This window comes from Tachypleus tridentatus, chromosome 8, assembly GCF_004210375.1.
Source record: "Tachypleus tridentatus isolate NWPU-2018 chromosome 8, ASM421037v1, whole genome shotgun sequence".
Taxonomy (NCBI): domain Eukaryota; kingdom Metazoa; phylum Arthropoda; class Merostomata; order Xiphosura; family Limulidae; genus Tachypleus; species Tachypleus tridentatus.
The window spans coordinates 67,264,292-67,336,380 of NC_134832.1; positions in this window are offsets into that span (position 1 = coordinate 67,264,292).

Sequence of the window (72,089 nt, forward strand, 5' to 3'; positions counted from 1 at the left end):
ATTGTATAAAAAGTATTTAGATTGCTAGGAACATAGCAATTCTCAGTTTAATGTTAAATAGCTGAGAAGAAATAATATTTATTTTGTGAAATGATTTGATGATACATGAATATCAACAAAAGTGAAAAGCAAGGTTGAAAGAATGTTACTTGAACCTAGGATACTGTGACAAAGCCTATTCAAAGAACAATGGTAAATATATCAAGGTGAAACATCAAAATTTTATTAATCTTCATATTTAATACAACAAAAACTCAGCAAAGTGTTTGAGTTCATTAAACTGTTAACATTTTGTGTCCTTTGGGATTTTACTCCAAATATTTCTAAAATACATTCCCATAAAATTTCTTTGGAAGCAGTTTTTGATTTATTAAATCCCAGATCTATTCAATTGGGCTGTGTGGAAGTCGTTGCATCATTTGAGGGACTCTAGCAGCTTCTTTGTGAGCTAAGTAATCTCTCTATAGGTTGGATGAATGTTTGACATCATTATCTTGTTGGTAGTAGAATCCATTACCAATAATATCCAAATAACTGGTATTTGTGGTATTGTTTCAGCAGAAAATCATCCCAAGCCATCACACTGCCTCTTCCATGCTTTTTGGTAGGTGCTATGCATTAAGGCATCTTTCACCTATTTTCCCTCAGACATACAACCTATGCTTTGAACCAGATATTTCAAATTTGGACTCATTTGTCCATAACACCCTTTTCCAATCATCAACAGTCCAGTGTTTGTGCTTTCTAATAAATGTAAGTCTCTTGACAATATTTGGAGAATGAAATAAAGATTTTGTAACTGCTATCCAAACAAATATTCCACTGTTGATGAATTTTCTTGATACAATAGACCTGGACACTTACAGTTATGACAGAAAGTGTTCGTATCCTTGCATCCCAAATGGTTTTCTGCTCATAACTTAAAAAGTATCACGAGAAGGCTAATAGAAGTATGATTTATTATAAATATTATACTAACACACATCTACATAAATTTCTATGTAAATTAAACGACAAATAAACTGTTTATAAACAAATAACCAAAAATATGAGGAGTAGAAAGTGTTCGTACAGTTCAGAGTGTGAAAAAACTGATATTCCCATAAAATTTTGTTTAGTTTGGTGAATAAACTGCATTATACCATTCCAGAACTAGACACTTGGTTCATAATTATTGGAATTTAACCAGCAAAAAATGTACTTCCAGCAATTTCCGTCATTATCTGCTTGGTCATCATGGCGAACAGGAAACAACTGTCCAACGATTTAAAAACACGAATTATTGTAAAATACAAGTCTCATGTGTCTCTTCCCAGTATTGCTACACAACGTAATGTGCCGAAATCTACTGTTCAAAGCATAATTGCTAACTTTAAGCTTACAGGATCAACTGCTAACCTCCTTCGTTCTGGACACTCCACCAAAATTCCAGAGAGAACCAAGAGGAAGGTTCTCAGAGAAGTTAGTAGAAACCCTCGTTTGACACATAATGACATACAGAAACTAGTAAGGGAAACTGGGGTTGAAGTAAGCACCTCTACAGTTATGAACATGTTACGCTCTTCTGGGTTCAAAGCATGCTGTCCTCGTAGAACTCCATATTTAAAGCCTGTTCATTTAGAAACACAATTGAGGTATGCAAGAGAGCATGTAGATAAACCCTTTACCTATTGGTCAGACGAGACTAAAATTGAGCTTTTTGGCCACAATGATGTTTGCTATATTTTCCGTAAGAAGGGGGGACGAAATCTTTCAAAGAACACCATCCCTACAGTTAAACACGGAGGTGGCTCGATCACGCTATGGGGTTCCTTCAGCTCTTTTGGTGTAGGCAGCCTTCACCGCATCAACAGAATCATGAAAAAAGAAGAGTACGTTGATATATTAGGCACTTATATCAAGAATGATGCTTGGAACTTGCAGCTTGGGCGTCGTTGGATCTTCCAACATGACAATGACTATAAGCACACATCGAAATATGTGCAATCCTGGTTGAAGAGGAACCATATAAGCATTCTGGAGTGGCCATCGCAGTCACCCGATCTCAACCCAATTGAAAACGTTTGGCATGAGTTGAAGACCAGGGTTCATCAGCGTCATCCGAAAAACTTGCAAGAGTTGGAGACCTTCTGTATAGAAGAATGGAAGTAAATACCAGTTGAGTACTGTCAAGCGATCATGGAAGGCTACGAGGAGAGATTGCACCAAGTAATTCACCTGAAAGGCTACACAACTGACCATTAAAGTAGATGCACGAACACTTTTTGCCCCTCCTATGTTTGGTTATTTGTTTATAAACAGTTTATTTGTCGTTCAATTTACATAAAAATTTATGTAGGTGTGTGTTAGTTTATGTTCATTATTCTAATCATGATATTTTTTAAGTTATGAGGAAAAAACTACTCATGACGCAGGAGTACGAACACTTTCTGCTGTAACTGTGTCTGTCATTTGGTACATGGTCAATCATCTCATACTTAAGATCAATATCATTGAGATTAGATGCTATGCCTCTCTTTCTTTTCTATTTTCAAATATATCTGATTTGGTCTCACAGTTTCAGGGGGTACTTGTTAGTGTTGAGAGAATTTCAAGTCTGCAGCAATTTGTCAGAGAGTCCAACCAGCATAATGTAAAGCTTTTATGTGGACTCTCTGTTCTTCTGACAATGCTCCATGCTTTTTGGGCTGTGGTATGACAGCAAAATTTAATATATTGTGTTAAACACTGCTTCAAGGTTTATTTGTGGAGTACTGTGAAGATGATTTCTTATAGCATATACTAGTGCTATATGCTAGCTTCTCTCTGTATTGTTAAGACATTGCGTGAGGTAACATAACATAACAGTTATTTCATTCAAGCAGAACATTTATGATATGCCTGTGGTACAAACATATGGGAATTCTAAAAAAATAAGTATTATCACCCTGGTTCATTCAGTTGTCAACAGAGATCATTGAAGTATCACTATAGTGTTGAAATTTACATTCTGTAATGGTATGGAAGAATTAGCCTTATGAAAGGGAAGAATAACAAAATATTATCTTGCCCTAATACTGTTGCACAGTACTTTGTTTATAGAAATAATGAGGTACTTAGGAATCTGTATAGATTTCTTGCATATAATACTCATTTTTAAACAGTCAGCATATTGATACTTTCTCTTTACATAAGGTATATGCTCTCTCTCTTAAAATAATATAAAGCCTAATGTATAAAATAAATTACTTATACTTTAACAAAAAGGTAGCTTTGACTTGTGATTCATTAAATTACTAACTAAGCTGATTTTAGATCATGAGAAAGTAGTTGCAATAACTGTATTATTTCTGTGAATTTATAGGTAAAGAAAAACTTTCTGGTTCCTTTGTGGTAACCAACAAGTACAAGAGTCTCCAAGATGATTATGGATATTCAGTTATCTTCAGCGCTAAGAAAAACTGCTTTTGCAATCATCTTGCACCTGGTATGATGTTAACATTTGAGTTATTAAAAGTGACTTATTAGCAAATTGTTAGTGGATTAATTTTTTAGCTTAGTTGTTTGAGTACTCACTTAGTGTATGTAAGGCCATGGATTCAAATCTGAAGTGAAGAGATATGTAATGTAGAAGTAATTTGATGTAGTACTTAGTTTTATGCGACTCATTCAATCTGTTCCTTGTGATACTTAGTTCTGATTAATTAATGTCTTGTATTTTGTACAACAAAGCTGCAGTTTGTAACTTTATGACAGTTTGAGTTGTTGAGAAACTCTTGCACTAGTAAATATTAGGGTATAACTCATAAGCTTATTTATTAAATCACTTATCTTGTGTGCAAGAAGCCTATGATTTAGATCTAAGCTAAGAAAATAATGAAATTGCTGTGGAAATTAACACAAGATAAATTAAAAATTAGAAAAAAATGATCATAGAATCAATTAAACTTCCCAAGTTTGTCACTGGATATGGTGTGGATAAACTTATGTATTCAAACATAAATTATTTAGATCCATTACAGTAAGAATTTCCTAGCAAATGTGTATTTTTGACAGTTGCTTGTAGAAAATATTCCCATTTTTAGATGTTATCATGTTAGATGTTTGTGTTTGGAAAACAGATTTTCCAGTTTATGTAGTTTTTTCATATTTCAGATATTGTTTACCATTCAGTGCTATGTTTTCGCTATATGAGCTCTTCCTGAATGATAGTTTGTTACATAGTAACTATTAAAATGCCTTTAAAAGTTGGTCTTTAATCTTAAATGCATTGATCACTTTATGAGTGTGTGTGGAACTTATCCATCTCCTGATCACTTATCATGCTAAAAATCTGTGTTAAACAGCTAGCTGGAATTGTAGGCTTTTAATAGTACTATGTGAATAATATTATATACATATTACTGAGTCAGTCTTTCATAATTACTCATTTTTAAACTGAAAAATACTGATAAAAATATTCTTCTGTAAGTATGTTTTATTCAGTTTTTAAAAATATAACTATTCACAAAACTTGTCAATAGTCTAACTCTCTGGCTGCATTCTGTCATATTTTCTAACTGTGATGAAGAAGAATACAATTTTTCATGTGCTCTCCTTTACCAGATTATTACCTGGAATAAAAATGCTAAAAAGCAAACAAATTGTAAGAAGGTTTTTACTTTCTTCTGCCTTTTTTTTGTAATAATATTTCAGCTACTGACTGTTTTCTGTCCATTCTAAAAAAGAGAAATATAAAATCCAACATCAAAATGCATACCTTCTCTGTATATTAGCAAAGACAACTGCAGAAATTAATGTGATCTACTTTACATTTCTGCAGTAAATCCAGCTATAGCAAGCTAATAAGAATAGTCTTATGTTAGACTACTTCCACGGATCATAAACATAAGCTTTTATTATAATATGGTATTATACTAAGTAGTGCAAAGCCTATAAAAGAAACTGAATTAAAATGATGATCTCTTTTACCAATTCTGTGAACTATTTTACATGCATCTCACCATGTCCCTAGTTATCTGTTTTTATAGATAAACCCATAATTATATTGCTCAAAAATTTAGCTTTGTAATTTATCAGTCAGTTAAACCTAAAACTACCACCACTTACACTGTTTGAATCTTAGTAAAACGTTAGCTCTCTCAAAAAAAGGCTCAGTCAGTTTGACTGACCATGTGACCTCTTTACACTTATTTAAAGTCTTTGTACATTTAATACTTTTAACTCTTAATATAGTGGGCATATTTCACAAAATTTGGCAGTCTTAACAGTTAATGTTATAAGTCTTTTGCATAAAAAAACATACTTTTAGCAAAGTATTTTTAATAGAACTAATAAACTAAAATAAAGATTTGTCAGTGAATATATTGGAGTATTTGTTTCAAATAATCTGTGGGAAAAGTAAGTTTCATGTTAAGATTAAAAATACTTCTCTTCATCTCAAAAATATCAAATTTCCTTTGTGTAATCCCTAAAATCCCTATTTGGTAGCTCTGTAATAAAAATTATGGTTGTCTGAGCAATGATGATTTTATAGTGATTAATGTATGTTTAATATCTTACTTTTTTTAAGGAATGGTGGATAGAGAAGATAAGATACCTAGGGAAAAATTGTTCAAGTGTGTCACAGCAGTAGTAATTCATGATTATTTTGATATTGGCTCATAGAAATTAGCTAAGACGTTATGCTATACTAACTGTTATAACATAAATAAAAATTATTTTAATAAAACTTTGAATGTAAGACATAAAACTTTGTGTCATGCTTAGTGAAGGATATGCAGTGTGAGAGGGTCAAAGAGATACACATTTGTTATGTAATCCCAATTTCAAGGACTTTTCATGCAGGAAAATGAGTTGATTTGTGATTCATACATTTCAAATCCACCCCATCTAAATTATCTTCACATGTTGGAAACTAAATATGGTGGGAAAAGTATAATGCATTTTGTATATTCTCCTCTGAAGCAAAACTGAAACAAAACATAACATGTAAAGGAATTCATGCAATTTCATGTTCACTGATTTGTTTTTTGAAGAACGGAAATTGCTGTTGTCCTTTCAGCTACTAAGAACAATAAATGAATTTGACTGTTGTGTATAACGTTATAACAAAATGACATAATTTGTTTATATTCACTAGATATATGCATAAAGGAGATCATGAGCTTAAAGAAACTAATTTCATTAGAAGCTCCAAATGGACATACCCAAAATATTTCTTGATACCCTGCATTTGGGGTATGAATAAAACAAGTTATATACTTCATGGATTGATTTTAGACTCTGATCTTTTTATTTACTCAAAATATTTTAATTACTGTCTTAAAAATAAACATTCATGAATCTAAACATATGATTATGGTAATATGTTATTTTGGTTATTTATATATGTGAAAAAGTAATGGAAAAATCAGTTAATAAGAAATTTTCAAAACATAAATGTTTTTTATGTAATCACAATAAAGGCTTAAGTCATATTTACAGTTTTTTGTGTTTCTGATTGAAATTAAATTTTTCTGCTTGTGACATGCCACTTTTTAACACCCCACTGTTGTTTATTTTCTTGGTTTTCTGGAAAAAACTTAACAGAAACTCAACAAATTATATATGTTTGGAAAGCTTTGTCCATTGCCTATAATTTAAAATTATTATATATTTGTGTGAGGAATGTACTAAGAGGAATTTTCCCCATCACACTGGCAACATCAAATTGAACTTTTAAGACATAAAATCTAATACTTTGTAAGGTGTTTTATACTAAAGAATGTTGTATGCTTGTCAGAATTATTCTTATCACTTTGTAGTCAGCTGAATTTCTACATTAGAAGTGTCACATATTGAGTCGTCAGGTCTCAAATTATATTTTGCATCTTAAATATTGGTAGTAATATTTGAAAGCTTAAAATTTAGTTTCATGAATATTTTAGCAAATTTCATGGTATTTTTAGTGTACCATTTTTTTTACATTTTGTAAATATACCATTATTACAAAGTATAGCCATGATTTGTAGTTGTTGTTAGTTGTAACTTTCAAATTTTTTAAATGTTTCTAGGTACTTTTATTCTGTTTGCTGGAGATGATGCTTGGACAGAAATGAATTACAAAATGCAAATGACAGATCAGGTGTACATTGTAGCTTACAGCAGCACAATTGAACATGAAATTCAAGAAAAGCTTGGGTCAGTCAGTGATAATCACAATCTAAGCATAGCACCAAATTTATTAATGGATTGTTCTTCAAAGCCTTTTATGTGTCCAAAATGTCAGTCTAGCATAGACTATCATTTGGAGAAGATAATTTGTTCCTTTGATATCAGTAAGTCCATTATTCTGTGGTATTTGTGGTATTATATTGATTTAAATCTTCACTCTCGATACAGTTATTATTTTGGATATTTTTTTCAAGACATTGAATTGATGCTTTAGATATTTGGAATTAGTTTATGTTAGTCATTGTTTAATTTTCCAATATGTATTATATTTATTATAACATGGGTAAATTGTTTCAGTTGTTAATAATTGCTTTAAAAACAAACTAAGCATTTTTGTACTACTGTATTTAATTTATAATTTTTTTAAAGTATTATATTTTCTTTAACTTTTGTTATCCATCCACAAAATACACTAGACACTGCCTTGCAAAATCTTTACATCTCAAAATTAATAAACACATTTTTTTTTAGATAAACAAAATATTATTGGTCAAATTTGAATTGGTTTTATAGAAATACGTTCCTAGCTTGTTTGTTTTTTACAGTAAGGAGTAAACTATTAATATAGCAGTGAACAGGAGTTTAAAGGTTTTTTTTTGCCAATGTTATTAAAGATTAACTCTATTTTTGAAATTTAATTATTTATTTAAAAGAATTGAAGTTGAAGAACTTACTACCATTGTATTTTGGAAATCAATTAGTGAACATGGAGCTCCTACCAAATTACCTAATGCCTAGGCTATTTGTGAACTGCTTATGATTGTACCCTGTGATAAATAGTTATTATTTATTTTACTTAATCTAAACTAGAAAGTTTCTAATTGGTACATTTAAATTACTTTTATAATAACAAATATGTAAAGAATATACAGGGAAAACAAAAAATAAAGTACATACCCAATTCTTCTTTCTTTTTTACTTTTTCCTTCAAGTGTCAATACACTTAAACCCACTTTTTTATACTAATGCTATGACTGTACTAAATAAGTTATTATTTAATTAAATAATTCAACAAAAAAGCATAATAATAACATACAAAAAAGCAGTCAATGTATCATTACTATCAAAATGTTTCTGTTTTTTTTTACTATGTGACAAGAGCTGTTATAAATTCATCAAGCTTATTAATGTGTTTCCAGAGGATTTAAGTTTGAACTGGAAGTAAAATAGACAATTTTCTGCACAGAAAACAATATAAGATAACGTGTCATTTGATATATTAAAAGCTTAAGCTTGGCTTTATGTTAGTTATAAATAATCTCATATTAAATATCAGGGAGAATTATTGGCAGTTTCTAAAGAAAGAGGATGTGTGAAAGGTAAGCATGGCAAGAGGGGTCTTTTCTATTTGATAGCTCTGTAACCAAACAAGATTGAAGGCTAAAATTTATACTTTTCTAAAGTTATTTCAATTTTATAATTAGTGATTTGCATTAAAGTCCATGCTTCTTGGAGAGATGGTAAATGGATTAGACAGGATATGATATCAAAAGGGCAAATTTGACGATTTACATACAAGGGAAAATTGCAACTTTTTAAAAATAGTACCTTGTAAAATAAAGAACTTAAAATGTATATAATGTTTGTATTTGACATATTAGTTAAGTTTTTATTCCAAATTTATTTATACTTCATGATAAGAAAGTAATTTAAATATATTTTGAATGTAACTCACTAAAACCTTCTGACTTGCAAAAAATTGTGCCAGTTCTGAAAGGGATAATCAGAGGTAGTATTAATTCAGAATACTGATGTTGAGTAGTTAATTATTTTTGTGCAATTTTGTATAATTACAATTTCTTTTAATTAAAGGAATACTTAAAATAGCAATAATTAGAAACACTGATTTTGATTATTTTAAAGTTTGTTGATTTAATCATAATTTTGGTTACTTTATTAGTCTCATGACAGTAATCAATGTAATCACTGCTCATATGTAATTGATTAATTTAGCCACCTTTAGTACAAACAGCTCTAAACTTAACTTTATATAAAATAAAGTTACACTCTATTATAATTATTGGATGAAAGCTATGATGATTGATTTGAGTGATTGATTGTTCTCAAAGCAAGCCTTTCAAAAAATGTTGAAAAATAATTTTTGTATAGCCCATAATAAATAATTCATATATGGTACAAGAAATTAATAAAACTGAAACTACAAAAATAGAAAATTAAATCTTTTTCTAGTGACTTTGTAATATTAAGTTTAATCTTTAACAGCAATAAATATTGCTGAATAAATAAACATATTTTGTTTTTAGTGAGGAATATGCTAAGAAAGACATGAAAGAGTAAAGACTCTATTTACTCTTTGCTTGACTTTGTTTCTTGAAATTATGAAAATCATTGTATAGCACATCACATAAATAAAACTTATCACTTAACATATCACAAAAAGGTATTAGTTAGAGGAATGATAAGTTAAACAAGATGTCACTATAACTTTACAGTGTTTAACTGAAAAAAAAAACTTAATCATTTCATTTGTAAATGTAATGTTTCATATGAACTAACTCACCAGAGAGTTTCTAAGTTCATATTTGTCTGGAAAGTGTTATTACTCATACAATTACTTGTAATGTATGGTTTCTGTAATACAGCAGTAAAAGTTAGATTTATAAAACAAATTACCTATTTTATTTCCATACCCTAACTTATGGACTGAAATGATAATTTTGTATCAACTTCTAGTGCAATACTTTTTATGCATATGAGTTATTTTCCTATCATTAAATCACAGTAATCTTTGTTAAGTTTAGAATAGAGTGGATAATATAGAGGAGGTAGAAAATGATATATTCTCTCTTTAATGTCACACATTTGAGGTAAAGAGAAATTTATACTGATTTGCAAAATCAAACCAAAATGTAAATGGTATATTTGTTTTTCTCAGAAAACATTTGACAAGGTATCATATAAAATAGGTACAAAAAATTCTTTTCCTTGGTGTGGAAGACAAGTTAGTAAATTGGATAGAAGAGTGGTTGAATGGAAGAAAGCAGGTTGTTACAAATGCAGTTCAGTCAAACTGGATTAATGTTGCAAGTGGGGTACTCAGGACATGGTTTTAGACCTTTACTCATTTTTTATTTACATCAGTGACACAGATGAAGGAATAGTCAATAAATTACTTAAATTTGCAAATGATATCAAGGTCTTGGGTGTTACTAACAGTAAAGAGGCTGCTGCTGCTTTACAAATGGCTTAGATCATTTAATGAATTAAACATATAAATGGCAGACGGGTTTTAATTATAATAATTACAAGAAAATGCATGTGGGTTATCATAATTTAAATTATAACTGTAATTAAATGGGAATAACCTTAATAGTATCATGAAGAAAGGGGATTGATACAATGGTTGATCAGTTTCTAAAGCCATCCAAACAGTGTACTGTTGTGAATGGTAGGACAAATAGTATTTTAGGTTGTATCTCCAGAAATTTGAATGCAAGTATAAAGAGATTATAATTTCATTGTACAGCTTGCTAACTAGGCTACATTTGAAATACTGTGTTCATTTTTGGGCTCCTTACCTTAGAAAAGACATTGAATTGTTGGAGATGGTTCAGATAAGTATTACTAGAATGGTGCCTGGGATGGAAGGGTTATCATATGAGGAGAGGCTGAAATCTCTCAAATTGTTTCCATTGAGAAAAGAAGAGCTAGGTAAGATCTGATTGAAAATTGTAAATGGTATTGATAGTGTTAATGCATCATCTTTTTTCATATTTGGAAGTGAGAACAGTGAGACTAGGGGGTACACAAGTATAAATTTTGGCAGGGTAAGAGTAATCTTTAGCTAAGACAGTTTTATTTTTCGAACAGGGTGGTCAGCTTTTGCAGTGAGTTAACTTCAGTTACTGTAGAGGAAGTACATTTAAGTGAGTTTAAGAAAAAGCATGATAAATATGTTGGCCTTAAGTTCCTTTTTAAGTAAATTTAGTTTAGAATGTGGAACAACCAAGATGGATCAATAGGTCCCCTAAATGTTGTATATAAATAAGTCTTAACCTTTTTTTCTTCTTAATCTTCTTATTTGTTCTTAATCTTCAGTTGTTAATTACATTTTAGAAAGCTTCAGAAAATAAAAAACTGTGTAATTGCACATGATGTTTGGATGATGAGATTAGGATTTGTGTTTATTCTGAACCTTTAGTTTATATGCAGTAATACTGTTATGTTTGAGTCTGTGTGAAACTAGTTCTTCCTTTTTGTCATATTAAGCTAGTTAAATGTTTCTCAGTTCAGTATTTAATTTATTAAAAATTGATATTATATTACATTTGAAATTGTTGTTTTTTCTTTTCAGTTCTCAAGATTGACATCAAGACACTTGCTGATGCAGGTAATTCATCTTGTAAAATATTATTACTTATCATGAACCATGACAGGGGTTGCAAGGAATTGCATAAAATAGAGCATTTGGGCAAAAAACCTTAAATAGTAGAGATTTAGTTTAAACAACAAATTAAAACGTGCCATTGAGTATTTACTATTGATTGCAAAGGCTGTACACATAAAAATGCACAAACATCATACATGTTAAAATCACATGGAAAATATTACTCAAAATGGTCCATTTATAATTATTATTCCTTCTATTTACCTGCCACTCTAAAACAATAATAGCTTGGTATATTTTGCCTAAACCATTTGTAGAATACTAAATAAGGTACTGCAAAGGTTTAAGGGGTATTGAAAAGTCGATTTGTTTCTTCTGTATTTTACTTAACCTAAAAAGACTTCATAATTTTAGTGTAAACAGTGTTATCATTACCCCCTTGAAGTGAGCTATTTTACAAATAACTGGTGTTCCTTTAAAATTCTTAACCACAGGGTGAAACAGGAATTACAAACCAATAATAGATGAACATTAGATGACTGTTACATCTAAATATCCAATGAAGTGAAAGAGTGGAAAAAATCAGCACACACACAATATTAAATTTTATTGCACACATTCATGGAGTAATTACTTTAAAAGACATGAAGGTTTATTTAAAGTGATGTTTGAGACGTGTTTTATTTGAAAAAGCTGCAATTCTACTAGTAAAATTTTACGTATACTTAGTGAAGGTTGTGTTTTAGTCTAGTCAAATATTTGCTCATTGCTATGAATTATATAATAGAGAGTGTGGTTACACAGAAACGTTATATGCTCACTACATCAAAAACAAATGTCCATGACAATCTCCAGCTGCAGCTTAACATTTTTAACTCGAGTTAATGAGATCAAATAGTCATTAGCTATCTTAAATAATCATGAAACTTATCATCTAGCTATTAGCTGTGTTTATTTTATTATCATTAAAATATATAAAGTTAAATACAATATCAAGTAATCCATTACCCATGGTTGAGCATTAAAAGAGCCAACAAACAAGATAAATAAAAAGATTGGAATTTGAAAACCTGCAGAAAGGGGTCACAAAAAGTAAAAGAACAAGGCTGGTGATTTGTAGAAATTATTTACTCAAACTATAAATCCATATTTTGACTCCATCAGTTGTTCTAGGTGACACTATTGAGCCAAAATAGGGGTTTATAGTTTGAGTCAATAATGCATATAGTATCTCTAGTCTTGCTTGCTTACTTTTATTATCCCAATTTGCAGATTTGTAACTTCCCAATTTTTATTCATTTCATATAAATGTTTATTTAATTTCTGATAAGGAACCATACATCTCTTCAAGCACATAGCTATTCTCATTCAATGCTGCACTCTATTTACAAGAATTTATTTGCATGCTACAAGTCTTTCACTTGCATGCACCCTTTGATTTTCAGCAAAAGACAGACTTATCATTTGGCAGTGCTCATGTTCAGATCTTTGATTTGCACTCTCTTCAAGTGTTTTTTTTTGTTTTTTTACATATCTTTGTGTCATTTTCTTTCATCATGTTCACTATTTATTATATGATACTGATATTTATAACTTATTTTGAAGTGGAATTATTTTATATTTATATTCAGTTATGGAACTTAATATTTCATTATAAATGTTTTATCTACTTGTTATTTCTTTCTGCTACCATGAAAGTGTGATTTCTCCATTTGTTGTGAGTGGTCGAAAGCCATTGGTGTTGTGGAAAGATTGTTTTCACTGCAATAACTTCTTGGTTCTTCCACATGCTGATGTATAGTCTCTGATTTCAGTTGGGTGGGTAATTTCTGTGGAACTGAGAATGACCATGGTATACTTTCTTATTTTTCACTTCTTGAGATGCTGTCTTAGATTTCATCACATGTGGTTCTGTAGTAGTTTTGTGCCTTGCCCTTTGAACTTGTTTTAGTTCCACATGTCTTTTGTCAAGTGGCCTTCATTTTATCAAACATTTGCATTTTGGGGGATTTTACTGAAACCATTACTTTAACATCTGATTTCAATTTGCTTTTTTTGAATGGCGAATAATCGTGACATACTCATCTACTTTTTACACAAGCAGCTTGGTATTTATATTTTCTATGTAGATAAGTCTTTCTGTTACATACTTAACAATTGTCTGTTTGAGAAATGTCTTTCTGAACACCCACCTTTGTCAGAACCATCAATTCTTCTCATCAGATATGTTCAGTGGAGCTTTACATTATCCAATTCATTACAGTTAACTATCTTACTGCAAGCAAGGCTCTAACACATAGAGGGGATGTAGCTTCTATGGAAGAACTTCTTCCTTTGGATCTGACATTTGCAATCTTTTCAGGAGACCCTACATCTCTTGGATTTTTCTTTTAAATTTCCTCCTCCTCTTTTTGACTGTGTATGTGTAAGTGGCTGAATATATCCCCCACAATGTTAAATTTCCTGCATCCTCTCACATGTCCAGATTTGTTCTTTTTCCTTATGTTAATTTCCAACAGGGTGGCATAGGTTAATCAGTAGGAGGCTTCAGAACAGTGGTTTGTGTATGACAAGTTTTCCTTGTTGCACTTTCTACTAAGGAGTAACCTCTCGATCCTAACATTTGCAGTGGCTCTGCCTTCTGTAGGGTACTTCTTCATTGGAAACATTTGACTACTTTTTTAATCCCAAGTTACCTCTTTTGTCTTTTGGTTTTTTATCCATTCTCCTTGCCTGCTTTTTTATTTGCAATTAAGCACAAAACTACAAAATGGGCTACCTGTGCTCTGCCCATAGGGGGTATTGAAACCAGGTTTTTAACGTTATAAGTTCTCAGACATACTGCTGTGCCACTGGGGGGCATTCCCTAGCTTTTGAAGCATTTAGACAGGATTAGGTCCAATTTATAACTTTGGTTTTTCTCATTCCATCAGTCTTCTTCCCAAGGTGATTTTAATCATTCATGTTACTTCAAGTCAGGACTTTGTGATTGATTTCTTCCTCTGATTGGCTGAAGTGGAAGAAGGTAAAGATGATATGATCCTCTTTCCTTCCTTTGCAAGAATGTTAGTTCCTGGCAGTTGAGTTTTGGATGGTAATTGAGTTACTGATAATATGATTTTCATTCTATCCCCCCACATGGATGTTGGCTTTCAGCAGTTGAGTTTTTGATTCAGTTGACTTGCCTTGTATGGTCTTTCATACTCTAGCCACACTACACCTTAGGCCACATTTTTTATTTTTACCCACGTTCTGTTGATCAGGGAAATTGAAATTGTACTATATTGTGGTTAGAATCACTGTCAAATCATCTTTTCTCCCATTGGGATATGTTTACCACAATTTGTGCCTGAAAATGTTACACATTTTTCACATCAGGTGAAGAGTATACCTGGTATAGAAGTGGTATTTTCTCTCACACGTATTCTTATTTAGAGGGTCCTCTCATTAGGTTGTCTTTCAGATGCTGTTGAAGGATGCTTCTGCTTTCTCCATTCACTTAATAACTATCGGATTTTAGCCATGTATGTGAGGAAAGGTAAGGTACATTGTTGGAAGTTATAATTCTCCTCTACTGAAAATGTATTTCTGACAGGTACTTACTACCACTCACACTTTTCATCCTTCTTCCCCACTGTCAACTTGTTCTTACATTTCTGTCTAAACTCAAAATAATAGTTAGGTAGAATAGCACAGAGGGAGTCATGTGGGTGTGTCACATTACTATTGGTGAAGGTTTACCACATAATAATTTCCATGCAAAAATCAGTTAAACCATATGAGTCAAAAGCTGCAACTAGAGGGAAGCACTGAAAGAGAATAGCTGTGTATGAGAGCAGAAATAAGTATCTGTTGGAAATATATTTTCAGTGTGGGAGAGTTATAAATTTTCTTGGTTGAATTAGGCCCATTTATTATTGTATCAAACTATAGATCAAAGATCCAAGGTTCTTGATGCAATGACAATGAACATTCTTTGCTCATTCATGTGTTTTTGGGTTATAAAATTGACAGTAAATCTTGTTCTAAGCCAGAAAAATCTGCTAATTGGCAAGTTATTCAAGATTAGGTAAAACAATATTTGAACCCTAGGAGTTTCTAAGTTGGTCATTTAATCCATTTGTGTATAAGGTACCATTCAGAAGAAAAGTAACAATAACAAACTTGTTTTTGAAATGCAACAATTATATGAAGAAGCAAATATATTTGCAATAAAATACCTTACTTTAATTTATGTAATAGCTTTTCTTGACTTGCAGGCACATTCTTCACTCACCACTAGCCTTGATGCTCCCATCTACTCTCACATAATTTTTTGTGGAATAACTATGCTTTATTATGCAAATGAGCATGGAACAACCCTCCAGTAGTTGGAGTACAACACACAATCTTAGCACATTTGACCTCTTCTATATTGTAAACTGCTATCATCACTCTCAATTTGGCAATACAGTGTACAGTCATATTCACTATTTGCTATGTACTTATAATTCTTGTGTACACTTTTAATTAATTCTAATGTGTTATGACAAATTTTGGTTTGTTGTCACTTATTTAATGTTTACTTAGTTTTTGTGGATTTTTTTTTACATAATGTACTCTCACTCTAATATTAATACAATGGCTTCTATTATGGATTTGGAAAGTACTGATGCACCAGGGCTTACTGTTTTTGTGTCTTTGGACTCCACACTTTTTGTAGAGGACAAAAGTGTTGTACGTGGTACATTGTGATTTCTTAACTATCTTGTAGTCTGCTATGTTAAGTTGGTGAAGTCCTATCTCACTTTTTGCACAGTACCTTATCCATTTGGGGGTATTTTTTGACAACAACTTAGCAAAGCCCAGCCTTCTGCTCTATGTCTCAGATCATTGGAGCTTTTGGTTTCCAAAGCCAAGTCTTATCCTTCTCTATATATGCAAGATATTCTATATTTTTTGGGAACCTGGGTTTCCATGGAAGCTCTCATACCCTGAAGTCACAAATTCATGCATTGTCTTCAATGTGTTTTGCATAATCATTAGAATTTTGTATGGGAAACCTCTTGGTCTCAACCACCCTCCTTCCTCTTTTCATACAAGTCAATGCTGTCTGATGGCTCAACAGAGACAACTTCTCAATTAGCATTCATTTGCCTCCTTCCCATTCCTTTTTCACCTTTTTAAAAATGCTTTTCTTACAAGGTAAGGAGTATATCTGGATTCTCATAATTTCCAGTAATTGAATGGTGGTTGAATCTTTTCTCCAGAAATAAATAAAATAAACTTTGTGACAGAAAGTTAGGTTTAAAAAGCTTTCAAGCTTCAAAGAAAGTTTTGGGGCCTGAAAGACAACCTGAGATGGTAAAAAACTTTTGATTCTCTTCAACCTGCATGATGAAAAAGTTGAAGACACAGAAATTTTGTTTGACCCACTGGGCTCACAATTAGTGAAATGGATGGGAGGGGTATGAAGCAAGCAGAGACATAGAAGATGTTGACCTAAGTATGAGGAGAAAAACCATTGTTTGGTAGTCAGAGTTGAAGCAAATCTGTTGATACAAGTGGCAATGATGTCAGACAGCCTGAGTAGTTACTGAGTAAAGAATGGAGAAACTGACTACTTATACAAATTTCAATTTGAATAGTTGCCAATATGAAGACTGAAAGAAAAAAAAACTTTATAAAATTAAAATGATAGTAAGTTGAAACTAAGTTAGGTGAATGTATGAGAGTAACAGCTATTTTTATGGGGTGGGGAGAAAATTATCAATTGCCCTTGTTAATTTCGATGCAGGAAGAAACATGAATAGCCTAAAGAACTCCTGCTTTCAAGAGCCAATTACCAGTTAATCTACTTGACCCATGCCTGAGATGTTGAACTAAGAAGAAACTGATTGATTAGTATATGTATATGATTAAGCATTATTTATATAGTAAATGATATATTGTATAAATATATCATTGTATAATTGTATAAATTATATACAGGTATGCTATGTAAGTTTAATTTATCCAAATTATTGTTTTGTCTATCTATTTTTGTATTAAATGTTATTGCCTGTGTCTTATTTGGATTGAGAAATACCCTGCACTTATTGGACCAGTTGTGGCAGTGAATGGCTTGTGTGATGTGCTCCAGATGGTGGTGTAATTGGCATGTTGGGAGATGAGGGTATGTATTAGCTTTGGATGTAGTATGTCATTTGTGAATAAGATGTTAACTAGTGGGCTAAGGGTGGAACCTTGGGAGACTCTTGCTTTTATTGAGAATGTGTTGGACACAGTATACATTGTATTAGTGCTAATACTGTTTGTGATGTTGTTACAGACCTTTTTTAAGTTTAAACCAAACGAATTGGTTTGGGATTCATCCATACCACATTTTTGTAGCTTTTCACAGTTCATCTAACCTTGGAAAATTTCCACCTTTAGTATGGGACCATTTTATTATGATACATTCCAACTGTTTGACCATTATCTTTTACATCAGTCAACAAAGGGACATGAATTCCCATTGATTTTGATTTCAAATATTGGATATCCATTTCTGGGCCCAGCGTAAGTAAATTTGTCTTTTTGACCTGAATATTGTGATGGTTTGGTTAACTTGACACAACAAGATTCTACCCACAAATCAGTCTCTTGCTTCTTGTGTATTTCAGTGCTCTCTTTTTGGTACTCCTCTTCCAAATGAATTTACCACCAGTCTCAATACCACAATGCCCCTCATTTTGTCTTTAGTTCCACATCCTTTAGTTTGGTAGTGGATGTATACTTTCTATACCCATGATATTTCTACTAGCATTCTTACTAGATGTATTCATCTTGCTTGTGCACTGTTATCTGAGGATTCTATCACGTTTTCCCAGCCTCGATCCACCAAAGACGTCATCACACCTTTTCTCTTACTGCTAACATCTGTCATCAGTCAGAATAAATTGCACTGGTCAGCATCTAGTACACATCTCACATACTTATTGTTCACCATGTGTATCATTTGGCCATTTCCTCATTTTGCTGTTGCTTGCTGCCCATTGCCCTTCTCCATACATTATATTGATTCTAAAAGGCTAAGTCTCTCTTTTTATTTCCTTCTCTTACACTGGCCTCTTCTCCTTTCCTGGATCTCACTCTGTGATGAGTGGTGCTTTACAGATATACTTAAATGTAAATCTGGACTGTGCAATGGTACCAGTCTGCAGTGCTCACTGAAGAGACAAAATGTTCCACAAGACTGCTGGGATCTTGCTTCTTACATAAAGTCCACACCAGACTTTGCCAACTTGTGGACTATCATGAGCAAAACAAGGTCAGGACTGCTGCCCATCCTTCTGTTCTTAATAGAATATACAGTGACTGGCCTGCATTTTAAAATATGGTTTTCATGGTTACCCATTGCTCTAACTTATGATGTTGTGTTCCTCCAGACTCTCCATCTCTTTCAGAGGAGTAAAAGAGTCCTTGCCACCTACCAATTCTTAGATGTTGAAGTAGTAGACCATGAAGGCTTCCTTCTGAGCATGAGTGATTCTACTCAGTAAACAAGAGGGTGGTCGTGTTCTGCTACTGTAGATGTTGAATATTTTCTCTTATTGTGGAACAGAAAAGAATCTTGATACCACTTGGTTTTAAACTGGACAAATCCATCACATACAGTTCACTCCTCTAGCTAAGCTGAATATTAGTTCCCAGGTGGTGGTGTGTTTTTTTGATGCAGGACTAGTCAACATATATCCAGATATATATTGTTGGTAGGGGCCCTCCTCCTGCTGTAGAATGGACAAAATATTCCATCAATCATCTAGTTTTGGACTGAAGTTGACCCATTATGTTACATTCCTTATTCCTATCATTACTTGGATGTTGGGTACATGGGTGGCTTGGTGCTGATTGTTTCCTTGGCCTGCCACATGTGCCCTTGCTGGGTTGTCAGAACAGAAGTTGTTTTTCCTTCTGCTTCCTGCTCTTGCAATAAGGAAGCTTCAGTACCTCCTCCTATTGCTGACCAGAAGAATTTGGGGCTTGAAAGATAACCAGGTGGTCAGAGACTGTAGTCTCTTTCTCCATACACAAAGTGTATTTGTAGTAACATTAGTATGATTATGAATTTTTTTGAAAGAAGGAACAAAAGTGAAGGGTAAACGTGTGCAACGTTTCTAAAGGAGAGTACTTTCTTATGTTGAGCACTGGTTGAATCAGCCAAAAAGAGAAGAAGGGGGGGGGGTAAATTGAAGTACCCGCAATAATGTGTTGAATGAAACTGCAGAATGGATGGTAACTACCTGTTGTGAAGACACAAGTGTAGTGGACGACATTTTGAAAATATTCTGCCTTTCATCATGTATACTCTGCCTAAACAATCTATCAAAGAAAGGTGTTGAATATTGAACTTGATATTCTGCCTTATTCAGCAACATGTATCTTAAAATATGCTAAAAATATATCTGGTACAGATGGTGTGTGGTCTTCCATGAAAGTGATCCCATAAGCTATGGTATCACACTCTATGGGTTCTTTTTGGTACCTTCTGAAGGTAAGCAACAAGTGAAAACTGTACATATAGAGGACAGCACAAGTCAAGAAAAGCTTTTATGTGAGAAGAGGTAGGTAGCATTTATCAAAAATGCATTTTTAATGTATGAAAATATTGACTTGTTTGTTTATTCAGAGTCCAAAGTAAGACACTTTCTGATTAAATCTACGTAAAATAGAAAAACTCTTCCCACTTTTTAACATAAAGCTTTATATATGTGTATAACTATGTACCATTAATATTTTAAATTCATCAGAAAAATAATTTTCCTAACATATCTCTTATTTTGTCTCAAGAATATTAAAAGAAAGATATTTGAAGAAAGGTACTTTTAAAGTAGGATGTTTTTACATAATCTATTGTGACTGAGAAGATAATTGAAGGAATCACATACAAAAGTTTTAAGGGTTTTCAACAAGACCCAAAACAATAGTTCATTATTTTTTTGGAAGAATAAAGAGAAGAGGAAAAGAAGGATAGTGAGCTATTTGAAAGCATGCAGGTTTTGGATCTTTGAAAAACATTTCCATAATACAGTAATTAACATCTTTGTTAATAGGTAATGGGCAATTATTGCATATTGGACATGGGATGTGTTTAAATTTATTTTTTCTAAATATTCACATAATAATTTCTTTATACATGCATATGTATAAACATGTTTCAAAGTTTTCATAGCATATTTGAAAAGTTTAAATTTTTAAGTAATGTAAGTATTTTGAGTTAGGACTTTCACTTATTCAGCCGTAAGGTTTATATACAGATACATTTGAAATAAGAATACTTTTTGAGTATGAAAACTACAAGCCTGTTCATAAATGCAAATCTTTATTATTATAATGTAATATTTTTGCATACATATACGTATTTTCTGTCAATTGAATTTTGCCTACAGCTTATTACGTGTTTCATGATATTTGTACATATGTGTTTTATACATTCTGTATTCATCTTTGTATCTTAAAATGTGTATGTTATTAACTTTTGTACTGTGTTGAAAAATTGACAGTTAAAGAAGTTATTATTTCCAGGCTATGAAGATTCCTGTGGTCAATTTGTGGTTACAAAATTACTGAAAAGCACAGAGTATGACACAGTATATAACATGAGATATAATGTGAAGAAGGACTGTTATTGTGACCAACTTAAAGTTGGTAAGAGTCTATTAGAGATATTTGGAAGTTTTATACTCATAAAGGATAAGTTTAAAGTTTTTATCAATAACAGTATTACTTTCACCGAAAATTGATTTTCAATGAAATCTACCTGTAGCAAATACTTTTCAAAAGTAAAACCTGAGATCAAATGTAAATTAAATACATTTCACTTTTTTTTTAATGTGTTGTAATCATTTAAATGTTTTTGCAACTCCTAACTAAAACCTGACTAAAAAGCAACCTGTTAAGAAGTGCTGGTATCAGAAGGTAAACAAAGCATCCAAACATGGTTTACGTGTAATAGTGATATTAGTAAAGTTAATGACGGTTTTGATGCTGAACACAAAGATGACAGTGGAAGAGAATCATCAGAAAATTCAAAAAGTAAAGATAATGGAAATAAAACATAATTTCAGCTGTATATGCTCAAGCTGGTTGTGGTGAATAAGGGAGATGTAAGTGTGAAAGCTGAAGATATTATCATCACCACAAATTAAATACCTTATTTATGTAAAAATGGCTGGTATGGGTAGAGAAAGCACTATGTAGAGAAGCGAACAACATTTCAACCTTTTTTGGTCATTGTCAGGTTCACAAAGAAAGAAAGAGGTAACTGACTGAGAGCTGACCATATGTTTGAAGGAGGTTGTGTAATTGAGTGCAGGAATGTAGAGGGCATGCTTAGATGTTGGATATATTTATTAATATAGGTATAAAGGTGCTCCTTTGTATTGGTTTATTTTGAGCTTGATTTGCATAAGTAAGACTTTTTTAATTTTACGTTTGTTTCTTTATTTGGTATTTGGGTGTTTTCCATGGTTATATTGTGTTTATTTGATTTGTGGTGTTTGAAAACATGTGAAGGTGACTTTTTGTGCTCTTTGAATCTGGCTTCTATTTTTCTACTTCTTTCTCCACTATAGAAGTCGTGGCAGTTATCACATTGTATTTTATAAATAATATTGGTGTGGTGTTTGCCAGTATAGGTTTTACATAGTATAGGTCTTAGTTTTGTGCCTGGTTTTTGAATAAATTTGGTATCAACTGGAATGTCATATTTTGTTACTAGTTTTAATGTTTGTTATTTTTCTGCTGATGTTGGGAATATATGGTATGCAGCAGTATATAGTTTCATGATTTTTTTAATTCGTGGGTATATTTAATTTTGTTAGTTGATTTTGCTCTTTGTCTAGGTGTGTGAGTTTAATGTTTTCTATGGTTTGTGTAGGAAACTTGTTGATGTTGATGAAGTATTGTTTTATTTTGTCTAATTCGTTGTTAATTTTATCTGGTGAACATAGTTTTATGGCTCTGTTTATTTGGTTTCTTAGTATTTTAATTGTTTTTTTGTTTCATGTGCTGAGTCACAAGGAATGTATAGTCCAGTATGAGTGATTGTTTGATGGATTCCTGTTTTAAAGTGTGTATCAGTTCTTGTAATTTTAAGGTTAAGATGTGATTTTTGATTGCTTTCTTCCTGTTCGTGTGTGAAGTTAATGTTGGGATGTTAATGTGATTGAAAAAATTAAGTGTGTATTCTGTAGAAGTGAATCCTGCAATTGTGTCATCTACATGTGTACCAGTATAGTGATGGATGTAATGCTGCATTAATTGCTTGTGTTTCATCTTGCATCAGAAAAATATTGGCTGGAACTGGAGATATTGGATTGCCTATGCTTAGGCCATTTGTTTGTATATAGTTATGGTTGCTGAACATGAAGTTTGTCATCATCATGGTGAATTTTATGAGGGTTGCTGGGAATGTCTATAGATGGGTTAGGGTCTCGGATATAGAGTTCTAAGGCTATCTTGCAGGCTTCAGTGGTTGGAGGGATATAACATCAAAACTGGCCATTAAGGCTTTAATATTAAGTTGATTCAGGTTAGATTTGAAATTAAAAGAGTCTTTGATGAATGAGCTGGCTGATGCTACATATTTCAAGAATGCCCATGCTATGTATTTACCAAGATTGTAATTAAGTGATTCATATGTGGACATTATTGGTCATAGTGGACAACCTGGTTTATGAGGTTTTGGGATGCTGTATATTTGTGGTGTGAGTGAGTCGGTCTTACTAACTTACAAAGTAAAGTGAAAAATAATAGTTACACTAAATAATATTGTATATCCAATATGCTGATTCTAACCTATTGTCTCTTTGTCTGTCTTCTCTATTTAACTTCAAACTTTAAGGCTTTTATTTGCTTGCTATACCACAAGATCACTTGTCTCATGATTAACTACTTATTTTACATACTCCAACATAGCATATGTATCTTACCACTGGGAGACCTTGTGTTGTGTCTTAATATGAACATTTCATAAATAATATTTAAAGAGAAGGTAAGCTGGGTATTTGAACTAAATAAAAATGTAACTCAATTAAGTGATAAAAGTTAAAATACATAAACAAGAAACACAGTCATAACTAAAAATAAACAAAAAATACTAGTTAACAAACTGTTTATAAACATATTTTTAGTTGCTGTTTTTCAACAAAAAGCCTTGACAAATTATGAAATGAGACTGTGTGAACTGCATTTAGTTGATTAATGTACTATAAGGATAAAAGTACTTTTCACCATACTTGGTCTTTAAGCTGTATAGTTTTCCTCTTCCCAGTTTTTCTTTTTGTCATTTATTATGAAATAAAATAGATAGAATTTTTAAATTATGCTAATCATCCATTACAGTTTGAATTAATTTATTTTAATATAAAATAATGTGTTCGTTGGCATTAAGTTCTTAAATAAACAGCAGTCTCGAGATAATTTTGATAATATTACTTATCTCTTCCTCAGCTATGGCTGTTACTCTGCCCTCTTGTGCAAATTTTTTTTCATGCCGCTAACACTGAAAAGATGCAGAGGGTTTGTCAAACTTCTATTGGTTGAATACTGTCATATGATAATTTGCATGGTTAAATACAGCTGAACCACATGGTAATGTTTTTTCTATCACCCTTTCTTATTGAGCTCATCAGGTTATCTGTATTGTGTATTTCTTCCTTTTATCTGAATTGTACCAAATGTTCTGTGTATTGTTCAGACAGATTTACTGCCTCATAATGCCCTTTGTTGCTTATTTCCATCATCCTTTTAAGATTATCCACACTGCATGTGGACCACTTTCCACACCTTTCTGTCACACTACTTGTGGCACATGGTGATTTCTTGTTCAGCTGTATCCATTCTCCATACATCAATACAACTCTGACTGGATAACTTATTTTTATTTCATTGCTCTTTATTTTGTTTAAGAGGTCTACTTTACAAGTTATGAATTTTGCTATGTAGTAAATGGTGGCTGCCCAGGTATACAGATATCTGAAATCTGTTCTATGAGATTTTATTAGATCTATTACATTCACTGTTGAGATGGAGTGTTCTACAAGACTACTTGCTGTTTCTTCCTCATAGTATTGTACATCATGAATATGTTTGTACTGGACAGTACACACATGGACTAAAATCAGTAAAGCAGAAAGAGATTTCTGCCCATCTCTAATGTTCCTTGGATAGTCAAATTGGGAACTGAATACTTTTCAAAATAAAGTTTCATGATCACCCATTTCACTTTCAGTGGTGATTATTCCTTTTGATTCTCCAATGCATTTCTTCCCAGATCCTCTAACAGAGTATGAGAATCCTTACCACTTACCAGCTCTTAGCCACTTGGTGATATGTCATGGGAGAATCCTTCTGAGTTTGCACAACTCCACTCAGTTGAGAGTAAGGCAAGTTCATTCTGCCTGTATAGAGGTCATGATTATCTTTTTACCATAAGTCTGATGTTTTATTCCATATGCTACCAGTCTGGAATGTATTTTTAAGCTCTCATGGGTGAGTGAGCTGGGAACTTCCTTCTACTGCAAACCAGTTGTTACATCACCAATGCTGGTTGGTCTTGGACTAGAAATGACTCTCCATGTTACATTTCTGCCTTCCTGATGTCATCTGGATTTACATTCCTCGGTTTATTGCTGCAGGTTATGCTGGATTTGCACATATTATGGCTTAGATACTTGGAATGGAAGTTCTTTTTTTATCTCTGATTCCTTGATTTGTAGTAAATTGTTGAAGACCCTCACCCTAACTTGAGCTGGTTGACTTCCTTCTGGTACTACTGGTCTGGAGTGGAGTTGATCATCCACTTATGGTTTGATGTACCCTTACCAATGTATACACATTACTTTACAGATCTGGAATTGTTTCATTGTTCTAGCTTTCAGTTGCAACACCACTTCTTTTGGCTCCCCTTTTGGGAAGACTGTACCTAATTAGATGTGATGCAATCTTCCATGGATGAGTTTTCTCTTTAAAGAGATGATATACTCCATGAGTACTTTCCAGGTGCTTTTTAAAGGTGCTTATCTAGGTAAATTTACACCAGTCCTTCCATCTGTTCAATGTAGGATTCTAGCTGTAACTATGAGTAGAGGTAAGTAATTATATTGGAAATTTAATATTTTTCTGTACTGAAAATATATTTCCAGTAGATGTTTACTTTTTCTTTCATTTGCCACCTGTCCTCCCTACTTTCATTGTATTTCTTGCCTAATCACAAAATGAAGATTGGACCCAGTTGCATAAAAGGAATCAGCTTTGACAAAGGGTTTATTTCACTGCTGTTGCATGATAATTTGCATGCTTAAATGCAACTGAACCATGTGGTATACATGTGGAATTAGGTGAGAGTTTCCAGGCTACTGGCAAGAGAAAAATATGTGTACTAGAGAGCAGTGAAATTGAGTATAGCTGTAATTGTGAGTGAGAAAAGGTAAGTATCTAATGGGAATATTTTTTCTGTGTTAGAATATATTAATATTTGCCTTTCTGAACATTTATTAGTATGGTGTGAAGTTTTAAGCAGTTTATCATTGTATGTTTTTTTTATTTGACAATAGGAATTATTTTGTAGAATTTAATAAAACAAGAATTGTTTGAAACTTCTATGAAATTCCACCTGGCTCTGATTTTTAATATTTAAATAATGGTATTTGTATTGAAAAATAAATAACTCAATACTTTGAAAATTTGCTTAAATGGTCAGATAATTCTAACTACTTTCAGGTCCTTACATCTTACTGAGCATGAAAGTTCCCAGGATCAAAACAACAAACCAAGTCTATCTTGTAAATTATAACTTGGGAAATGAATATAAAATTGAAAAGAAACTACAATTCTGTGACACCTACCTACCACCAGGATCATATCTACAAAGGTTGGACTCATACAGACCATTGACAGTCTGTCCTCCAGTACCTTATATTTGTCCACTCTGCCAACTTCACATAGACTCTAAAGTGGAAGGAGAGATTTGTAACTTTGATTTCAGTAAGTTCATTATTCTTGATTCACTGTGTTATTTGTAAGAGAGTTATGAACTAACACACTTTATGAAGCGAGAACAATCATGTGATTTCAAATTATTTTTGATACATTAAATATGTAATTTATTACAGAATACTGAACATATTTGAATATAGTAGATGAAAGATACCAGTTTTTTATTCAATAAAAGTGCAATGTAAAAAGAATTACATTGTGTTCAGAAAGTCACCGTGCACTTATATATTTATTAACAGACAAAACTGCACAGTGACTTTCTAAACACCCTGTATCTCAGGTTAACCTGAAGATGACCTAGCAAGGTTGAACATTGTTCTCTGCTTGTCAATAAAAGTGTTAATACCCATACCAACCGTTCTGAGATACATTTTTATTTCAAGTTGATTTTTCAGCATCAAGAATTATTATCTTGTGTTTTAAAAACATTTTAAGCTTATTAAAGATTAGTATATTATAAGGTGAGACTTAAGTGTGCAACTGAACTCGAATGTAGTTATTGTTATAATTCTGTGTTATGTTTTAAATAAATAAAAAAATTTCAGTACAAGTAAAGATGTTCTTTTGACACAAGTGTTTTATCAATGTTACTGGAACATTCTCAAGTTTGAGTATAATTAAACGTATAAAAGACAACTAGGTAGTGGTATGGGAATGTGTGGGTAAAATATAGCTGTACTTTATCAAGCCAGATCACTGTACTGCCACTATTTTGAACAAATCCCACCTTGCACAGTGTTTCAGTAGATTTCACATGCTTGCACTTCTTTATTTAGCACTACACCACTAGTAAATGGAGTAATTTTCTAGGGGGCAAAGGGACAGTTGTTTCTCCCCACTTAAACTTAGCAGGGTATGGTATAAACACATTTAAGACAAAGTTTTCTTTAGAAATGCTTAAAAGAAATACATAGAGAACTTATCTATTGACATAACCATGCAATCTCCCACCCCCTCTTCCAACATTTTTTAAAAAATGATCCCAGTACATTTATGGATATGTTATACTTATTTATAGATATATTGCTTTTTTTAGCCATAAAGTTACACTTTTTGTAGAAATACAGTAAAACAAAATTCTATCTTTTAAACTTCCCATGAGTTTGTTTCACCTATAATATTCAAGGAAAATTTGTTCAGTAACAGTTGTTGAAGGAACAGACATTTTGGTAGTTCACTAAATCTTTGTGTAGTAATTTTATTAAGAAGTGAAACAAAATATATAGTAAATATGAAAGAATATAATAACATAATTGTTCTTTAATCCTTTAAAATCTAGAGTTGGTATAGTATCATATCTGCATTTTCATTGATAAAAATTAGTAACCTATAAATTCTGCTTTATAAATTATAAAGTGTGCTAACTATTGAATAATATTTACCACATAGACTGTTTTGTAAATTGAATACTTATAATAAAACAAGGACCACTATGTGTTGTAGTTGTATAATATATTATTATACATTATTCTCATAGCTGGACTAAGAACATTGAAGGCAGAGCAAAATTTATATGGAGGCTATCAGAACTGAACTTTCAAATAAGTCGAGTACCTTTGAATAGTATTTAATAACTGAAGTTTGAGCAATATGCAAACACAAGTTTGCAATAAATAGGTAATATACAAAATACTATTTAATATATTAATATAGCCCTTAGTGGCATGGCAGCTTGCCTTTGGATTTGCAATGGTAGAAACTTTATACCTATATCTGTGGTCGGCAGAGCACAGACAGACCAATATGTAGCTTTGTGGTAAACCACAAAAAATAAACAATTATTTATGATGAATATAAAGTAATGACAAATAATTTTTATAATAAATATAAATTAATGACAATGAAATATGTTTCATAGAAGGAGAAAAAGATGTTGAAGGAACAAACTGTAAAAACATTGAAAAATTACAAAGAAATAGATTTATATAAGATGGCTAAAATCACTGTTGTTATATTGGCATAGTTCCACACGTTTTCTATTAATGATAAATCCAGATTTATTATTATTTTTGCTTAGTTTTTATTAATTCTTTAATTCAAGGTTTGTGAACCAATTACACTTATTAAAGCTTTTAGTTTGACACTAATTAATGACCTACAAATCGTGTTTCAAATACCTTTGTTTGTTCTACATACTTCAGGTTCTACATTCAAAATTAAATGAAAGTGTACATTTGATTTTATTTGATTTTGCATTATGTTATAAGTTTTAAAAGATAAGCACTTATTTCATAAAGAGAAATTTATATTCAATGTATAGGCCAATCTTTATATTTTTGCATGAACATATTATTTGTTTTTGTGATCTATTTTATTTCAACAAATATCCACATGTATTAAATACAAGTACATAAATTACAGGTTTAATTATGTCATTCAGCTTAGATCAAAAAAAATTCTTGCAATATAATATCTCATGTATTGTTAAAATTAAATTAAATAGATACTATGTATTTTACTGTATTTTTTATAAAGGTTTTCTATTTACACCTTTTAGAAATTTTGTACACCAGTTTAGAAAAGTGCCTTCACTATTCTTTACACTTATTCTTGGGTCAAAATACATCATAAGACTATTTAAGTACCAATGGGAATTTTTGTAAAGCAAAAAACAAGTGCCAAAATCATTACTTATCAAAACAAACAAGAAAAGAAGTCAATTTTAAGTATTTCCTTTATGTTGTTATATAATAAAAGTTAATCTTTATAAAGCTGGGTTATTTGAAAGCAACTGACCATAGAGAAGTTCATTCTTGTGTAATAATTAAATGTTTATATATTTACAGTCAATATAAGAGATAAAGGAGGCTTTACAAAAATAGATTGTGATTTAGTTTTAAAGGAAACAGTACGGTTAGTGGAATTTTACAAGCTTCATCCCACCTACTTTAAATATCATTGTTTTCCTAGAACACTGCTCAATTTTTGATATTTTTAAACTTTTCTAAAACTGAAATATAATGTGTTTTAAAACTTTTACTACTCAATATTTAATAGTGTAGTATTTGATAATCACTAAATTTCATTCTTATATAGATTAAAAAGAGGATCAGGCATCACCTAGTATTTAGCTTTGGCTGTGAGTGTGAGGATTTGTGATTTACAGCCAATTATCACTAAATATGTCTTCACTGATACAAATGAACTAGAATTGTGGGTAACTGGGCTAGACCTACATTGACTTGTAATATAAACAGAAAATATTCTGTGTTCTGTTGTTGCAGAAATCTGATTTTGCTCTTCTCCAGCAGCAGCAACATAATTTTTGACAACATATTAGTTAGCCAGTATTAATAAGCCAAACAAGTCTTATTCATGTATCAGGTCATCTCATAAGTAATATTCAAAAATTTCATAGAGAAAGTGCATCATCATTTATGTAGTATGACATGTATAAAAATGTTCAAACAAATAAAAGAAACTAACCCAATTCCACTTTTTCAGATCATTAATCAAATAAATCCTCTTGGAGAAGGATGTGTCTGAGGAGCAAATTAAGCATATAATGCTTTATGAGTTTGAAAAAGGCAATAGTGCAGCAGAAACTACACAAAACATTCAAGGTGTTTATGATGCGGTGTCTCTCAATGAAAGATAACGTTGAAGGTGGTTTCAGAAGTTCATATCAGGTGACTACAGCTTAAGTGAGTGCCACTTTCAGGTTATTCTGTTGAGTTTAATGATGACTTGCTGCTGGCTGCACTTGATGAAGATTGTGCTGTAACAGTTGAAGAACTAGCACAAAAGCTTAATTCAATCCATTCAACAGTTTATCATCATCTTCAGCAACTTGGAAAGGTATCAAAACTTGGAAAATGGGTCCTCCATGAGTTGACAGAAGCCAACCTTAGAATAAGAGTGGATATTTGTATTTTTCTTCATTCTCATGAATGTAACTCACCTTTATTCAGTTGTTTAGTGACTGGAGTTTTATAATGGATATTTTATAAAAATGTTAAATGCCACAGACAATGGCTCAGTGCAGGTAAACTGATTAAAGCACAGCCCAGACTGGACCTTTACCCTAGGAAAATCTTGTTAAGCATTTGGTGGGATATTGTTGGTGTGATCCATTTTGAGTTGTTGCAGCTTAATGTTATGATTACATCAGACTTCTATTGAATGTTGCACTGAAAGAAAAGAGTCCTGCTTTGATCAGTCATAAAGGTGTTGTGTTACACCAGGATAATGCACATCCCCATACAGCAAGGATCACATCTGCAAAGATTGAAGAGCTAGACTTGGAAAAACTTCCACATCCTCCTTATTCTCCAGACCTTGTCCCATCTGATTACCATCTATTCTGAAGTTTGCAGAACTATCTTGATGTAAAAGAGCTTGGAACACATGAAGATGCCAAACTACGCTCTCTACATTTTTTTCCTCCAAACCCTAAGAATTTTATAGAAGTGAAATTCAGAAGCTTGTGAATCATTGTCAGAAAGTAATCAATAATAATGGAACATACATTATTGATTAAATAGCATTAAAGGCATTTAAAATGCTTTCTCTTTTTCTGAACCTGAAATTGGACATTACTTGAGGGATGACCTGATAGAATAAAGATTTTTTCTTGTGGTACATAATTGTTTGGGTCATTTTTTGTTATTGACTTCCTGAGCTTGTGTTATTATTTCCAATACTTCTCTTCCATATCTGTTTTGTGGATTTTAATACCCACACATTGGCTTCAATTTTACATGTGTAAGTATCACAGAGGAACCATTACTAAGTGAAAAAAAGAGAATCAATTGTGAAATGGAATTAAAGGAATTACCCTTTGGAGTGACGGGTTGCCTATTCCCATTTCAGGATGCAACACAGGAATACTGGGCTACTAAACTGCTCAAGTTGAAAGTAGTTGGCAATGGCTGTGTAAACCCTCCTGGTGATAACATCTTGGTTGAAAGAATCTTCTGAATGTTTAATGATAATACAGGTTTATTGTGGCAAACAAGTGTTCTGTGTCAACTGGAAGTTCTGCTAGTTTCACTGGCACTTGGATGGCTTTGGCAGTTTTAGCATATGGCTTGTGCTGTTTGTTGCTTGAAGTCATGGTTCATTACTGGCTAAGTTGTTGACTGGCTCTGTAACTAGTGGGTCTGAGTCATAGAATTTTCTTTACGGTGTTGGTGGCTGTCATAGTGACTGTTGTAGGTCATTGTGAAACAGTTATAGTCTTAAATTTGGGACAGCCTTAGTAAGAAGTGCCATGAGGTTCATTGCAGTGAGCACATGTCTGGTCTCATTGGTTGGTGCAGCCTGCAAAAGGATGGAGCTTCCATAGCATACACAGTGTACATCAGTCATATAGGCTGTTGTTGTATGCCTGAAATTTTGGCACTAAAAGCACTGGATTATCTTGAATCTGTAATCTATAGCTGCTTAAATTTAGCAGTGAGTAAAGAAAAGAGTAATACCTACAATGATGGTTTCCTTTTCCTTCTTTATGGCAGTGATCATGAACTTGACTAGGGAAGTAGAAAGTCCAGCTTGGGTGTACTTGATACAGTTTATCTTGGGGGAGTTGATATCTTTGGCAGCAATTTCTGTTTTTTTACCTTCTTGAGGGTGACTTTGAACAGCACACTATAGATTGTTATGTTCTTTTCAGGCAATCACCAGCTACATGAATTAACAGTTTGGCTCCCTTGAAAGCAAATATGGGCCAAGGCTTGAGGATGGTGGCATATTCCCTTGGCATAAGCACTTGATGACAACACTTCCTCTTGGAAAGCACTGCAAGTGAGTGAATATTATTGTTGGGAAGAGCTGATGAAGTTTTTTGGCTATCTTGAGCTGACAGAAAATGTGTGGAATGACTTTGATGATTACAGCTGATGGCATCTTTGGTGTGTTGAATGGCAGTGTCAGAAGTGTTATGCATTTGGGCATGGACCAGCAGATGCAGGATTGGCTGGCTTGATCATGGTCAGGCCTTGACTGACTGCTGGTTCTGTTGGCTTGTTAAACTTAATGGGTAAATTATTTGGTATTTGGTCCATGTCATCACTGTAAGAAGAAGAAAGCTTTATAGATTTCTGCTTGCTAAGCAAACAACAATCCTAGGCCTCCAAGAGCAACTGATACTGGTTGGAAGTTGATAGTGGATCTTCAGAGGAATGGGTGGTTTTCTGGGTCTTCATGTAGTTTGTTGCTTGGATAAGTTCCACATTGCTGTAGATATAATACAACATAAAATTTAAGGATTTCAGTAATAAAATGTTTTATTAGATCTAACTGTTATTTCAGATGCTTTTGAAGGATGCTTCATTATTTCCTTCATGGTGATCCCTCCTGTTCAGTGTGGGATTCTAGCTTTATATGTGAGATGAGGTGTAGTACTGTATTAAAAGTTATTATTTTCCTATTGTGAAAATATGTTTCTGATTAGTACTTATATTTCCTACCCTTTCATCCCACTCCACATCAGTGCTTTTTTCCTGCCTAATTTTGAAGCTGTAGTTTAATAGAATTGACTACAGGGAGTCACATTCATCAGGAGGTTCTACTGCACTTCTACAGGTGGAGAGTTTTTTGCCTGATGGTTTACATTTGAAGCACAATGAATCATATTAATTGTGGGGGCATGTGTGAGTTCAAGGCTTGAAGCATGCAAAAACGTTTTTGCATAAAGAGGGCAACACTGAACTATTATATATGTAGGAAAATGTAAATACCTATAAGACATATACTTTTAGTATAGGAAAACAGTAACATTGCAAGGAAGAACTGTAAAACCCACAGTTAGAACAACTAGCATTTCAGTGCAAACTTATAGACATGTAAGATGTTTGAGAGTCTTGCAGGCTAGAGTGGCACATCTACAATGCCCTGAGATTGCATCTGTTGGTTAAGTTCATTGATGAATGCAGTAATAATGCATATCCCTATATATCATGACACTTTTTAGTAATATTATCTGTAGACATAGATTTATTGAGGATGCACGTTTTTCATGCTTTTAAAAAGAAGAGAAAATTCTCCATTAAATACTGACAGAATTTCAGCCACATAGTAATAATTGAAACCTCTTTGTACAACTTTTACACAGTAGTGATATCTTTATTTGGCCCATTGGCTTTTAAAGGATTGACATTAGATGATGTGGACCAATTCCTCAAACATTTTAAACAAGTTGTTTCTTTGAATGGATAAATTCAGGTTCAGCATTTAACTCTAAAGAATATTTGTATTAGAAACAGCTGGATGTCTGGAACACAATAGTCATTAATCCTATTCAAAAGATGTTAGAGATAGTTCTGGTTCAGGTGGTAACATAATCTGAAATTGCAACTTTGGTAAGCTTATGTTCATATTCTTAATGCTGAAGACTGCTTTTACTCTGCCATTTAATACTGAATTTAAAGCTTACAATCGGTAATATTATAAGAATTAGCCATCTATACAATCAAAGGAGATTGCACTAGAATGTATTCCTATTGATGAGATACTCATTGAAATGTTTATAAAGGGCTGCTGAGCAAACCCTGGTACCACTCAAACCTCAGGGACATTTATTCTTAGATGTAAGTTGTTTCAAGAGCAAACATTTCAGTTACTTCAAATTAATTGCAGAAACAGAAGATGAAATTAACAACATTAGTGACTGCAGAGACTTACTTGACACTGAAACAATCCTGAGGATATTGACAACTCCAAAGACTCAACTAAAATGTCCACTGACAACTGTGTTGCAGATGTCATATTTCAGCATTTCTTATGTCCAGTTACTATAGGAAATGATGTCTCATACTTCAAAAATGATAGGGTACACCATACAGTTTCGTGTTGCCATACTCTTGCTTCTTTTGACAGTATTCCCATTGTATTATCCTCAAGTTGTTGAGTCTGTCCTTAAAATCACCTTGCTGGTTTTGATTCTGTCTGGTTGTCTGCCAAGTAGACCAGATTTGTGACTTTGCCCACCCCTTCAGTTTTAGATGATAGGGACTTCAACCCCAGCAGTGTGTTGATATTCTACTTAATTACAAATTATCTTGACTGAGAATCTTCCATTAATCTGTTTTGCCAAAACCACAGGCTGCACCTGTGAATGTGCATGACAGCATGGGTTTTACATACCAGTATACCTGACTTCCTGTTATATTTTATTGAAAAAGTGTCTATGATAGATATACTCACCCAACATGAATACTTTCCTGTCAGGTGTTTGAGATTCTGATCTTTTCACATTTCCAAAACAAATTCATTCTAATGCCTATCATTCTGCTTACACTTTTATATTTTCTCTAATAAATGTTGTTATTATGGTCTAATGATATTAGTTCTCCATTAGAAAATTCAATATCCTCTTATCTAGTTCCATTTTATTGTGATTCTTTTTTATTTTTTCCTTCTTATTAATATGAGTATTTTGGTTTATAGTACTTTAAAAGTATCTGATTAAAATTTACATTTACATAATTAAATGTATTTCAGATATGTACATACCTCTGAAATACATTTCCACCTATATCCCCCAAAACTACAACTGTGTAAAACGTGTTGTGACATTACAAGTGCAAAGAAAAAAATCTAACATGTATCAGGCAAACAGAGCTCTGTAATTTCCCTGGCACTTACATACTAAGTGATGTGTAACATAGGAGAGAGAACTTTTAGTAAAATAATACATGTAATGCATTACAAGAAAGACGTTTAGAACCAAAAGTCGCATGGTTTGTAATAGGAGTGTGATAGAATCAACAAGAAAAGACTCACATGATTTTAAATATCAGTACTTGTTTGAAGCTCTCTGGTGGCTCATCAGTAAATCATAGGGCTTTCATTGCATTAAAAATCAGGTTTAGATTTCAACAGTAGGCAAATCAGATATTATTCATGGGTGAAATTTGTGAAAAACAACAAACAAACTAAACCAGCTTTAAATTAATTTTAATTCTAAAATATAAAAATGTAATAGGTGAAAGATGCCTTGAGGTATTTAAACATTAACATTTATTTGTTTTTATTTTATTTGAATCATAAAATTTTTGTAGATGATGTTAAGATATTCTTGTGTTTTATGTTTGATTGTTCATTGTTTTTATAATAAAATATTTTTTAAAAGTACAGAAAAATATATTTTCAGTTGAACTTAACATAAATATGAATTACAAAACTTCTTAAATTTTTTGATACATTGATCTTTTTAGTTCTCATGATTGAAATCAAAACACTTCCTGGTTCAGGTGAGTTTTTGCATGCACTTTTGATATCACTGTAAATGTATATCCATTTTCTGAGTCATTTGAAATAATGAGATTAAATTTTGTATAATCATACCATCATATATTTTACAATAGCATATATAGCAAAATATAACTTTTAATGTTATAGAAATTCTATGTATGAATAAAATAGAAAATATGGCTTGCTTTAATAACATTGGTGTAGAATTTGAATCAGTAAAATCTAAAGGTTAAGTAGGGTCAGTTATTACTGCTTTTAAATTTTTTTCTTTTACAATTGAGACATTTTATTGATTTAACCTGTATTGTTTCTTAATGAATTTTTTTAATTATTTGTTTTATAATTTTTAGCTTGAAATTGTCCTGATCATAAAACTTTTTTTATAGAACATGAATACTCATGTGGAAAGTTTGTAATTAAAAAATTCAACAAAGGTAACAAGAATCACTTTGCATCTGAGATTAAGTACAGTATGAAAAAGAACTGCTACTGTGATCAGTTGAAAGTCGGTAAGTTTTGATGTATGAATGTTTAAACATATGAGATTTATGACTTATTCTTTATTACTAAAAATGATGTTATTTTAGCAGTATTTAATTACACTTTTATATAACACAAAGACAGGATAGTATAAGTACAATCTTATTTATAATGCTTCATGGATTGCATTTTAACATGATGGCCAAAATCATAAGTGGCAGTCTTTCTGTTTAAACAAACATTTTTGATATGCATGACTTTCTGTCTACATTTGATGGAAGAGTTATGATTTAGATAGTTTATATAGCATGAGTGTTAAATTTAGTTATTTTTAGTTGATAGTTTATTGCAGGTTTGTTTATACATGGTGTTCAGAAAGTCACTGTACAGTTTTGTAATCGTATTTTATTCAGTCTATTTCAAGCCAGCAACTGATTGCGGTGTTTAGAAACAAAATAAGAAAAATCCAGGCCTGTATTGATGCCAACGGGGGTCATTTTCAACATTGTTTATAATTGTCATTCATGTTTACCTATATTCTATATTGAAACATGTCTGTTAATAAATATATAAGTGCATAGTGACTTTCCGAACACACTGTATAATTCTTTGTAAATTATGTTTTTGTGGTTCCGCACTTATGAATTGATGATTGTTATATTATTGTATCACTTTACTAGAACTTACTGAATTTTTCTTGTTTTTTTAATTGAGTATTATTTCATCGTAATATCTAGTAGTGTGTAGAAGATTTTAGATCTCTGCCAGGCTATAAATATGTATTGGAAATTTAATTCAATAGGTAGATCTAGACAGTGTGATTGTTAATCTAGCCATAAAGAGAGGATAGTTGTGATTTTAAAAGAGAAATTATCAAGACTTTATTATAATAATAGAGTTTGAAGAATAATTTCTCTTGTCAAACTGTGTTCTAAAGTGACTGAATCAGTCTGTGTTGGCAAAAAGAGACAATTATTAAAAGCTCTGGATATAGTTTTGATAACTAACCACATAATAAACATTTACATATACAATTCACTTGTTTTAAAGTAATTTTAAAATAAGTTGACTGTATACTATTTGTTTATTGTTGAAATGTATCACCAACAAGTCACAGACACCCACTGTAAAGAATCTAATGAAACAAAACCTGACATAATGCAAAATCAAGGAAAATGCAAACTACTTGCTTTATCACAGGTAATAATCAGCATCTCACTGAGTTATCTTGTCTTTGTCCATTAAGACTTCATCTCTCATGCAGTATGACTGAAGAATTCTATCTTCTTTCACTTGAGCAAACACTTTCCTAATTTACGTTACAAACTTACCTTTAATTTGCATTGGAATACCATATTCAAATTCTCATGTGTGGCCTCAAAACTGCAATCAAACATCTAAACATTTCATTACAAAACAGATCTCTTTTCCATTGCAATTGTTTGAGTATAAGTTCCATCAGCTACTCTAAACTAGCTAGTACATTACACAAACCAAATAGTATGAAGCATAATTTTTACACAGCATCTCGTGTTTTAAAAGCAAGCTTAGTACTGAATTATTTACCCAGCTCAACATACTGGTATCTGGAAAAAAGATCCATGATGCTGAACCAACAAGAACATCTTCACATATCCAGATGTACATCTTTCTGCAGCAAAGATAAGGTATTGGCATAAGTTATTGCAAGATATTTCCTCTTCAAAGCATGTTTCAATGAGCATGGTATACATGAGAGTGAGTATGTTCCTTACAGATGCTGTTACATGAGCTCATTGTAAAGTTTCTCAATTAACTTTCCAACTAAGATGTTTTCCTGATTTGTTGAGAGTATTGCCAGACATGTTTTCTAATGTAATTAGCATAGTTCATCTATATAGGCTGCCATTCCATTTCTGAATCTTTAACTCAGTCCAGTAGATCACCTGATTTTTTGTTGGTTCAAATTGCCAATGCAGATCATGCATAGCAGTTTTCTAGTTGTCTTGCTGTACCTCTTCCAAATGTTTAATAGTATCATGTTTCACACCATCTAAGCTCAGAACCAGACATTGCACAGCTTGTTCCTGAGACCATTACAGAAAGTGATTCAGATTGTTTCTTGCTCTCTTCATTAACATTGGTTGTATTATCTTCATGGTTACTTTTACAGAGCCCTGTGAGCCAGGCAAAAGTCTGACTCTTTTTCTCTCATAATTCTGACAGATGCTATGAGAGAATGCTACTGATGTCCTCAGTTTTACATAGAAGCCATTGACTAGAATCTGACATCTGACTGGGAGGTATATTCAGGCTCATGTCTACATGTTAAGGAGCTAGTTGAGATGGTCTGTTGTACAACACTGCAAGATTTGGCTCATATGAAATATTGCTGATTTCACAAGGAATCTTTCCATTCTGGAAAGTGCCTCACCTCAGAGATTATAACTTTCATCCATGGGTACCTGTTACCTTTCTTGACAGGATATCAACTCTGATTGGTAGAAATCATCCACCAGTAGCATATTCATTTGTATGTGGCCTTGACCAGGACCTCACTATTGTGTTCTGCCTAAAGACAGCCTGTTAGTTCAGTAGAGACCTCTCCCATGTCGTAATGAATTTACAAGATATTAGTACATGCCAACAAACTTTAGTCATCTGTGCTTTTCTTTTGCTGAGATGGATTTTTAAGAATATCATCTACTCAAGTAGTCTGGATTCAACAGATGTGGGCAGGTCATCTTGAGTTAGTATTTGCCAGTTAACTGATGTCATGAGCATTTGTAGCATTAGCAAAAGTCCTATGTCCATGATAGGAATACTTCTGAATTTGATGTCTCTTCTATACCACCTGTAACTTTACCTATACCACTTTAACTGTAAAACCAACCATCTTGAAACTTGTAACATGGTCGTAGAGCATGTGAACTGTACTCTTCAATAAGAACACACATATCACATGGACAGTAAATTACATTTTAGTACTATAGATAACAAACTTGGAATAAATGACGAAATACACTACAGAATGCTTTATTAAGGTAAGATATAAACTTTTTAATTTTGATTCTGCTGAAAGAGAATGTCATATTATGCAGTAAAATTTAATATGAAATGAAACATAACATAGAAGAATGATAAATGCTAAAACTTCAGTATCAGCTAATAACCTGCTTTCCATAACCAAACTAAAGAGCAAGTCCTAAATTATTATTAATTCCACATTATTCAATAGATTCAACATAAACATTCCCATGAAATGCTTACAAGAAATTATATATGACTTTTAAGTCCAGATGTTAACAGTTCAAAGATAAATTGCATTACAGTTAGATGAAAACAAGGTAGTTTAAAAACTTTTGAGTTCTAAACAAAAGCTAATGTCAAGTCATAAAAGTATAAACACAATGGACAGACAATACAAGACAATAGTACTATAAAACATAAATCTCTTTACCTAAAAACTATGTTGACTGTTTTATTAGTAAAAATTAAATAATTAAAAAATAATTTTTCATAAAAGGGACACCAGTTAATAGCCAACTAAATCTAATTGCTTCATAATAAAGGGAACAGCAGTCTCCTAATTTAATGAACATAAAAAACTCTAGGTTAGTAATTAAGACTGTAACTTAGTTAAGCAATCACATGGCTCGGCATGGCCAAGCGTGTTAAGGTGTGCGACTCGTAATCTGAGGATCGCGGGTTCGCATCCCAGTCCCCCAAACATGCTCGCCCTTTCAGCTGTGGGCACGTTATAATGTGACAGTCAATCCCACTATTCATTGATAAAAGAGTAGCCCAAGAGTTGGCAGTGGGTGGTGATGACTAGCTGCCTTCCCTCTAGTCTTACACTGCTAGATTAGGGACAGCTAGCACAGATAGCTCTCGAGTAGCTTTGTGCGAAATTCAAAAACAAACAAAATAAGTAATCACGTATATAATATAAAACAATAATTTTATTTGGTGTATTAAATAATAACTTTGTTATTACCTCACTAAATTTTTCATCAACATTATCTTTTTAATTTTAAATATTGCTTGAAGTATTCATCTCATTTTGATGTTTGTACACTATTTAGTACTACTATATGGTAATTCACTAAAGTCAGTCACTATGCTGCAATAATAGATAATTAAGAAGGAACAACAGCAATCATTGTGTAAATAATAAAAATGCTTGTCCATAAGAGTTTTGTAAGTAGTAAAGCTACATCTGTCAAGGAGTATTGTATATAACAAAAACTGATCATTGAATAGCTAATATTTACTATTATTAGGTATGTTAATAAAGTTTAGAAAGGTAATATCATTATTTGAATGGCATAGTGTTTTCCTGAGAAATGTGACATAGTAAATGTACCTTACAATCTCATATTTTTATAAATTATCACTTATTAATATGTTTTTTCAGGCCTTTATATCTTACTGAATGTGAATGACCATTGGAGTAAAGAAGGCTACAAATATGGTGCTGTGCAGTTGACAGACTTGGCCTATATTGTAAATTACAACTCAAGAAATGAAGAAAGAATTGTAAACAAACTAAACTATTGTGAACATTATTCAACACCTGTACCTTATTCACCTGGACCATCTACAGATTGTCCTTCAATTCCTTATTCCTGTATCAACTGCTATCATGACATAGACTATAAACTGAAGGGAACTCTTTCTCTATTTGATTTCAGTAAGTTCAGAGATCATAAAACATTTTTGTGGATGTATTTTACATAATACTTTATATATGTTGCTAAGGATCAAAGGGTCAGGTACAGCCATTGAAAATAGTTCACAGTTATTTATATGGCACACACTATATTATGAGCCATAGTGTAAATTTCATAATTTTGCATTTTCTGTAAATATATCATTTTTTTAAAAAAATTCTCTGATGACTATATTTATAGTTGGCAGCAGGCATGATAATGATCTTAAAGAAAATTTGGAATGATGCAGTGTTTTACAAATATGTTCAGTACTACGTGTGTTTAAGCATTATGAAATGGAAATGTTGTATGAATTGATATTTGAAAATGGTTTTACTTTCATGCTTTTCAGATTTCTGAAAATATTTGTTTATTATGAAAACATAATTTTCTTTTTTCTGCTGGATATTGAGATCCACTATTACATACATGATCTCTATTACTTCTGTGGGCACCCATCTTGGTATTAATTTTGAATTAATCATTATTTGTGTGGCATACATTAACTGTATACTGTATAGAATTTCAACTCCTAGTCCTGTTCATCCTAACAAGACAAATAAGTGACAGCAGGCTAGTATCTTATAGAATGAGCTGCAATTCATGGGATAGGTCCACCTTGACCAACATGGACAGAGGGAGGGCATTTTTATGGTCTGTTGGCCAGAAATATACCTTATTTCTGTTATCTTGCCTCCCTCCTGCAAGGATGTATCTAATTAGTCCTACTTATAACTGGCCATCTCCATGTTGTTTCATGTGTTGCACTGTCTGGTACAATTTGTAGATCTAATTTATTTTGGCTGTTAATTACATGTATACACAATTAGGCTTCAGATGGTTAACATTGGGTCTGATCTTACCAATAATTTAATTTTTCTCTCAGGCTGATGCTTCAATATATGTTATAATTAACTTGACTTTAATATAGCATTAATGATAATCCTGCACTTGTAATTAAGACACAGTAATTCTAATGTAATTAAAACTAAATACTGGTGCTATAATAAGCACAAAGCAATGCTTTAGTAAGCCTATAAATAAACACATTATACATTGTAATTAGGAAAACAAAACACAAACTAGCATTATACCTAAAATAAAAAAAACATGGAGAACTTATATTAAACCTAGACATTTGGTAAATATGTACTGTACATAAATACATAACACATGTATTTGTGACATAATTGAGCAGGTGGTAATATTATAATTAAAATGTATATTTAATCATATGGTACATAGTAATTATTAATAAAGCTAAAAAGAAATTTAAAATGCCTTCGACATCTTCTAGACCATAAAAAAATAAATAAATTATGATTAGCTCTGTAGAGGAGTTCAGTACTATCTAAAGCACAGGCTTTTCTCCCTCAGTATTGGTGTTCCATCACAGTACAGTCAGTATGCAGTTCAGATAGTTTGGTATCATCCCTAATACTGAACCACTGATTCCAGGGAGGCAACCAGCAAAAAGCAACCATTTATGTGCTTATGTAGTATATAATTGAACCTTTAGAGATATATCACACTGAAAAACTTTAGTTTTATCTTTTATTTTCTTAGTAACATTTTGAGCAAGTGCTCATTTCCTAATCAAGCACAAGCTTTAAAAGTGCACTTTTTCAAAACATTGATGAAGATATTAAAAAAAAAAGTGATTTATTTCCAACAGTCTAATTTCTTTAATTTTTTAACACCTTTTTTTTCTGTTTCTTCCCGTTTATTATTTATATGTTTTATTTTGTTGGACATAAGAAACCCAGCAAAATGACCATGCCAAAACTTCTGCCTTCTTATATAATATTGGTCAAAAGGTAGATCCAAGAAAGGCCTTTAAGCATTTATTTAAAGGTAGGCAGTCACCAATGATTTCTACATTAGAGGAAGTGAGAGACTTATTGAGCATTCATTGTTTTATAGACCAGTAACATTCTGCATAGAATTAAGAAAGCATTCAGGCTTCCCACAAACAGCACAGTGAAGGAGCATGAAATAGAACCAGACAGTTTATTTGTTTTGATAGATTATCTGTGAGAAGCAATTCTATCATCTAGAGTCATTTATAACTAATGGATTAATCAAAATTATAATTAAATCAAATGCCACAAAATAATCAGCTAATTGAAATCGGTGTTTCTAATTATTTCAACATTAGCTTAAGAAAAATAATGATAAAATTAATTGCCATGAAAATGATTAACTAAACAAAATATAGCTGTTCGAAAACCAACGAACGACAAATAGATAGTGCCATGAATACACTATTTGTGAATGGCTCACAAGCATCGATGTGTAACATTCAGAATAGTTAGTTCCCAGATGGAATGTAAAAGTAAAGCAGCTACATAGTGAAACATGATTACCTGGCTATATGTTCTATGCCATTACAAAAGTAAAGCTAAATGATGTATACAAGGTTGTAGGAGAAGCCTTTTTAACAAATTTAACACAACTCTACTGGCAAGACATTAACCTCTTCTTCACCAGTAATATGGAAGAGATAACTTTGAAGGGTCTTCTTCAACATTCACAGGGAATTAGACTACTACAAGGCCATTTCTAACATCAGCAAAGGAATCTCTTCTACTTGGAATTATAGTGTTATAAATTTCATCATGGATGATAATTTTACTTACACATTAAAATAATTTCACATAAATTTCAAGTCAACTTCACATCAATTATTTTTGATTTAATTGTTCCTAGTCTTGTATGATATACTTTATTGATATTCTTTTTCAACTATCAAAATTAAAACAGATATAATGGACATAATGGACGTTCTTTCTAATTTCTATCCCAAATAAGGTATTGGAAAATACTAACCAAGCTCACTTCATGAGCTTTATATAAAATAAAATGTGATGATGACAATTATACAGTTGCAACTTTTTTTATCTTTGAGCATGTGTTTTCTTTAATAGCTTATGATAAATGTAAAGCATGGTGCTTTACAAATATTTATTTTATAAATTCATAAATGACATGTTTTTAGCATGGCAGTAAGGTAAAACATGGTCATAACTTCACTTGCAAATTAATTATCTACACTTATAAAAATCAACAAAGTGTACATTGATTCTTATTCATAGAAAAGCTTAAAATTTTATTTTCTAAGAGAACTTCTGAATTTGAAGAAACCATCAATTGTAAATATAATGACATGTATTACTATAATTTATAACAAATAGGTTCATAATGTTTATATATTGACATTTTTTATGTTTTGAGAATGAACTCTAAGGTATGTCACAGTTCACTGTAAGCAGTGACAAAAACCAAAGTTTTTTAGTTTTAAACATTAAAGTATTTTTTTCAGAACCATAATTATGGTTACTTGTTATGTGCATTAGATAAATACCTGTAGTTTTAGCTTTAACAACATACATGTTTTCAAAGACCATCATTTTTACAAATTGCCATAGGCAGAAATATCCTTTTTTGTATATATATTTTTCCATTGAATAAACAAATAAGATCAATTTTTCTGTTTTTCATTTAATTGTTTGTTAAGTACAAGACTATATATTAAATCATTTGTGCTCTGACTATCATAGATCAAATCCCAAATTTCAGTATTATAAACTCTCAGATTTACCATTAGATAATGTTATGTGATACATTTACATGTGAATTTGTTTTTGTATAAGGTTGTTTAAGTGTGTTAGAATATATGTTTTTTTTCCCAATAATATGCTTCTGAATTAGAAGGAAACTTTTCATATGTCTGTTTGAATTTTAACCAAACTGTGTATCTTTTTTATACTAATTTAGAAATATTACTCCCAAAGCTAAATAGTTATGCTAATTACAATGTAAAACAATGGTATTTTTAGTCCTCAGATTTTAATTTATGATCATTTTTCTTGGTTAGCTATGCAAAGGTAAAAAATCAATAGGTTAGAAATGCATTGGGATGCACAAACATTGAAACTGTCTGTTTTCATATTGCAGTATGTGTACAACTGATATAGGTAATGTTAAGATGTGCACGCATTTCATGTTTTATTGTTCAATGTTATATCATATTGTCATTTAATGATAAAACACTTTTTTTTTAATTTTATGAAGTTCATGTATGTGCAGTATTATTAAAGATAAATTTAAGTATAAATTACAAAACTATTCAAATATTTTGATATTATTATCTTAGTTCTCAAGATTGACATCAAGACACTTCCCAGTTCAGGTACGTTATCACAAGTAATTTTTTAATACATCCCTGTTTGTGAATCATTTGAAAACAGATGAAGGAAGTTTCAGAATTATACTGTAGAAATTCATACGTATTATTGTTACAAAAATTTGAATTATATAGACACACAAACACATATATTTTAAGTTGAACATACATTTACTTTTTGTGACATAGACTAAGTGTAAAAGAAAACAGATTATTTAATCTTACTTTGATAAATACACTTTGAAAATTTATTGATTTATCCTTTAATGCTCCTTCATGAAGTAAAAGTACCTGCATACTTTTGAATGATTTTTTTATCTATTGTTAGTCTAAATATGTCCTTGTAACAAAACGTTTATTCTAGGATACAGATATTTCTGTGGAAAGTTTGTAATTGTCAAATTCTACAAAGGTAATCAGTATGAGTTTGCACCTGAGATAAACTACAACATGAAAAATGAATGCTATTGTGACCAACTGAAAATTGGTAGGTTTCAGTGTATGATTGTTTAAATATGTAAGATTCATTGGTACTATAGGCAAAAAACAATATTTTTATATCAATGTTTAACTACACCTTCATATAAATGTCTTTTTTTAATGAAAGAAGTAACATAGTATGGATATAGTTTTTTTTTGTAATGCTTAATTGATTTTATATTAAGAACATTTTATAACTTAATTTTTTACCACTACCTAGGTCTAGGTTTTTTTTATTTTTTGTGATTGTTTTATGAACAAGTATTATGAAAAACACTTGTAATTAAATAAAGAAGCCATATAGGACTGGCTACTAAACTTGAAAAAGGAACGAAAAAAGATAGGAATGGAAATGGACATATCACTATATCCAGCTAATGATCATACAGCAGACTAAGCTGTTTTAACTTTACATAAAGAATAAAATCCATACATTACTGCTTCTCAACTTTGTCTATGGAGAGCTTGGTGTTTGAATATAATATCAACTTTTATCATTATACTTGTTCTTTAATTAACTTTAGAAAACTACTTTTATGACTATTTTGCAACAGAGTAACATTTTAACGTTGCATATTCTGGTTCTGTTTGTACTGCTAGTGAGAAAGCCCGTAACATAGGGATTTATTCTTCATATTAAATTGAGATGGCTCAGTCTGCTATGTGATCATTAGCTGAATCAAGTGACATATTTACTTCATGTCTATCTTGTTTGGTCACATTTTTCAATAGCCAGCCCTGCGTAGCTTTTTAAATTAATGTTATGTTTTTACCTAGTACTTGTTTGTTTGCTTTTTATAAGATGGCTTATGTGGATTAGTAGGTTATAGAGTGTATTCTAAAGCTCAAAAATTTTGCATGTAATAACAATAATAGGTAGCCAAAGATTATGAAGATTGTTTTGTGCTGTCAAATGATGATAAAATTACAGTTACTGCTAGAACTAAATAGGTACTAGGGGCCTGTTGAAGAGAGATGATGATAGATGAAAATCTAATTTTTTGCTGTTTGCTAGTTTTCAAATTTGGGATAATCTGGATAGCAGTTTAATCAGCATAAAGTTTCCAACATTAATAACTAAGCCTCTGACTTAGTTGAGCAATCCTGCATATGGTTTAAATATAATAATCCCACTTAGTGTATAAATAGTAATTATATTATTAGCCTCACTAAATATTTTATTAACATTCTAATTTAAACATTAAAAATTCATCCATTTTGATGTTTCAACATTGTGTAGTACCACTATATGGTAATTTATTGATGTATACCATTATGCTAATGTACACTTTGAGAAAAAAAAAAAACTATTCTGTAATTACAACAAGAGCTTGATACATAATACATTCAAATGTCATTTTTAATCAATGGTAAAGATATTTTGTCTCAATAGTATCATTAAATTATAATTTAGTTTTCATAATTGAATTATTTTAAATTTCCTTTGCTGTGAGTCAGAGGTAAGTCTGTGGGCTTTTACATCTAAAAATCAAGTTCTGATATCAGTAGTTGGCCCAGCACAGGTTGGCCATTTTGTAACTTTGTAGTTATCAAAAACAAATTATTTTAAATCATCCTACTTTTAAAGGAAGAAAAAGTTATATATATATATATATACTGTGCAGTTCAGGACAAATTAAATTATAAATGCAGAACAATACAGTACAAAGTAAATTATGAATAAACCAAGAGATTTTAGCTCATCTGGATGAATAACATTAATTATTCAGTATTTTATTTGATCATGAAAATGTGATAACATTGTAAGTTGGAAAATGAAAATATATCTTTAGTTGACTAGATTGAAAGCAAGCAATACTAATTGGTCTTATGGAAGAGTGGTTTTTCTAAGTAATGTGATGTAATAAGTATTAATTTACAGCAAGGCACTTAATTACATTATAATTTCATAATGTGTGTCTTTCAGGTCTTTATTTCTTATTGTGCAAGAAAAATTCTTGGAGCAAGGTTGGATATAGATATGGTGCTATGCAGATGACAGATGTAGTCTATCTTGTAAATTATAACTCAAGAAATGAGGAACAAATTGTCAAAACCTTAAAGTATAGTGAACCTCATCCACTGCCAATACTTTACCCACCACCTGCAATGCCTACAGATTGCCCACCAGTTCCTTATTCCTGTCTTAACTGCCAACATGACATAGATTTTAAGTTGGAGGAACTTATTTGTACATTTGATTTCAGTAAGTTCAGACATCAAAAAACAGTTATCTGTATATTTTATATACTACTATATATACACATATATGTAGCTAAAGATCAAAGGATTAGTTATAATTGTTGAAAAATAGTTTATAATAAGTCTATAGTTATTTATACACTACCTTCTGAGTCAGCAAAAGCCGTAAATATGGCTTTGTGATATGCAGTCATATCATATTTTCATACTTGCTTTTTGTTATTCAAAATTCCATTTCCTCTCATTGTGCACCTTATCAAAAAAGATGAGTGATAGTGGGCTAGATTCTCTCTTTTAATTTGATGTACACTGACCAGTAGAATATGAATATACCCTCCCATCATCAAGAAACTTCATGGATGCAGAACTTTACACTTCTATGTATAAGTTTTAACTAGTAACTAGGCATCTCTTTAGTATTTTTTCCTTCTAATAACAGTGTGTGATTAAATGTTCTCTCCACTTGGTGATCTGTCAACTTATTTATCATGTGTGCAATTTGTAGATCTAAATTGTATTGGCCATTGATCTCAATCCCATCTGTCTCAGGTGTATAACACAAGGAATGGTCTTACTAAAAGATTAATCTCTCTTTCAGAGTGATGCCTGAACATACTGTGTAATTAAGCTAAGCTAGCTTGCATTAACGTCAGTGACAATCCTGTATTCCTACTTGCAATTAACTTACAGTAAGACTGATAACATTATAAGTTGGAAAATAAAAATAAAACATAAACTAACTATACTTGAAATAAACCTAAATGATTGGTAAATGCATGACATGTACAAATACCTGTAGCTGAGTAGTCAGTAACATTGTATGTAAATCTATATTTGATCACCTGAAAAATAGCACTTATTGATAGAGGTAAAAAGAAATACAAAATTTCTCCAACATTTTGTAGATTAAATGAATTATGATGAACTCTCTAAAGGAAATTAACATTGGTCAAAGCTCAGGCTTGTCTCTTTAAATAATGAAGTTCTGCTATAGTTTATTGTCACTGTGCAGTGTAAGTAGTATGGTACCATCCGTGATACTGAATCACTGATTTAAAGGAGACAACTAGATGACAGTAACCACTGATGCACTCATTTATTACGTATGTCTTTTTAGTTTTATTTTTATATAATACTAATAATTTATTATTATTATAATATATTTGATTAACACTTGGTACTTGATATAAATATGTTATAATACTTTTATTCAGGTGAAGAGTTTGTCATTGGTGGCACATGCTCTCCTTTATCTTGTAATCTCATGAAGGTTAATGTAATAATAATACATTAAAACCTAGTGACCGTTTATTGATATAAAAATAAAAGGGAAATAACCATACCAAAATATCTGTTTTCTTAACTCTGTGCTGTGTTACATATTAAATAGATTTGTTTAATTGGTATATTGGGGCAGAGTATGAATTCCAAAAGTTTGTCATCATCTGTTTGAAGACCACAGTGAGAAATTACCTGTCCTTATAGTCACAGGTAGTTCCTTTTCTAATGATAATGAAAGAACCAGTTAGACATTCTCATGTAATATCACTACTCTGTATAAAGCTAGTGGAGCATTCCAGCTTCCTAGAAATAACACAATGATGCAGCAAGAAAATAAAGCAAGCATTCTTCTAGCTGATTAAAAACGAAATAGAAAGCTATAAAAATTGCTGGAGAAGCCCCTTTATCAAATGTAGCATAACTTTACTGGTAGGATATTGATTTTCTCCACACTAGTAAGATGAAAGTGGTAAGCATGGAAGGTTTTCATTCACATTCATAAAGAATTAACTGATGAAAAACAAATTATCAAAGGTTTTATGTAAAATGAAATACACTGTGAACAATATTTTATTTTTGAATTTTATTACCTATAAGAAAGTATCTTCTCTTCTGTTTGTTTAAGTATGATTTATGTGGATAATTTATGATAAATGTAAAGCATAGTAGTTTGTAAAGCTTCATTTCGTAAACCAAATAATGTTTTTGACAAGGTGAGGAGGTAGAAAACAGTTAAGAAGCTACTTAATATTCAGCTATTTAATATAAGAAAACTAACAAACATTTTATACTGACTCTTATTTGTAGAATGCTTAAAATTTTCTATGTGACATTCTACATTTGAAAAGACCATCAATTCTAGGTAAACAGCGTAAATGTTGCTTCTGTTTATAATGGGTTCATAATATATTTTTTATCATATGCTTAAAAAAAATAATTTACCTATATGGGTTGAGTTACGGAAATCTCATGAGCAATAAATTATAGTTATAACTTGTCTTAGTAATATTGTTAAAATATATTTTAATTTGTGTGATTGAGTATTTTAAATTGCTAACCCTCCCTGGTGGCTCAAAGGCAAGTTTGATGGCTTTTAATGCTAAAAATCAGGTTTCAATACTATAGTTGGCACAGCACAGATAGTCCATTTTGTAACTTTGTGGTTATCAAAAAATAAGCAAATTATTTTAAATATTCCTATTTTCAGACAATATACCTTACTTCCACTCACACGCTCAGCTATTTGTGTTTAGGGCTGCTATTTTAAAATTTTTTGCGCATGATAAAAGTCTTTCACTTCTACATACCCCTCAGTTCATATAATTAAACTGATTCACACATGCATTTTATCATGCAATATACCTTCATCAGTAAATGCTCCCCCCTACACTTGACTTGTGTGACTCCATTTATGCTATTCTATCTCACTCTATCTTTTTATTTAGTGCTTTCTAAAATGGAGTTTGAATTTTGTAGCATTTATTTTTGAGTTTTAGAGCCTATAATTTTCCATAAAATTATTTCTTAATAGTATTATTTCATTTCCAAACCTATTACAGAACTTAGTTAACTTTTTATGTTTTCCATTCTTTTACCAACAGAGTTGTGTTTGGTTTACATTATTAATTCTGAATTGTATTTTACCATGTTGGAGATTGCACCTTCCTGTACATTTACTCAGGCTTTAGATGGTGATAACTCATCTTTGTAATTACCAGCAGCTAATTGTTGACAGATTGATTGATATTTGAGCCAGTTTTCTTCTCCTAATGAGGTTGCCCAACTTCATCATGAGCAAGCTGAACCTGTTCAGGATGATGAACAATTTGACACCCTTTTCTCCTCCTTCTGAATTTGTTGTACATTCTCCAGTTCTTACTGTGGGTTCTGTCAGGACTAATACAGCTTTTTTTTAAGATTATTTCATAGGTATGATCCATTTTATCCCTTTCCCCAATATCCTATTACCCTCTATCTTCATTGTTTCATGGTATTTCTTTCTCTTACTTTGTATTTTCACTCTTTCCTGATATTTAGGTATGTGCTGAGCATTTTGTGTTTCAGTTACATGTAGATGCAAGCATACCTCATTCTCTGCGGACTTTGAACCAGTTTGCATTAAACAGTGTTTGGAGATCTTCTGGCAACTCTTGAATCCTGGATGGAGTCTGTGTGATAGCAATTGACTCTTTCCTCATTCATTGTTAATTTGTCTTGCATGGATCCTTTACAGTCTCCTATTTCTCTTCCTAATTCTCATCATTTCCAATCCTTACATTCTCCTTAGACACAGGGATCTTCTTGTCATTTTCATTGACACGGAGTGTCACACTACCAATTGTATTTGTGACTGCCCTGTGGGTTCCTATCTTGAGGGGGTTAAGTTATCCCGATTTGTTCTTCTCTAGTTAGATTTCATCAGGAAACTATGGGTCCTTGAGGTTTTAGCTGAGGGACTTGTCATCTTTTTTATCAATAGCTTCTGTTGGCTCATCCTGAACTAGTGTTTGCCAACACACTCACCTGCTTCTTTTAAAGATAGCTTAGGTCAGTTATGTGATCAAGTTCAAGAAATTATTTCTTTATTCTCTCCAGTATCTTATCCATTTGGGTGTTTTGATCAACACTAACCCTCTTTGAATTTGTTTGATGGAGCCTGAAGTCATCAACACCCTTTTTACTCTCTTTCTTAGTTCTCATGAGGTCCTATCTCTTTTAATTCACTTGGCTTATTCTTCTGTATATCTTTCATCCTGTCAATTCTTCTGTTTTCCTGCCAGAGTAAGCATCCTATCTGCATCATCCATTAAAGGAAATTTTTCAAGCTAGCAAGTGGATCACTCCACATTCTTTCATATATCGCTGTCTGCATCTTGTTGCCGTTTCTTCCTCATTTGGTTATTATCTTCCTATTGTTCCTATTCTTGTGACTGTGGTGCAGTTATAACTGAGTAAGTTTTCTTTTTTCATTTTTTATCTGGATCCTGTTCTGATTTCAGACTGTTAAACTAGATACTGCTGAGATAAGAGGAGAGTTTTTATAAGTTTATGTAGTGTGCCCCCGTTACCAAATTATGTTAGGTTTTTTTGGGGTTTTGTTTATTTTGAATTTTCCACAAATTTACATGAAGGCTATATGTGCTACCTGTCTCTAGTTTAGCAGTGAAAGAATATAGAGAAGACAGCTATGAATCACCATTCACTGCCAACTCTTGGACTTATTTTTTACTGATGAATAGTGGGATTAATGTTACATCATAATGCTGCCACAGCTGAAAAGGCAAACACATTTTATGGGACAGGGATTAAAACCTACAACTCTCAGATTGTGAATAAAGTACCCTGACCATCTGGTCATGTGGGCCCATTGTTTAAAATTATAAATATCACTCCCAACATTAAATAATTTTGCTTATTAAAGTGTTAAAGTATGGTTACTTCAGTCCTCAGATTCTAATTTATGATTACTTCTCTAGGTTAGATATAAAAAATTGTTGTTTTTTTATTTTTTTACAAAGCCACACAAGGGCTATCTACACTAGCCATCCACAATTTAGCAGTGAAATATAAGAGGGAAAGCAACTAGTTGAGTCACTGCCAATTCTTAGGGTTGTCTTTAACCAACAAATTATGGGATTGACTGTCACTTTATAATGCTCTCATGGCTGAAAAGGCAAATGTTTGATATGACAGGAATTCAAAGCCACAACTCCCAGATTACAGCACCCTAACCATGATGTCATGCCAGGATTTGAAAAAAATAGATTTAATAAGGGAATGACGACCTGGGATATTTAAACATTGAGATTTTGCCCATTTTTGCTTTGAAATATAACTTTCATGAGGGTAGTATTAAGATATTATTGTATTTTGTGTTTAACTGTCTATTGTTTCGTTTTTTTATTTGATTATTCTATAATAAATTTTTTTAAAAAAGTTATAGAAAAGTATTTCTTTACAGTTGAACCTAACATAAATGTGCATTATAAAACTTCTAAAATCTTTTGATACACTGGTCGTTTTAGTTCTCAAGATTGACATCAAGTCAGTTCCTGGTTCAGGTAAGTCATCACACATGATTTTAAGATCTATATAGTTTATACATATATCCTTTTTCTGAGTTATATGACTAAATAAGAATGTATTTTGTATAATTATACCATCACATGTTTTACAAATGTATACATATCAAAATACTAGTTTTAATATTATAGAAATTCACATGATTTGCTTTGATAACCGGCTAAGTATTTGTATCTGTAAAATTTAAAGATTAAGTGATGTTACTTATTATTACTTTGAAATATTATTTTTACTTTTATAATAAAACGTTTATTTATTTAAACTATATTGTTTCTTAATTAATTACTTTTTTAAATTATTGATTTTACCTTTTTGTAGGTGGAAATTGTCCTTATCATAATATTATTTCTTCTAGGATATGGATATTCTTGTGGGAAATTTGCTGTTGCAAAATTCTACAAAGGTAATAAGTATGAATTTTCATCTGACATCAGCTACAGTGTGAAAAAAAACTGCTATTGTGACCAACTAAAATCTGGTAAGTTTCGGTTAATGAATGATTAAACACATATATATGTATACTTTATGAGAAAAACTTATGTTTTTGAACTAGTGTTAAATACCGTCACGTTTCTTGCTTGTTTTTATACTAAAAAATAAAATAATGTGGTTTAATAATTTTTTTTGCAATACTTAATAAATTATATTTTGAGAATGTTGTGTTAGTTAATATTTTAGCATTACATTGTCTTTTCTTGTATTTGTCTCTTTGTCTTCCATCAATAAAGAATAACTTGATATAAATAATTAAAGTGAATCACTGTTTAGGACCAGTTTTAGTAAAAGTTTGCATATTTGTATGTACCAACCAGTAAATTAGTGTTCTCATAATATCTTTACTTTCAGTACTGTTATTGGAAAAAATTACACTTTTAATTTTGTGTACATTTTACTGCATTGTGAATTTAGCAATTCAAAGTTCTTGGGAAAAACTGTAAAATGAATAATTAACTAAATCAAAATAAATCTTTTAATTACCTTCTTATACAAATTTATATGATGTATCAGAGAACACCAAAAGACTTAACTTAGATCATTCTTTATGATCTTAACATATGACTGAAATCCTAACATGAAGTTCTCACTGTAAAAGATTACATTTTTTTTTCACCTTAGTGGTAATTAAATAATTGATATGGCACATCTCACAGTTTTTGTTCTACAAATAAAAATAAACAAGATGTTCTCTCTAAAATCTGCATTCAAAATTCCTGAGAGTAGTAACGTTTTGTAACCAGTCAATAAGAATTTTTAGCATCTGATAATTAGATGCCCCTGCTAGTTGAGCTAAGGAGAAGAAAAGTAAGTGATTATAAATCCCACATAAATTAGAAAATTCAATGAGTTGTGTTAAACACTGCAACAGGATTACATTCCCATATGAATGTCAATGAGAAATCAAGTGTGATTTTAAGCTACACATGTCAACAATGCAGAAACAGTTTGTCTTAATGTTTATCTAAGAACTAGGAAGCTCAGAAACCATTCCATTTTATACCACTGAAAATGGTCGACACTGAAAATAGAAACATTTTGACTGATACATTATATTAGCAGAAAAATGTTAGTAACTAAAAATTAGTTAGTCACAACATAAACACCAATAAATAGCCACCTAAAACTTTTTTTTCTTGATTAAGAAACTAGCTAATTATCTAATTCAATCATCACAGAAACTTCTAGCTTAATAAGTAATCTTACAACTTAGTTAAGCAACTATATATATAAATGTAATAATTCCACTGCTGATAGTAAATGGTAGTGGTATTGTTGCTGCTTATACAGAATTTCTCAACAACATTGTATTTTTAGTTTTAAACTTTACCTTAAACTTTCATTCCATTTTTTATCATTCACACTTCCCAGTGGTTCATCAGTAAGCTTCATGACTTATATGCTAAAAATTGGAATTAAGTACCCTTGGTAAACATAGAATAGTAGCCCAAGTGATTCTTTATACTGAAAAACAAACTTATCACATTTTTGTGTATCTTCCCTGTGTAATACTACTATAAGGTAGTTTGCTAAGGTATGCTGTTATGCTGTAATTATATATATTTATATAAGCTTTCAACTATTTTTAGCTACCAGAAAAGACTGGTACACGTCACTTTTGTAATTAGTAATGTTTAAACATAAAAATTCAACATTGTAAATATGTTATTTTCCAAAAAACTTATTTTAGTTGGTGAGGTTTAAAAATAATGCTTATTGGTCATATGGCATAGTGTTTTTTAAATAATATTTTTTAATATGTGTTACTTTACAGCCTGAACTTATTTACATTATCATTAATCAGTAAACTTTTTTCAGGTCTATATATCATATTGAGTGTGAAAGATCCTAGAAGGAAAGTTGGCTATAAATGTGGTGTCATGCAGTTGATTAATCAAGTCTATCTTGTGAATTACAACTCAAGAAATGAAGAAAAAATTTTAAATGTATTAAAACATTGTGAGTCTTATCCACAACCTATAACTTATTTGCCACCTGGACCATCTACAAGTTGTCCTTCACATCCTTATTCATGTCTTAGCTGTCATCATGACATAGAATATCAAGTGGAGGAACTTATCTGTAAATATGATTTCAGTAAGTTTGTATTTTATATAAAGATTTATAAATATCAAAAAATGATCACAGGATTAATTATAATAGTTAAACAATACCATGTGTTATGATATTTATAGGGTCTACATAATATTATGAGCCACCACCTGTTCTCAAATCAGATAGGCTTAACTCTGAAATTTTGAAAGCTCTTTCTCATTGATTTTGAACTCATACTTTCATGAAACAAAACACAAGATCTAAAATTTCTGAATTTCCCTTTTATATTGCAGTGAATTCATCCTTACCACATAGTTGTTCACTTTCACTTTTCCACCTTTTTTAAGACTTATTGCACCATAATTTAGTTACACTTGTTGACAGTCATGTTGTTAACTTTGCTTCATTGTTTTCGAAGCAACTACTTCTGCCATTATCAAAATTTCTGTAACTTAGTAGGTGGTATTACATATACAATTTGTCTGTAGGTCCAAAGCCACCTTGTAGCTGAATTGTCAGCCAAGACTGGTCAACATATTCATGCTGTTATATACTGGTATTCCTGTTGAGTGTCACAATCATGTGATCACTTTATTTGTTTCACTATTGATATTTGCTTTTGCTTTTTGTAAAGGTTAATCTTTCAGATATCTTGTTGGAAGTCATTCTGTTAACTTTTCTATTGCATTCTTTCTGTTTCTGTCACAGAATATTTATAACTTGTATTTATGCTTGTAACTGCATTATCAGTCCTACTTGTTCAAGGTATTCATACTGCTGTTTACAGATATTTCTGCTGAGCATTATGACCATATAGATGCATAATTTGTATCGTACTCATAATTTTCTTTTGTTTTGATAATGTTGATTTTTACTATGTCTTTTGCCTTACTACCTTCATTGTCATATATTTATTCTACCTTTTTATAATATTGAGGGTGAAGGTGATTTTTTCAAAAATGAGCTCTATTTTTATACACTATGTATTGATCTACTGTTATTAGGTTTTTGCTCTGCATGTTTTAGTTTGTCTTGATTTGAAACATTTTTTCTGCACTATTATTAGCAGCTTTTCTCATTCCCCTGAAATTGTTTTTTTAGTAGGATCACACACACACACATATATATATATGTTATAACCATAGATTTTTAAGCCATAAACAAAACACATCAAAATTAAACAACATACACTGTATATTTTAACAAAGATTCGAGGGTAGAAGCTACAACAAGGGATGACTTTATGTACATATGTAGATTCTTGCAGATAGCATTGGAGGTGTTAAATGGTGTATATGGAAGTGATAGAATAAAAAACTCCTAGAGAAGAGCATGAAAAATATACAAATTCTTTGTTGGTCATAGCTAGTAATAAAATTTAGCTTCTTCTTTATGTATCAATAATCTGTATTTATATCAGTTAGTCTAGTCAAAACTCTTGAACGTTCTTTAACCTCTGCATTTGTCTTAAGAAACCAAAATATTTCTGTATTACCCAACAAGAGGTATCTGAGGTTGAGAAATAGTTTTCCCAAGAATTTTCCACTGTAAGAATCGCCTGTACGCCACTATTAACTCTTCGATTTCATTAAACCATTACTATTATCAAAACTAAATCCTTTGCCTGAATTAAAGAATATATCCTGGTCAAAGTAAGATGTAGAAGAATACCTTCATTCTGAGAATCTGTTAGGTCCAGAATTTTTGAAAGGCTGGTCCATTTTATTTACTCTCCCTCAATTCTAGTTCTCTGAATTATTTTCTGGTTCTGGATTCTATTCTGTCTTTATTTGAATACATATTTCTTGTTGTCTAGATTGTTATATTACAGTCTTGTACTTTTAGTTTTATACTTTTTACATTTCTTCTCATGTACATTGAAAATGAATGTATTTAACTCTAAAATATCTTCCTTTCTGCTTCTTCAAAACGGAAAGTTTTAAAGCAATCTAAATTATGGCAAGCAAGCACATGTTATGTAAGATCCCCTAATGGTTGTGAATTAAATAACATGGAAAATAGGAGAGTAGAGAACTATTGGTAAATGATGCATACTCTACAATGCTGATAGGAGATTTGGAAATTTTGAGTGACATATTTTGCTGAGAACAAGAATGACAAACTCAACAAGGAAAGGCCTTCAGGATTTCAGAGGTACATCTTCCTGATTTGAAAATATCTGTTGGCTTATGATATATGTATACCTTATAAATACCTACAGAGTATTTTTCAACTGCTGTAATTATTCCTCTGATCCTTGCAAAACTTTGTAGGTAAGATTCATTTGATGAAAATTGAAGGTTAACGATAAACAACATGAAAAAAAGGCAGCAACAACAAACATTTTACACGTGTGTTCAGTAATAAACACTTAATATGTGGGCATTTTGGAAAATCCATATTCCATCTTCAGCAAGCTATATTGAAAATGGTAAATTAGTAGGTACAGACATTTTACAAAGTTAAACATTCTATAAAAGTAATTAAAATACTGAATAAAGAAATGAAATAAATAAAGAGATAATCATATAAACAGAAAATAAAATAATGTAATGATATTATACAAGTATTAAAAACAGACTCAATTGTAGTGAAGTTGTATTATCATTTAAATTTGAGAGATCATTTAATATAGATAAACTCTCTTTAATTAAAAGTTCAGTATTTGATGATCCAGATCTTTGATTATGAATTTCAAAGTCAAGATGGGGTGGTTAGTGTTTTTACTATGTGTGCAAGTTGCGAAGTCTGGTGGATTTGATAAATTTTGACCAGTTCTGCTTGATACTCCCATATATTTGCAGGCTCACAGGTGTATAGTTTTGCCAATGTAAATGGCATTACAGCCACCACATATGTAATACTGTATGATCCTGAATGCATGGTGGTAGGTAATGGGTCCTTAGATCAGAAAAAAAAATTATATTTTGAATGGTAATTTAAATATCATTCATAGCTGATCTTGCAGATAAGTCTTTAATTATTCTTAAAAATGTATTGTTATCAATAATTATTTTTAAAATTTGTAAATTCTGTATGAAACTTTGTTTACCTTAAAAGGAATGATCAATCTTAGTGAGTGTTTATTCATACTGAAATCACCAGCTTACAGAACATTTTAATAAACAACAGCTATATCGTGCAAGCTCTAACACACAAGTTTCTCTCTCACATATTTGAACCCCTCTGAGAAACTTACACTATTGATATGCAATTAGTGGTATTCTTACACAAATCACTAACCTGAAGTTTCTTAAGAGATGAAAAGGAATTGAGGCAAAGCTTTATATACCACCCAAACAAAGAACATTTATTTATGCTTATAATGTTTACAATAATACAGACATTATTTTGTTAAGAAATTAGCATATGCTTCATAGTGTTAAAATTTCCTTAAAACGTTTAACTTACAAACATAATTTAAGTATCTAAGTCAAATAAAATAGAATAAAATCTGTTGTTTTGAAATGTCCATTATTCGTATTCAGTGTGTTGTTACTACTCATTAAAAAATTGTTAGTAGTCTCAAGCTTTACATAAAAGACTGTTTTTGTGTAAGGATTGTATTAGTTCTAGGCCAGTGGAATCTTCCCCAATAACAGCCTAAATCAAGAGTCTCCACTTCCCATGAGCTCATTAGCTTTGCTATTCTAACGATTGGTCACTAACTTATCACTTTAAGTTTTGTGCCTTATTATTTTGCTCATTACCAATAAGTATTAATTTTTTATCATTTATTTTACTGAAAGAATAGAATAAAATGCAGTTTCAATTCTTTCAAGTTATTCTATCCTTTTTTTCTGTATCTTCTCAACAGAAAATCTGACCATAAGATAAACATCTTGGCCAACTATGCACTAGAGTGGTGCCCATACAAATGAAAGTGGAATTTGTTTATCTTCACCAAATGAATTCTTATTTCATCTGTAATATTTTTTATATGATCTATTTCCTAATTCTAATAAACATTCAGTAAAAATACTGCAATTAATTTGTACTAAAGTTTTACCATATATGACAACACAGCTCTATTGTCAGTATGTTTTATTGTTTACTTTTATTTTTCACTATAATGTATATTTTTTAGATTATCTTCAGTATTTTTTGTGTAGGCACTATAAACTGAAACTATAACTATATTTTCCATAGTTAGACAGTAGTATTTCTATGCAGAAATATTGAATCTTATATAAATATGAAGTACAGAACCGTTTAAATATTTTAATATATTGGTCTTTTTAGTTCTCAAGATTTACATCAAGACGCTTCCTAAATCAGGTAAGTCATCACATCTAATTGTGATACACGTTTAAATGCATTTCTTTTGTGAATATTCTAAAAGTATAAGAATAAGTTTTACATGGTCATACCATTAAATATATAAGAAAAATAACAGTTATTATTATAAAAAGTGTCATTATATATATATATATTGGTTTGTTGTAAACAAAAACAAACCAAAACAAAAATAAAATAAAAATACTGCACTAATTTAAAGGATCCCAGGGTAGAAGCTATAATGTGGGATATAAAATATGCTCTATGTTTTGGAGGTGACTGCAGAAGTAGGACACACATTGTGGTGGAGATTCACCATCTACCTGTCTTAACCTCAATTCACCAGTCTTACATAAAGAAATAAAAAAGTAGCAATAGATATAGAAATAGAAATTAGGAGAGGGAGATATGGGTGCTCAAGCCATTTGGGGGTAGGTGACTGCTCTCTAAAGTAAATAAGAGGAAAAAGAAAATACTGATTGAAAAATAAGAATAAGGAAAATAAGGTGTTACCACTGGGGGGTAAGAAAGTTAAATAACTTACCTCTTTAAGTCAGTATTCCAACCCCCATTATGGTAGAAAGGCACTAACTGGTAGGCAAGTAAATGAACTATACTAGTATGAAGGGTCCCATCCAATTATCTAAATTAACTTGTATTACTCCCAACCACCACCCGTTAAGTCTACTCTAACTATCATGCTCTAAACAAGCTTTATATGAGATAAGGTGTACACTGAGATTCTTTAAATTAGTGCAGAATTTTTATTTTCATTTACTTATGTTTTCACTTGTTTTTCATTATAACAAACTAATATTAGTCAGAAGTTTGGATTTGCTGTTTTTAATGCAATCGTTCCTTTTGATTTTTTTAAATTAAATTTACTGAACTCTATCAGTATGAATTTTCTCTAATATATATATATATATATATATATATACATTCCTCCCTTTGCCTGAACAGTAAATTTGCAGATTTAATTAATATACTAAAAACTTTGTTTTGTTAATTGTCTTTGGTAGAACGCAGATAACCAATTGTGTAGTTTTGTGCTTAGCAACAATAAAACCTTAGTCTCTCAGTGGCCACTTCCTTCCCCCAGTGGCATACTAGTGTGTCTGTGGGCTTATAATACTTATAAAAAGTGGAAACGTTTTCAATCCCTTTAATTGAACCATCACTCATAAAATGCCCCCAGTGGCAAAGTGGTATGTCTACCTACTAATTCCTCTAGAAGCTTGGTTTTAATACTTGTGATGGGCAAAGTACAGATAGCCCATTATGTAGTTTTGTGCTTAATTACAAACAATGGAACAGCAGAAAGTTTACAGACTTACTATTTTAATATCTGGAATTTGATTGAATACAGTGAACTCAGCTATAACAAAATACACAAACACAATCATGGAATTTTTTAAACTCTGTTTTTAACTTAGTTAGTAAGCCAGTTAAGTCATGGTAGTTTTTAGTAATTCCATTCTTGTGCTTGTTATACTTCTGTAGTGTAAAAGTAATATTTGAAAGGTATATTAAACAATTTATAAATAACACAATGTTAAAACATATACACAACTGAGAACATTTTTAAGTTGGGTCCATCTATGGCTTTGAAAATGTTGATTCTACATGTTTTAGTGTAGGTTTACATCATCATCAGGTGTGAACTTGCAAGACATAAGTGTTGTATATATTCCTTCTTAACTGTATCATGAGATGTGTTTGCAGGTTTACTATTTCTGTATAATTCTTAGACAAGATTTCTTCACAATCTTTCACAGATATGTGTGGGATCTTCAACTCTTTATTATTTTTTTTTAATTTTTTCTTCTAAAGACTCACAGATATTATTAGCATTAATACTCATTAGTTGAGGCAATATTAACGCTTTTTATCATAATATGTTGTTTTGTTTCTTGTAAATGTTCTGCTGTGGCTGAGTATTTAGTCTTTCATTTCTTACACATTCATCATGTACTTCTAAATGATATTTTGAGTTATGTAAAATCAGTAAGAGATAATAGAGATTTTGTTACCTGTAAAGCAGATAAAGGTCAAATTGTATTACTGAATTAATGTGACTATGCTAATGGAGTGGGAGCCTTATTAAATGAGGGTGTGTATGAAAAACTTAAATATGACTCAACACGTAAGTAATATGAATTAGTGAAAACAAGAGTTAAAAACTGTTTAACAGATACAGAGAATAGCAGATTAATTCCAGCTAATCTTATTACTCCAAGATATTTTGTACTTTTAAATATACTGAAAATGAATAAAAGTCTGAAACTGATAGTACTGAATATAATTTACAAAATTTGTAAATTTAATTGTACATAGGTACATCATCAGAGTAAATAACCAAATGTATAACTCAGAAGTGTTTTTATTTGAGAAAGAAAAATAATTGTACAATTAAAAATGCTTTAAAATTTGTAGAAAAAACAAAAATATGAAACTGAAAAAAATTAATATTTGCTGATGTCATTGTTTACAAAAGTTCCAGTAAATGATATAGTAAATAAAATTTTCAGCAATTTGGAACTACAGATATAATTGATCTAACAAAGATATGTTTAAAATAATTTTTTTTTTTAGGTTGATCATGATTTTTATAAACAAAATGACAACAATGGGATCATCACTTTTAACATTGTTATTTGATTTACATATGGATGCATCTGAAACAAAAGCCATAAAAATGATGCAAAATATAATCCTGATATTTGGATAAGTATTATAGATGACATATTCTTGGTGTGAAAAGATGTTAATAAGCCATCAAAAGAGTTTTCTTTTTATTTGAACAGCATAGAACTATCTATAAACTATCCTATGAAATTGAGAAAAAAAAATGATTTGCCCTTTTTTAAATATTATTGATAAAGAGGAATGAGCAAGGGAATTTAGAAACATCTGTTTATAAAAACTTTCTTCTTTTACTTAGGTGCCACATCAGAAATCTTTTGTACTGAAACACAATAAAAATCTTGTGTTCATAGAATTTTAAAAATATGTACAAAACAACAGAAAAGGTGAGTTGCTACTAATGAAATACATAGCAGTTGAAAGAGAGTTTAACCCAACTTTGGTAGATGAGAGTAGTTAAGAAATTCAGTAATGTTGTAATAGTTGATCAAGGTGTTATCTTACATCTCTACACATGGGCTTGGTCAATTCGATCGACCATGTGACCTCTTTGTACTCTGTAGTGTAGAAAGCAACTGCCTGTTGTGGAGACACAAGTGTATCCATTTCAAAAGTCTTCTGCCTTTCGACTTTAAGTCTTAAAGATGAAAGGAGGAAGACTTGAAATGTCTTCTACATTTGTGTCTCCACAATAGGCAGTTGCCACCCATTCTACAAAGTTTCATCATAAATACTCTGCCTGAACAATCTATTAAAGAATACTCTTTGTACTCATTTAAATCTTTACAAATTTAATACTTTTAATATATTATTATACCTTCAAAAATTTGGCAATCTTTCAGTTAACGTTGTAATTCTTTCACATATAAAAAATAATATTTTTATTGAAGTATGTTTAATAAACTAAAATAAAGATTTGTCCTTGAATATATTGAGTATTTGTTTTGAATGATTTGTGTGCTTAGAAGGTTTCATGCCAAGATTAAAAATACTTTTCTTCATTTGAAAAATCTCACAATTTCATTTATGTAATCTCTATAACATCCTAAATACATTTCAGATATTTGTTTTTAACAAAATTTATATTTTATCTCTTATTTTCTCTATCCTAACTCCATATAAAGTTTGTCAAAAGTGTATTCTATAGTAACTTCAAATGTAGCATGAAACTGAATTTGTAGCTTTAAAAGTAGCTTTAAACTCATAACAGTATACATGTATTTGTAATAACATTTCATGGTTTTATTGCCATTTTGAATTAACCATGTCTAACAATCATTCGCACCATTATAAGTTGTAAATCACTTTGAGAAAGTGCAGCTCCAGCTACACTACTGAACTACATTACCCATGAGCATCTTTAAGATACTTGTATGCATGCCCCATGAAACATTTTTATTTCCTTATTGTTAATGCATGTTTTACCTACTATAACCTTAGCTAACCTAAAGAGATATCTGTTTTTACATTTAATTACTTTTGTAATAATAAATAAAGAATAAATGTAAAGAATAAGAAAAATGTACATACCTGAGTATTCTATTTTGCTGTTGTTGACTATTGATGACACTTAACTCTACTTTCTTTATATTAACAGCAGTAATGTATTAAATAATTTAGTTTTTATTTAATTAGATAATGCAAAATAACATAGACTAATAACTCACAAAAAACAGACAATTTCCTGTAATGGTCATCATTTTTCTGACTTTCTAACTATGTGACAAGAGCTGTTATAAATGCATCCAAACTAGCCATTGTGATTCTTGTGGGAACCAATGTTGAACTAGAAATTAAATTGACTATTGCATGTTCAGAATACTACTTTATACAATATGTAATTTGACAGATGAAAACCTTTAATTTCTATTAGTTATAGGTAACATATAATCATAAGAGAAAACTGTTAACAAATCCTGAAAGAGAGAATTGTGCAGATGTCTTTGGTAGGAGGAATCTGATTTTCTATTTAATAACTCTGTAAACAAACAAAATTGAGGGCTTAGAAAATTATAGTTTGTCTGAGCAATGAGTATTTTATAGTCAGTAATTTATATTTGAATGGGTAGTGGATAAAATAGAGAAGAACAGATGCCAAGAGAAAATTGTAGTGGGTCACACTAGGGGAAATCCAGGATTTTTTTAAGTACTGCCATATAAAATTAAGAAATTAAAACTTATATACTATTTTTCACGAAAGGGGACGAAGAGGAACCACAACGTTCCTGAACTAAACCCCTGCCACGTTAGTTTGCGTTTGCATACTATTAAAATATGGATTATTACCTAAGAGTCTGTGCTACAATATCAGTTGTTTTAACATAAACAAAAAGTAATGTAATAAAATTATGAATGTAAGACACTAAAACCTTAGGTTGTGTGCAGTAAGGGATATCCAGGGCATGAGGAAATAAAACCCAGTTAAGATAAAGTTAAAAAGGAATGTTTAGTTTAGCCACATGTTCTACATTTAACGATTAGTTTATTTTACAGTGTTTAAAAAACAACACTTATTTTACTCTATGCCTAAAGTAATAAGGTAAAATAAACTTTAGACAATAATAAAGATAATATAGAGTTAAGAGAAAAAAGTTGGAATTTATAAAACTGAATGTGAATGGGCAGACGTTTATATTGAACAAACAAAATGTAATTTAAAGTATTATTTAGTAGAACATAAGGGATGTATAAAAATGAAAGGATTAAATATTTGGGCATAACAAAAAGTGCAAAAAAACACAACCTGAAATATATTGGAGAAAAAACAGGAATATTTGCTCAACCAAAGGGTGTTAAAGTGAATAATATCTGTGAACCTTTAGAAATAATAAAATTTATAAAGATCATGAAGAATTAAATAGAGATGAAGGTCATGCAAATATGTGTGAAAGAATGTTAGGAGACTTCCTCTAAGAATTGTGCATAAATAGTAAACCTACACACATGTCAAATGAGCTAGTTAAGAAGAAAATAGGTATGACTCTAATGTCTTGAAAATTCACTTCTCATGTTAATGTGGGAAACATTTAAAACATGTTTAGTCAACATTTTGTTTGTTTGTTTGTTTTTTGAATTTCACACAAAGCTACTCGAGGGCTATCTGTGCTAGCCATCCCTAATTTAGCAGTGTAAGACTAGAGGGAAGGAAGCTAGTCATCACCACCCACCACCAACTCTTGGGCTACTTTTTTACCAACGAATAGTGGGATTGACCATCACATTATAAGGCCCCCACGGCTGAAAGGGCGAGCATGTTTGGCACGACGGGGATACGAACCCACGACCCTCAGATTACGAGTCGCATGTCTTAACGAGCTTGGCCATGCCGGGCCCAACATTTTCTTAACAACAATGATAACATATAAAGAAAGTGAGGCTAAATGTATAGTTTACCTACTAAAAATGAAATATCTTTAGCATTAATTACTTAGATAAAAATATGCTCTTTCTATTGTTTATAAATTTTCCCATCACATAACAGTGTTTTGTTGAAATAAATTCCTTGAAAAGTATAACAAGATGGGAGGAGCCTCATTTCTGGGTTTAATAAGTTTATTTATATCTCTGCAAGTTGAAAATGAGGTAGGTTCAAATTTTCTATTTAATTTTATCAATAATTTATGTTTCTAACTGGATAGACACATTAAAAACCATATAAAGCATGAAAAAAACATTTAAACAGAATAAACAAATGTGCTGCATACACACACATACAGACTAATGAAAATTTAATTAAAGATCAGACAGTATAAAAGTTTCAATTATGTCCTGTATTAAGGACAATATTTTGAACATATGTTAAGAATAAAGTTGCTTTTAAATTCTGAAACTTAGCTATGTAAAAGGTCATGACATGACTGCTTAGTTATCTTCTAATGCTGTTTTACAAATTAATTTCTTTCAAATTATTTGTTTTTTAATTTATTAGTTTCAAATTGTACTTAGTATAAAACTTATTTTTTTATAGGATATGAATATTCCTGTGGTCAATTTGCAACTCTCAGATTCTACAAAGGTAACAAGTATGACTTTGCATCTGAGATAATTTACAGCATGAAAACAGGCTGCTTTTGTGACAAACTGATACCTGGTAAGTTCTTGAGGATGAATGGTTAAACATACAATATTTACTGATGTGTATGAAAAATACTTTGTATTCATATTAGTGATCAAAGATCAGCTTAACAGTATGTTGCAAAATTTATAGAATAAAATCATAAGAAATTTAGGAAGAAATTGTATACTATTGCTTCGAAGGGAAAACTTCACAATAAAATTAGAAATTATGGAAAAATAACGTGTTAGTCATTCCTCACATTACAAAAAATTAAACATATCAGAGTTAAAATTAAAAAGATTAACTTATTTAATGATACATATAAAGTTTGGAATTGGATTGATAATAACATGACACTTGTATTCCTGTAGAGGAAAAACCTATTTCTTTTAAAAAACATGATAGCTATAATCTATAATCTTTTAGCCAAACATTGTTTTGAACCATTGTATTATGGTACAACGTAATTCTCTGTGTCTCAGGTTTTGGAAGTTATAAAGTAGTGATTTAAATATGCAATGAATTTCTTTTTCTGATCTCTACAACTCTAGAAGTTAATACATAGAAGTCAAAATAAAGTGATCAAAGTTTAGAGTAGTGGTATGTTGCTGGACAAAATATCATGTTGTAGTATATGATAAAGTTTTGTTTTTTATGGATAAAGATAGTTAAATCATTTTGAACTCAACCATTTTAACTTTCTCAAACATGGTCATTGTAACCATATTAACTTTCCATTCACCAACAAGGCCATTGTGTTGTACCATGTTTCAATCACATCTCATCATTCTAAGTATCACCTTGAGTGAGTGATGATTTGGGTCAATTGGCTGGTCCACTCGGGCTAGAGTCAACCAGGTACCAGTGTTTGATGTTTTCAACAGGTGTTGTGGACATTGTATCTGATGCTGGTATTTGGGTATATTGCTCATGAAACCCTGGCATTGCTGCAGTGTCCTTGTTTGACATTGTAGTGCATCCCATTGTAGGGCTCCATGGTGGGTGGGGTCAGTGGGTACCGAAACTTTCCTTTTTTATTAAGGATACTCCAATTCAAAACCTTAATAAAATAGTGAAAAAACAGTCTACAGGTAAACGACCACATCTTGAAGATTCTGAGCAGCAATCCTCACCATCTGTACCACCTGTTGTTCCTCATTTTCTTATATTGCATTCACTTTCAGACAAACCTTCAGGGCAAATGTTAACTTTTTTTCATTGAGAGGGAACTAAAGGGACTTTCTGGCTCTCCAAAGTCAGTAAAGAAGCTTTGATTGGTGACATATTGGTGGAAACATTCACATCTCAACACAATGAACTCCTCTTGCATTCAAAGGGGGGATATTGCAATTAGGGATATACCTACTGAGGTTACACCTCATGCTACTTTGAATTCATCATGAGGAGTTATTGTTGAGAGTGATTTGAAGAACATCCCAGAGTCAGAGATTCTCGCTGGAAACTCCACCCAAGGAGTTTCTGCATTGAGGTGTATCTCCACTCACAAAGATGGAATTATGATGCCAACCAGTATTCTCATTCTGACATTTACATCAACGCTTCCACCTGCCACCATCAAGGCAGGTTATCTTAATTGCAAGGTATGGCCATACATACTAAACCCTCTCAGATGTTTCCAGTGTCAGCAGTTTGGTCATGTGAAGACATCATGTTGTGGTTCCTTGATGTGTGCTCATTGCTGTGGTAAGGACCATGATGCCAATGAGTGTGAAATGGACCCTCTTTGTGTCAATTACAATGGTTCTCATTCATCCCACTTTCGTTCTTGCCCTAAATGGTTGGAAGAAAAAGAGGTACAGGGTTTGAAAATGATTTTTAACATTACTTATCCTGAGGCTCGAAAATTGCTGTCCATCACCTCATCTCAGACATATGCTGCTGCACTTCATTCTACAACTACAGTGGGAGTGCAGACAGGTCTCTCTGTGCCTCCAAAAGAATCCTTCTCCAAACAAATGAAAAGTCATTTGAACTCCATGATTAAATAAGTTGCTGAATGAACTTCAACACCTATCTCTGCCCCTTACATACATATCAACAAACCCCAAGATCCACATCCTTTAGTTCCAGGTAAGGCATTTCTTCAGATACATCTTCTTCCATCCCAAGATGCAAAACAATCATTCGTTCATGTTCTCAGTCACTGGAATCCCCTTCCAACAGCAAAGACCTGCCCAATCGACCTAGGGCAGGATCCATGGAGGTCAATAGACCTCCTTCAGATAAGACGTGGTCGTAAACAGAAGGGTTCTCCACCTAATTCGCCTACACATAAATAAAAATGGCCACCTTGATACAATGGAACTGTCGAGGTTTACATTCTAATCTGGATGACATCAAAACACTGGTTGCTTCCTACCATCCTGTATGTCTTTCCTTACAGGAAAGATTTCTGAAACCTGCTGATACAGTCACCTTTCAGCATCTCCGTTTCCTTTGGTCATACCATCACTGTTTGTTCTCTCTACCTGTCGTCTGGAGAGACATATGATCAATCAGACCTTGATGCTCTCATTGAACAGTTGCTGCCTCCCTTTTTAATCTTGGGGGACTCTAATGGTTATCATACCCTTCTGGGAAAATGCTGATGTTGATAGGAAGGGTCGCTCTGTAGAACATATGTTCTCTGATCATAACCTTTCTCTTTTCATTACTGGTTTTTTTACTTATTTCCATGCACCTAGTCAGTCCTTTATTGCTATTGATCTCTCAATTTGCTCCCTTCATTATTCTCCCATTTTCCATGGACAGTTGACAATAATCCACAAGACAGTGATCATTTTTTATAATCTTGAAAGAGACTTGCCATGATCGATGCCACCTGACCTGTGGAACAGGCAAACTGGCCCTCTTTCACTGCTTTCACAGAACATGATCCTGCCATTGTCTGTAAGACACTAGTAGATGACTGTGTGACAGCAGTAACTGACTGTATTATACAAGCAGCTGCTCAATGTATTCTTGAAACCTCAACACGATTTCCACTATATCCTCGTCCATGGTAAAATCCTGCCTGCTACATGGCAAAGAAGGCTCAAAAATGGGCCTGGGATACTTTCTGTAGATATTCCACACTCTCGAACCACATTGCTTTCCAGTGGGCTCATGCATATGCTTGGTGGGTAAAACATCAAAGCCAGAAGGAATCTGGCAGTACATCGGTTGGACCTAATGATATACACTATGACATGCTGTGTCATCTATCTCCTGCTTCTCTTGCTATTCTTCTGATTGTTTTTAACTGGATCTGGCAGGAGAATGTTTTCCTGATGTCTTGCACTTGGTTATTGTCCTACCTTTCTCCAAGCCTGAGAAGGATCCTAAGCTTCTTTCAAACTACTGTCCAATTGCTTTGACGAGCTGTCTCTGTAAGACCTTAGAGAGGATGGTTAATGCTCGTATTGTTTGGTTCCTCGAATCAAACAACTTCCTCTTGCCCACCCAGTGTGGGTTCCAAAGACAGTGTTGGTGCTCTACTGTGGACCACCTGGTTCGACTTGAAACATCTATCAGAGAAGCCTTTCTCAAATTACATCTTGTATCAATATTCTTTGAAATTGAGAAGGCTTATGATACAACCTGAAGGTATGGCATTTTGCAAGACCTCCATATATATGTGTTACGTGGCCATTTGCTCATCTATATTAAACATTTTTTAATGGACAGGAAATTCCATGTTTGTGTGGGTTTGACACTTTTCCCTTCTTTTCTTCGGGAACTTGGATCTTGGAGTCTCTCAGGGCTGCGTTCTGAGTGTCACTTTTCAGTATAAAAGTTAATGCCATCTCTGAACAACTCCCTCTCACTGTTGCAAACAGACTCTATGTAGACGACTTTCACATCTCAGGTTGGTATATTTCACATGAGGTATATTGAGCGACACATACAGACTGCCCTCAATCGTTTACTGAAGCAAACCACAGCAAACGGCTTAAACTTCTCTCTCTAAAACAGTTTGCATGCAATTTTGCTGCCAACTGGGTATTTATCCTGATCCTGAACTCTGTATCGGTGAAGTTGTGCTGCCTGTGGTCCCCGAGACTAAGTTCTTGGGGCTTATCTTTGACTGTAAGCTGACCTTTATATTACACATCAAGCAGCTATAGGTCAAATGTACAAGAGCACTGAGTATCCTCCATGTGCTTTCTTCCATCACTTGGGGTGTGGATCGACGTTCTGTGCTAAAGATACTCTTATTCAATCGAAACTCGACTATGGATCACTGGTCTATGGATCTGCCAGACCATTGGCCTTAAAGATGCTAGACCCTATTCATCATCAAGGACTTTGGCTCTGCACTTCCCCAGTTCAGAGTTTATACAAACAGTCTCATGAACCTTCTTTGCACCTCTGCCGTTTGCAACCGTTTTTACTATATGCTTCAAAACTTCTTTCTTTACCAAAGCTTTCCACCTGGGGTTGTGTTTTCCTTCCTTGGTGAGCCATACTTTTTCAGAACAAATGGTCTGCCATTGTTCATTTTGACCTTCGTATCGAGGTGCAGTTGGATGAATTGGGTCTGCCCTTGGATAACATTGCTGTATCCACTGGTCAGCCCATCCCATCAGGGCTTATTACAGTCCCCAATTGTGACCTGTCTTTAAGTCATCTTTGGAAAGTAGATGCTCCTGATTGGAAATAGTGTCTGATATTTGCTGAACATCTTTCTAACTATCCTTCTATTTCTTTTCATACAGATGGTTCAAAATCAGGTGACTGTGCAGGCTCTACCATTGTTTGTTGTGGTTCAGTGTTTTCGTGCAGAATCTCCTCTACAGCTTCTGTGTTCACTGCTGAACTGTACGCCATTTCTCTTGCCCTGGATCACATAGAAGCTAAGCAGTACTCAAACTGCACTATTTATACTGACACACTTAGTTCTACTGGCCCTGGAATTGCTTCATATTGGTTCACACCCTGTTCTCTCTGATATTCAAAACCGACTGCTCTATTTCTCTTTAACATCTGCTTCTATCCAGTTTTTCTGGATACTGGGCCACGTTGGTATTTGCAGGAATGAGCTCACTGACACTGCAGCTTAGTCTATCTGCTCTGACACTATCACTGCTGTGCCTGTCCCATACATGGACTATGGTCCTGTATTCAAGGCTCGGCTGCATGCCAGCTGGCAGTCAACTTGGAGTGAGCAATGGAAAAATAAGCTTTTCCAAATACAAATCTGTATTGGATTTTGGCTATCTTGCTTCCGTAAGGATCTGAAAGAGGTAGTTGTTCTAACTAGACTACGCTTTGGTCACAGTTATTAACTCATCATTTTCTTTTATCTGGAACTGATGCACCAGTTTGTAGTTTGTGTAACACTTAGATCACATTTTACTTTCTTGTCATCATTATGACTCTCAACAATGGCACCAT